At 42.0% G+C, this 72,089-nt stretch overlaps 1 long non-coding RNA gene across 1 annotated transcript; it reads right to left on the reverse strand.

Moving 5' to 3' along the window:
• Positions 1 to 11,400: 11,400 nt before the first annotated feature.
• Positions 11,401 to 35,931, reverse strand: LOC122464632. The gene is made up of 3 exons (XR_006288832.1): positions 35,629 to 35,931; positions 16,647 to 16,808; positions 11,401 to 11,849 (listed from the first exon to the last, which is right to left on the reverse strand). It is a non-coding gene; the product is annotated as an uncharacterized LOC122464632 (long non-coding RNA).
• Positions 35,932 to 72,089: the final 36,158 nt, after the last annotated feature.

Raw genomic sequence — 72,089 nt, forward strand, 5'->3', positions numbered from 1 at the left:
TAAGTTACTGCTTAAAGAACTATAACTGTGAATTCACATGAACAGATTCAATGCTCTGCTCAACACATTTAAATATTGCAGAACTGGTTGAAACTGGTGCACAACTGGTTGGGGGGGGGGCGGAATTTACAAAGAGTTGTTATCAGTGGTTCACTGTCACACTGGGAGATCGTATCTAGTGGAGTCCCACAAGGGTCTGTCCTGGATCTGGTACTATTCAATGTTTTCATTAATGATTTAGATAACAGAGTGAAAAGTACGTTTATAAAGTTTGTGGATGATACCAAACTGGGAGGAGTTGCAAGTATGTTGGAGGACAGGATTAGAATTCAAAACAATCTTGATAAATTGGAGATTTAGTAGGAAATCAACTAGATGAATTCAATCAAGACAAGTGCAAAGTATTACCCTTAGGAAGGAAAAAAAACTCAGTGAACAAATACAAAGTGTGGAATAACTAGCTAGGCAGCAATACCATAGAAAAGGATCTGGAGGTTATAACGGAGCACACATTCAATATGAGCCAACAGTGTGATGCAGTTCCTAAAAAAGGCTAACATTATTCCGGGGTTATTAACCGGAGTGCTGGAAGGAAGACAGGGGAGGTAATTTCCTGCTCTATTCGGTACTGGTGAGGCCACAGCTGGAGTACTGTCTAGTTTTGGGTATCACACTTAAAGAAAGATGTGAACAATTTTCAGAGAGTCCAGGGGAGACCAACAAATAAGATAAAGATTTGGAAAATCTGCCCCATGAAGAAAGGTTGAAAGAATTGGGCTGGTTTCTTCTTGAGAAATAAAGGATGACTGAGGGGGAAAACCTGATAACATTCTTCAAATATGTTAAGAGCTATAGTGATCATTTGTTTTCCATGGTTACTGAAGGTAGGAAAATAAGTTATGACTTCATCCGCAGCAACGGAAATTTAGGTTAGATATTAGGAAAAGCTTTCTAACTATAAAAATAGGTAACCAAGGGAGGATGTGGAATCCCTGTCAGGTGTTTAGGACCAGGTTAGACAAACATCTGTCAGGGAAGGTCTAGGTATATTTGGTCCTGCCTCAGCTCAGGAGACTGGACTAGAGGATGTCTTGAGATCCCTTCCCGCTCTACATTTCTATGATTGTTAAAATGGAAGGAAGAACTCTACTACAGTGATGAGCACCATAAAAACACTTTTAAATGAACAGAAAATAAATCACTCACTGATACAGAAGCAACTATAGGAGACAAAGTGAAACAACTCAGTTCTATTAGCTGGCCACTAATGATCCTCCTTTTTAAACTTAAACCACAGAGCACATTGGCACTGACAGCTACAGCCATAACAAAAGCCCTGAGATTTTTAGATGTCATCATGAGAGCCTAATGAAGCAATGGGCATGAATTAGAGTGTGTACAGAGTGATTTTGTACACTCAGGCCACAGTACAACAAACAGGTGAAGGTTTGTCATCATCTTTTTGGTGCACATTATAGGACTGTTTCCGTCACTGGTTGCATATTTTTGCAAGATCTTTTTTGCAATAAGCATCTGGCACTATATGTTGGACATTTGCCTTTTACTTGATTTCTCCCACTGTACATGTATTGCTTGCCTTTTTGCTCTGTTTTTGTTCTACCCTGCATTTGCCTTTATTTTGCACACGTTGTACATCCTCCGCAGATTCCAACACCTTTGATTTTTGTAGTGGTTTCTTTGCTTATTCACTGATGCAGCATATATCAAACATATACTTATGTTCCAACTCTGAGTCTTGCTCTGGCTTCATCTTTAGTACCTAAAACTGTACTCTAATAAGTTCATCTCTTAATAAGCCAAATATGCATGATGAGGCTAAGTGGCACTAACTGGCTGCTTATTGGTCTAGTTTCATTTTCAAGTGTATTGAAAATACTCCTCTTGTATATTTCATTTCCTTGAAACACTAACCATTTGTCTAAAGCATCTGAGACATTAGTTACATCTATTCTTTGTAAATGACTGCTACCTAATTAATCAGCACTTCTTACCTATTGCTGTATTTAGTACAACCATTCTGATTGTCATGCTTCTTCGTCCAGTTTTGCAGCTACTTCATAGCTTGTGCAAGAGGCCTTGAAGAAGCACCAGTGTTCACAGATATCCCTTTTGGGATACCATTAGAAGCAATTAAATAGAAAGGCCCTAAAATTGAGATATCCCTCAAAATGCAATACAGGAAAATTACCAATGAAGGTTTTTTTGGTAATGATTCACCAACAAAACTGGACTTTGAATGAAAAAGGCCTTTGAAAACCCATGTTTAGAGATTATGAGAAATGTTGACATTAAAGAATCATCGTGTTTTCCATAAGTTCCCCCCAAATAATAGATTAAGGGGGTATGATGATATACACATACTTAATAGGATACTGAAATATGAAAATGAAGAACTGTTAATTATAAGGGCAAAAGCTTGGATAGCTACAGTTTAATAATTTGTAATTATGGATAGTGAACTAGTTTAGATGAGGTAACACATAGGCCAAGGATTTGGTGACACAAGTGTAGTTTTGCTAATTCTTCTTTTCCATAGAATTGTTGATCTGCTTAAATGATGTTATTGCTGACAAAACAAATGTAACATTGTGCTGGAAGTTTTGAGGTGAACACAAACAAACCTGTAAAAACAAGAAGCCTTTTTCTGGGGAGACCCAGGAACAGGGTGACACATGACATGAAATGTGCATAAAGAGCAGACACAAAAACGCAGAAGTTGGGTTGAAGGGTTCATGTTTAGTTATTCTACCTGGAAACAGTCAGAGCACACTCTGGCTGTTTTGTAGAGGCAATGCACACATGGCTTCTATCCAAGGACAAGAACTAGATATGAACCATGAAAAGTTGATTATAAGACGGTGATCGTGGGAAGCTTTCTTAGCCTGGGCTCAAGGTCTGAGAACCAGGATTGTAATAGATAAAAGTTAGTAAGTAAGAATATTAATCAACGTTATGCATTCCTTTGTTGTATCTTTTTGCAGTAGAAGTAAGCAATGCATAAGGGGGAGGAATATAATAAAAGGAGAAGGTTGAAAGCTGGGGGGGCTACAGCAGCCCATTTCAGCTGACCAGCCTGCTTGCTTGGAAAAAGCTGTGTTCTGTCTCATCATTAAACCGCCACATTGGGTAAGAGCAATGGGGCTGGATTCAAGAGGCCTGGCTGCTATTCCTGGCTCTGTCACTGACCTGCTTTATGACTATAGGCAAGTCACTTCACACCTCTGAGCTTCAGTTTCTCCATCTGTAAAATGGTTATAATGACCCTGACCTCCTTTGTAAAGCGCGTACAGATCTATGGATGAAAAGCGCTATAGAAAAGCTAGGTGGTATTATTATTCTGACAGCATATTAACAGCTACATGTCAAGAACTGCGTAGAGGAAGCCATTTGCAATGCATAACTTTTACTGATCTTTCTAAACCCAGGAGCTACACTAAATATTCTTGAGCACTATCTTTTGGCATTTTATCTATTAACTATCTACTTATGTACAAGAGATCTCTTGTACAGAGCACTTCTGAAACCAATAGTACTGCTCTCTGAGCCACTGAGGTTCTTCCCTAGAGCCGGGGTGGGCAAACTTTTTGGCCCGAGGGCCACATCAGGATTGCGAAACTGCATGGAGGGCTGGGTAGGGAAGGCTGTGCCTCCCCAAACAGCCTGGCCCCTGCCCCTATCTGCCCCCTCCCACTTCCCTCCCCCTGATTGCCTCCCTCAGAACCCCCCAACCCATCCAACCGCCCCTGCTCCTTGTTCCCTGACCACCCCCTCCCGGGACCCCCCCACCCTAACCGCCCCCCCAGGACTCCACCGCCCATCCAACCCCCACTGCTCCCTGTCCCCTATCCATACCCCTAACCCCTGACAGGCCCCCTGGGACTCCCAGGCCTATCCAACCACCCCCTCCTCCCTGTCCCCTGACTGCCCCCGTCCAGAACCTCCACTCCATCCAACTGCCCCCTGCTCCCGGTACCCTGACTGTCCCCCGGAACCTCCTGCCCCTTATCTAACCTCCCCCCCGCACTCCCTGCCCCCTTACCATGCCGCTCAGAGCAGCAGGACTGGCTTATTGGAAAGCCTGGGAGGTGGGTGGGCACAAACCATGCTGCCCATGCAGCAACATACCTACGAGGGAAGGGAGACAGCACGGGAGGGCCCAGGGGCTAGCCTCCCCGCCCGAGAGCTCACGGGCCAGGCAAGACGGTCCCGCGGGCTGGATATGGCCTGCAGGCCATAGTTTGCCCACCTCTGTGCTACAGCATACTAGAATAAGGTAGCTCATAGCCTCCAACTAACCACACATCTTGCTGCCATTCCTGCCTTATACATCTACTATCCCCGTTTCTAATCCCTAACATCACTTATGCTGCATATTCACTCTACGGACTCACATATTAGAAGAAACCTCTCCCAATTCAACAGAAGAACACTCTGTGTACACCATTCACTCCCCTCCCCTCCCCACAAGTCCTAACTCTTTGAGAGCTGCTTCCCTGCTTGTTTTGTCTTCGGGCTAGGTTTGATAAATTTAACACACATTTTAGGTGGCAGCTCTCTCAGTCAGTGCTACGTAATTTATAATGTCATGAATCTCATTTTTATTCTTCTACAGGTTTTACTATTTGGTGCAGAAATAAAATTAGATGTGACAGCATAAAAACTTACCCTTGGTGAATTTCCAGCTGCTTGCCGAGATTTCATCTTCAATGCAAATTAAGATGTCAAACACTTTCTCCGCTGAGAGACAGAACTATGTAATCCTGTCTCACAGGCAGTCATTGACTGTTTGTTTTTTTGTGCAAAGCTATGGCATACAAAGCAACTTCCTCCCACTCCACATTATTTGTGTATCCCATTTTACATATTCCTGCTGCGTAATAGGTCAAAGATTTGCCCCCCACCCCCACCCCAGCCCCACCATCTTCTTTTAATCCCATATTTGTGATCCCAGACTGTTGATGAAAGGGAAGCTGGATCTTGGTAATGACTTGGGCCTGATCCAATTTCCACTCAAGTCAATAGAAAAGTCTCTTTTGACTTCAAGGGATTTGATGCAGGCCCTTAGGATGGAAGCCACGGTTTAACCCTGAGGGCCCAGACAGTTTCCACTGAAGTCAATGAGACTTCCTTGAGGTCAGTGGGAATCAGATTTGGCCTCTAATTCAGAAAAGTCAGAAGAATGAACTGAATGAGTCACAACTTCTATCCACTGCAAAGAATTTGAAAGAGTTGCATGGTTAAGGGATTCCACGGAAGTATATTTTCAATGCTATCACTTCATTTCAGGTGTAGAGCCAACAATGCATATTTGTGCTCCATATAGGCAGTTAAGATAGACTGTCTGCTTCTCATCCACACCCAGGCTTGATGGTTCTCTGAAGCAGTGGTGCAGTCCTAAATTTGAAGGCACCAGAATGCCACTGAAATATTGATTTTTGTAAACAAGAGTTATTATATGGAGAGGGAGGGCCCTGGGGTTGCTCCCTGCATGCCATGGTCTGTGGGTCTCCCTGCCCAGGGCTGCAGGCCTGCACCTCAAGCCTTGCTCATGCTGCTGGAAACTCTGGGCTCTGATATGGCCACATGCCCAGGGGTGACCCTGGGCGGCGAGCATGATTCTGGCCCAGCCAGGGGCTACTGACTTCTGGGAGAGTGTGTGTCCCTGACTAGAGGAGCCCCAGGGTGAAGGCATGGGAATCCCCAGCACCACAGCCAGTGCAGCTCAGTGGAGTCCATTCAGGACCGGGTGCTTCACCACTGCCTTTAGCAAGAGGGATCTCGAGATGTCCCAGGCATGCCAGCGCCTCTGCAGCAGGGGTAGCTTGGCAGGGTATGGTTATAGCCTGCAGGGGAATGTATCAGCTCCAACTTCAGTCGGAGTGCTCTCCTTGCTGACTAGATATGGGGCTGAACAGGATACCAGCTGCAGAGCAATGCCAGCGGAGACTGGCTTCCTTCGGAGCCCACAGGGCTGTCCCAGGCTGAGAGCACCTTTCTGGTTGGGGACACCTAGAGTCAAGGACTCGGGCCAGGAGGGCTTCCTCTGGACATGGCCACACCAGGCAGTCCCAGCAGCAGGTCAGAGCCAGAGGCTAGGCATGGTACCTGATTCAAAGGGCATTCTGCCAATTTAATCTTATAAATTAGTCGTTGTAGAAACTCAGGTGCAACAGATACCACACTGTTGCTTAACAGTACCAGAATAGCATTCTGTATGTTCCAGCTCGATTACACCTTTGCTGTGAAGCATTCTAACACCAGAACTAGAAACTAATCCTAACACCAGAACTAGAAACTCCATTTTATAATTTCTCAAAATAAATAAATAAATCATGCACACAAATACTGAATACTCCCGGGGCATGAGATGTGTGTCTCAGAGCTTGAAGAATTGCCTGAACTCCTTTAAAGCTTTAATTGCTTTGTCTAGGTCTTTTAAATGCAGCAACCTTTCCAAAGTTGAGGCAGTAAATAGTTCAAAAAATCAGATTACAGAGACTTTGTTCTGATTAGGTGAGGGCATAATAAGTGATTTGCATGAAGACCTGATTTTCACAGTGTGGAATGCTTAAGTATTCCTGTCCTGGCTACTGTATCTTCCAGGGGAGAGTACAAGATGCCAACCAGTTATAAAACCACGGTTTACACTTCCTATATTGATCTGCTAAGTACATGATTCTGTAGATGATGAACTAATAAGGATCCCACTGAATCAAGGCAGTTTACAGTACTTTTGTTGCTGGAGATGTCCTTAGTTATGTTCACAGCCTACACAGGGAGTCAGAAACACCACAAATACTCATGCTGGATGTCTGCAATGTATTACTGCTATATTACTAAGAATACAGAGCTCTAACACACAATAACCAATTACAGAGAGAGAGAATAATAGCAGACTCCTACCTAAAGCAGAAAGGCACAACTCACAATCCCATGCTTTCCTACAGAGCCACTTACCCTGGAAACAGGACCAGGTAACCCCTTAAAACCTAAAGCTGTGGTTTGTCATTTTAATACAATTTTAAGTATACTACATATTTAAAGTTTCCTGTAGCCCACTGGACAGAAAAAGTTGTCTGCATGAAGGATCACAGTCTATACAATTATTAAAACAGATTCCAAATTGCTATGTAAAAGATCTGTTGCTGGTGATCTGGGTGAAGGTTAAAGTAGCCAGAAGAAATAGCATTTGATGTCGGCAGGAATGATGAAATGTGAGAAAATGCAATATGTATTAAACATTTTTAGCAGGGGATGGGTGGGGCCATTGTTGTCCTTTCAAAGTTTGGTGGGGCACTGCTTGAATTTTCTTTCACAGGTTTCGCTCTTTGTCAAACTTTGGACAGCACAATCTGTTTTATGTAGGACAGTCTAAAAGTGTGACATCTGACTGACTCATAGAAGTCAGAATTAGGGTGAGTCCACGTCCAGTCTCCACTTTGGTATGAATAAATCACATTCTATTTCATTTTATGGACCTTAAATGGTTTCTGCCATTTTTGCCATCCTGCCCCCTGTTTAGGCAGATCATCATCAGTTCAGCTGGAACCGTAGCAGGTGCAGGAGTCCTAAGGCCACCAAGGAAGGGGAGAAAGGAGCATCTCAGGGTTCAAGACCATGCTCAGTAAATGGCCCATGAACTTTCCACTGAGGGGTGGGGATGGTGTTGTTACAAGAGCCCCTTCCCAAACTCCTCTTCCCAGAGATGTTCCTTCCATTGGGATATATTTCTCCTCCGATCCACCCCCAACTTGACTACACCAGTTTCCTGGGAAGGAGGAAAGGTTGTTTGGCATGGGTGTTCCTGCTGAAACCCTTCACACTATCATTGATCTTTGGGAGCTGGTGTGGGATGTTCTTCCCATGAACTGCAACAGATTTTTTTCCCCTGAGAGGAAGGGAGGAGAAAAGATAGCTATTCGTTTTATTCTCCCACCTGCCCCCCGCTGGTTTTAAGGTTGCCTCTTCAGGCATCTACTGCTATCCCATCCGGTCCCCTGGAATGGAATAGACCCCCCTAGAGCAGGGGGCAGTGTTTCAGGGTAGGTGATTGGGGAGGGAAAGGTTGAACAAGCTAAATTAGCAAAAATAAAAAAAAACACATTGTTAAAGACAAAGATTTGATTGTAAACTGTTTGGGGCAGAGCATGTGTCTGACTTGTTTGTGAAGTGAGGGGCACAGTCTAGCCCTAAAGAGTCTAGCCAGAGGATGCAGCCTAGATCTGCACCTTTCCTCAAAGAGGATTTAAAATTTGTGCTATGCCATTTTGTTTACATTATATTTGTGAGATCCTTATATTTTCATCCACACAGAATTATTAACTGTCAGCTTGTTCAGACAAGCCAGATTTGATTGCTTATGCTCCCTTTAAGCACGGAGGAAGAAAACAGCACATTGTTGTGATTTGCCAAGCTCACTGCTACATTGAGACTGACTTTCTATTTCTGTGTGATTTGCGACTAAGTTTATGACTTTTGGATGACTTCTCCATTGTAATTTATTTAGCCAGAATGTCCAACTGGAACACAAAATCCGGTTTATGGAAATTTGAGTTAACCATTTTTTTTAGTTTAATCCAACTGGATCCATTTGTAAAGATTTATGAAGATTTGTATTAAATGAGAGTTTGACAGTACAGAAAATAAGCTTTATTTTACTCTTGTGATTTATATCTGTTGCTCTTTTATTTGCCTTTGTTTATGTGCCAACTAGTGATGGTTCAGGTCACTGTCTATCTTATACGAAATGTTTACATAGAGGTTAGAGTTGGAAATTTGAGCCTGTTTTTCCACACTCCCTGCCAAAATATTTACTTTATTTTTTTAAGCATACACCCCCCACCCCCCCAACCCTCTATTCCTTACAAATGTATAGCAAAAAATCTGCACCTACATACCTTTCGGTGCTGTTTTGACTTATCAAGCAATCTATAACATGCTTCTTAAATTTTATTTTCTAACCATTAAAAAGCCACCATCCAACTATCAACCACACATCCGATGCTCACAAAAATTGTCTGAAACCAAAACTCCACATCCAAACAACTGAACTTTAGAAGCACTCAGATCCAGCCATATCCGACCTATCCCCTTCCTACAAAGAGAAGGATTATTTTTGTTGTTCTCTCTCTTTTGTCTGTTTTTTTGTTTGTGGCTGGGAAAATTGATTTCACAAACCAACCAGCCAGTATGTAAACTTGAAGTTTTGTTTAATATTTTCCATCATATAAGAAAGGTGTTAAAATGTTTTAATAACTTGTAGTTTTCCCTACATGATTAACATAAGTAGATTTTTTTTTAATTCAAAAAAATTCTAAATTTAGTTTTCACAGAAATTTTACTCTGATTGTCTTAGACTATAGAGCAGGTTGAAATTTGTTGAAAGTTAAAAAAAAAATGAGGAAAAATATCACAAGTGTTTTCCCTGTTTCAGTCATCAGATCTGAAGTGTGAGCTCATAAAAAGATAAAGCTTAACATCATGTGCGACCTTGAGACCATGTGAAAGCACCTGAAGTTTCAACACCATTCATAGGACATGCTTGAAAAGACCTGCCTAGCCCCTAGTCCAGCATTCATGTTTGTCAGGTATTTCTTTTCAATGTCTTTTTGATATTTTTAAATATAATGGTGTTTTACATTTTGTAAAAACCCTGCTGAATGGAACAAAATATAAATATAAAAAATTAATTCAGAACTGTGCATTAATGATAACTATCCTCCATGCCACATAGGTGATGTAATCAACAATTTTAAAGACCATTTGATTTCTTTAGTTGCATCTGATTTAAAAGAGTAGATTTATTGAAAGGTAGACAGAATAAGCATAGGCTGCACAAACTAGATGAAAGTAAACATAACTGAAAGATAAGTTCTATCACCCACTATTCTAGTCATCATTTATACAATATAGAAACATTTTGTAATTGTACTTTCTTCTCTATTTGTATTCTAAAGATGAGTGTTAGGGGCAGAAAACCAAATTACTTCTGGAGGCTCTGATCTATTTTTAATGATAGTTTAATTGAAGTTAAAATAATTTCAAACATATCATATTTAATTAATTCTAGAATGACTTGAAGCAGAACAGCACCACCATTCAGAACGAACCTTTACTACTACTGATTTGTTGGAAGTACTGCCTGTGATAACTTCTCTGCTTCTATACTAGGAAAGAAATCACGTGTGACATCAGGGTGAAATCCTATTAAGTCAATGGCAAGACTTCCACTGGGGTCTAGATTTTACCTCAGATATCAAACTCAACCCCTTCTCAACTTTAGCTGAACTACGGCTGATATAGACAGAGCCAAACCTTATTCAATCTTTGCTGTGCAGAAAGCATGCACGAAAGGCCTGACCTGAGTCCTGTTGAGGACAATGGGAGTTTTGCCATTACTTCAATCGGTTTTGGATCAAGCCTTTGACCAAAATGTATTTCAGCACAACTCTGTCCACATAGGTCACTTAGTCTGTAACATGCACATGAATAATGTTATTTATGGAAGCAGCCCCATGGAAATAACAAGAGGATAAGGTTCTTTTAAATATAGTTGAACTGCAGGAAACACACATAATACAAACTTGTAATTAAAATTATTTACATCAAAACGTGCAGGTTCAGGCTGCATCCACTCTGATACAAACAATGCAAAGAAACATTTACTCCTAGACTGTGAGCCTTAACTTTAAGTATGACTAGTCAGACTGAATACCAAATGGGCTAGGATTTAAGTCAGTGGGGTCAGATTTCACCCAATAGTACTGAACATGTGCTTAAAATTAAGCATGTGCTTAAATCTTTGCCAGAAAAGGGACCAAAATCCTTAGTGCCTGGATTTTGTGTCCTGTACAGCGCTCAGCATCATACCAGCATTTATTAAAATAATAAATATGAATAATGTGACCACAGATCTTTTAGAACAGGAATTCTGTAATCAATCCTGGTGGTGACTAAACTAAGGCTAAGTAGATATACTCACCATAGCGCTCATTGAACTTGCCAAGTGGCAGGAACAGCGGCATGGGCTAGCTGCCCAGAGTACATGAGTATGTGGTCCAGGTGGGCTTTTACTTGGGGACAGCTAGCCTGTGTCACTCCTGCCAGCACTACCGTGGTTACACTACTATTTTAAGTGTATCTACATGAATGTATCTACATGAGCAAGGAACCATACTCCCCGCTCCAAGTGCAGATGTAGCCTATATTCCAAACTCCTTCTGTATGAAGTCAAATGAAATTTCCCCAGTCGCTACTGAATAAAAGCTTCAAATAACCCGCACACATTATAGAATAGTTGTGTTACTCAATGTCACCTTAAGACAAACAGTGAAGTTTTGAAAATGCAATAGAAAATGGTAATCAAACTGCAATGAACGGTTAGGAATAAAAGATTTAAAGTATATTCTGGCTCCAGTGTGAAGATAATTTATAATTCCCGAATATATAAGGCTACAGAATGAGGAATATACACAATATCAGAGCAAAAAAACAACATTCAAACATCTTCACCACACAGCCCACAACCATATTGGATTCTTTAGGGAGGCAGAGTGGGGGAGTAGACTTGCAGCCTGGCCAAATCAAGTTTGTAAATTCTCCTGACTTAATGAAGACATCTTTATTCAAGGACTGTTTCTCTTTTGCTAGGGATAATTGATCCACATGGCCAAGCCACTTTCTTTGCTAACCTAGGTCTTCAGGCTTCAGTCAATTAAACAAGTGCTTAACTTTCAACATGTATGTCATCTCACTGACTCCAAGGAGACTACTGTCTCACATAGGTCTTGGCCTGAAGAAATTATGGAGAAAATTCCTTTTCACTGCCACTATAAAGAAGAAATCACTGAGTTAATACATTGCCTACTTTGTATTAAACCAAATTTAAGTGTGGAATTTAAATAGGGAAACTATCTTTTTAGAATGCAGAATGTTGGGGGTCGAAAGTAGAATGCATCCCCACTAAAGATAAAATGTCAAAATGATGCAGACAATAAACCCCATACATATGATTTCCCCATTGTGTTTAAAGCATTCTGACCAAAGAGAGAGAGATTCCTGCTGTTGATGCATCCACATCACAAAATCCACTACCCTAACTCATTGGCAGTCTCTTAAGGGAATTAGGAAGCCATCTGCCACTGAAAGTCAATAGAAAATATATGCACTCCCTTAGGTACTTTTGAAAAAATCTCACCATAAATGGATATGGGGAATGAGCTACATTTACACAGATCAAGGGGAGTCTCCTCTGATCTGAATTGAGTCATGTTGGTAGGGAAGCTTGTACTGTTGCAGCTTGTGCTGTACGTAATCTGTGGTAAATCGAGGACTTAATTTTCTATGTATATCAATCTAGCACTGTTAACAAACACTAAGTTGGAGTGTCTTTCCTCTCTATCTCTTATAATCAAATTACATGTTCACACACAAAAAATGTTAAAAACATAAAGGCTGCGAAGTCAAGTTCTCAAGTTAGGAAATGCCTGATTTAGAGGTTGCCTGTGCAACCTTAATTCACCACCCCCCTTGTGCATATATATTATGACACTGTCTTTAATTACCTGTTCATACACCACCACCACCCTGCCATAGGATCCCTGTCTCATTTAGTTCACAGGAGGGACCTGTTCTGGGGATGAATCAGGGTTGTGCAGTGAAGAAGACCTCTCTGGTTGCAGAAGTTGGAAGGTGGGTGGTGAATGAGAAAGGGGACTGGATGAAAAGAAAGTATGGTCTCATGATTTAGGGGCAGTTGAATGCCACAATGGAGAAATTGACTCTATTCATGCCACTGCCACAGAGTTCCTATAGAGCTGAAAATGGCTGAACTGGTTTTGTGGAAATGTTCCCCAAAAAAAATGATTCTGAGGCAGACCCGTCATTGAAAAATTCAGCTGAAACAGTAAAAGTTTGGCAAAGTTATACGCAACTGCAAATAGGGTCTTAAAAGGGAAGTTTGGGGCAACCTTAACTTTAAGTATGGTTACCTGTACTACCTATAATATATTTTCAGAGGACAGTGAATTTTTTAACCTGTAGTTTGTTTGCCATGTAGGTAGCTACAATTTGGGAGAATCATGGGTTCAAAATCTGTTCTGAGTCATTGTGTTTCTCCTTTCAATTCTTACATGTCCGTTGTGAATTCCTAGGGTCAAATTCTGACCTCATTTACAGCAGTAAAGTTGACTGGATTCCAATGAAGTGAAGTTACTCTAGATTCACCATCACAGAATCCAGATCACAATCTGGATTTGAAAAAAACTACTGGCTAGGTGTTACAGAACTCCAGTTTAAGCTGATATTTATTTCACCTTTGGAAGTAAAGAAATCCCTAAACAAAGTGGGTGCAGTTAAAGAGATTTGATATCTTTTGGCTTATAGGTAAGGTGTTACTGCTTTGAGCATTATCCCAAGCTTAATGGTAAATGAGAATACCACTAGCATTGGTAGTTTGTACTATCTTACCCCTACTAAAAAGGTAACAAAACTGACCAAACTCCCTCTTATTTATGTTTTGCAGGCAGTGTAATATTAGTTAGCTTGAACTACTTTGACCTCCTTTTTGGGTCTAGGCTTTCTGCAGCATTTCATAGTTCTTCTGAAGAGTATATCAAATTTTAAAACAGATGTGTATGAAGTCAACACCTACAGAGCCAAACGCATGGGGGACATATAGGATGGGTGAGAGAAAATGCATATGGTTTCCATCAAGGTCAGTAGATGGTTTTATGCACTCTTGTAACAAGCACACTTCCTTATGAGATTGGTGCAGTATATGGCTACTTTACTTGGGATGGCCTAAACTCTCCAGACCAGATTCTTACTTACAGCTTTCCTGCAGTGGGTGGAAACAGCATGTGGGGAGCAAAGGTAGCTTCAAGTCCGTCAGTGCAGCCACAGGCCTGATCTAAATTGCATCAGCTTGCAATGGCCTTCAGAGCCATTAGGGTTGCCAACTTTCTATTTGCAGAAAACTGAATACCCTTGCCCCACCCCATGCTCCGCCCCTTCTCCGAGGCCATGCATCTGCTCACTCCATCCCCCCTCCCTCCGTCGCTCGCTCTCCCCCACCCTGGCTCACTTGCTCATTTTCACGGGCTGCAGCAGGGGGTTGGAGTGAGAGAGGGGGTGAGGGCTTTGGCTGCAAGCTCTGGGGTGGGGCCAGAGATGAGGGGTTTGGGGTTCAGGAGGGGCTGAGGGCTCTGTCTGGGGATGCAGCTCTGGGGTGGGGCCAGGGATGAGGAGTTTGGTGTGTGAGAGGGGGATGAGGGCTCCAGCTGGGAGTGCGGGCTCAGGGGTAGGGCCATAGATGAGGGGTTTGGGTGCAGGAGCGGGCTCCAGACTGGGGCATGGCATTGGGGTGTGGGAGGGGGTACGGGCTCTGGGCTGGGGGTGCTGGCTCAGGGATGGGGCCAGAAATGAGGGTTTCAGGGTGCAGGGGGGGATCCAGGCTGAGACAGGGGGCTGGGGTGCAGTGAAGGGGTGAGGGCTCCAGCTGGGAATGCGGGCTCTGTGGTTGGGCCGGCGATGAGGAGTTTGGGGTGAAGGAGAGGGCTCTGGGCTGGGGTATCAGTGTGGGAGGGGTTGAGGGTTCTGGCTGGGGGTGCAGCTGTGGGGTGGGTCCAGGGATAAGTGGTTTGGGATGCAGGAAGGGACTCCAGGCTGAGCTAGGGGCACGGGAAGGGTTCTGGGCAGCACTTACCTCAGGTGGCTTCCAGGAAGCAGTGACATCTCCCTCTCGCTCCTGGGTAGAGGCGTGACCACGGGACTCTGCCCGCTGTCCACACCTGCACGTGCTGCCCCCTCAGTTCCCATTGGCAGTGGTTCCTGGCCAATGGGAGCTGCTGAGCTGGCGCTGGGTACGGGAGCAGTGCACAGAACCCCCATGGCCATCACTCTGCCTTGGACCCAGAGGGAGATGCTGCAGCTTCCTGGGAGTCACACAGAGCTGGGTAGGGAGCCTGCCTGTGCTGCCAACTGGACTTTTAATGGCTTGGTCAGCAGTACTGACAGGAGCCGCCAGGATCCCTTTTCAACCGGGTCTTCTGGTCAAAAACTGGACACCTGCCAACCCTAAGAGCCATGCTCTCTCCTGCCCCTTCCTTGCCCCCTAGGGCCTAGGTCAGGGCAGGGAGATAGAGCCAGCATAACAGCTGTACTCTGGCTATCTGAGAGGAGAACCGTCCACAAGCAGGATAATCAAAGGGTATGGTCTAACCATCAGTGCTGAATGGTGTCAAGGGGCTAGAATGTGACACAGAATTAGGGCCTGTGGCTACAATTTTCAAAAGCACCCAAGTGACGTAAGAACTGAAATTCCAGTGACTTTCAAGTCACTTTTAAGAACAGGAGTTTGGCTCTTACATCACTTAGCTGCTTTTGAAAGTCTGAGTACTGAAAGCATGGATTAAATTAGGCATTTCTGAAAATTTTACACTGTGACCCCTTAATGTGTATAAGATGTTTAAGTCCTCATGAGGAAATAGTCTAGATTTAATCCTTCAAGCATGCCAAAATAACTGCAGCCGGTTTTCAGTAACACTCATAACGCTGAATTGCTTTGGAGTCCTCAGCAGATAAGTGGGCTTTAAAAACAAAACAGATTACTGGAAAAACATGCTTTTGTTTCTGCCATTTGTGTCTGCTCATGTTTTCCAAGGTGCATTACAAGCCGAGACTAAAAGTATAACCAGACTCTTTTGCAACTCATCAGATCTGGAAATATGATCAACCCAGTCTCCCTGTTGCGATAAAATTATGCGATTTCTAAAGATAATAACCATGTTTTATGATCTTATCACATCTTCCATGTGATTCACAGTATTGTTTCCAGTTAATCAATATCCTTTTTCTCCAAGCATTTCAGGCCCTTTTTCATTTATTCACCTATGTGGCCGACTGGGATTAAATTAGCTGGAGGAGAAAGGAGGCGGCTTGCATTTACATTTAAACACACTTGTAGCACATGTGAGATTTAAAAATGTGGGTCAAAGTAGGGCTGTGTGTTACAGTAGCTTTAAAAAGAGCAGATGGAGAAAGTGAATGGCTGAGCTTGAATCTAAGCCTATGGGAAGTCACTAGAAGAAAGATCTCTTCCACCAACACATCAGTCCAGGGGGACTCAATCCAGTGAGGAATCTGGGAGAAGCAAAAGACTTCATATTTCAAGTTTCCTCTCCTTCTCCCTGAGTTTTAAGGCTCTGAAAATAACGACCATTCTAAAGTGCTTTAAGAACATCCGATAAGATGGTGCTATACAATTTAAGAGTATTATTATATTATTTATTATTTTAGCATGTTGCCATTAACACCTAGAATATACAAAAGAACACATCCCAGTGGAGCTCAAAATTATACCAGGATTCATTCAGTGCCTAGTCAAGACAACGAGGGGAGCAGAAAGGTGGTTTAGAGCCATCTTTCCCCCATCCAGATCCAGGTCCCACCGTGAACAAAGCTCAACTGGGCCCAAGAATCTGGCCCAAATTGCTACCTTAATTATTAATCTGGAAATCTTGGGATTTAGTGTAATTTGTGAACTGGGAACACATTCAATACTGACCACCATGTTCACAGTCCCTGACAGCCAGCCCAGGTCCTCTGCAGCATTCCAAGCTACTTACAAACCATACTTGAAGCTTTGCTGTGTCTGCCAGCTTACGCTCCTTCACTCCTCGAGCCATTCATCTAGCCCTTTCCTTTGCTGTCTCTCCAGCCAAATCACAGGTCTTTCCATGTTCCTTTTCTCAGCTTCCTTCTCTGAAGGCAGAGACCTTCGACTCGGGCTGTTCAAAAAGTATTAAAAATACAAGAGAGCTTGAATATTTGTTGAGGTTTGTTTTTATGACTAAAAGATGCAGCAGAGCCATGTCCGTTTGAAAGGCTTCCCACACAAAACTGAGCAGCAGCCACAAAAGCCTTTTGAAAGAGAAATTGACACAAGTGGGACAGAAATCTTGTAAACAGTCTCAGGTGCAGATGGTTCCTAAAGTACTACGGCATGCTGAAAACTGACTCTGTAAAAACAGCACCTTTCTCCACTCAGATCTGCTGCTTATGTATATTCAGTCAGATCTTCTGACTTCAGCGACAGAGATACATTTTAACAGATTTTTTTTTTCCTTTTTAGTCCCAGGAGCCGTGCAGAGCCAACAGAGTAGGCTGGATTCTGTTCTTTCTTGGTCTTCATCATAGTTCCAATCAGTTACACTTGTGCAATTGAAGGCAATGGGTTTGCACAGATGGCACTGTGGGCATAATTTGAAGAGAATAGGGTTGTATGGGCCTCGATGGAGATCTAATTTGGTCTGCAGATCTTTATCCCAAATGATTCATGAGAATGCAACAACTCTGCCTCTTTGACCTCAGGCTGAGTTTGTAGGTTTGTCAGTTAGAAAAGCTGGAACACTGAGCAAGCGACATGGAAGAACCAGGGCCAGATTAACCTTTTATAGGCCTAGCACCAAACATATTTGTGGGCCCCCATAGAGGCAATGGAAGATGGCCCGGGGAGGTCAGTCTCCAGAGCGAGGGGCCAGCCAATGGGGCATGGCATGGCAGGGGCGGCCCCGCTCCGCCCAGCCCAGTGCAAAGGCACTACTTACAAACCGGCAGTTGCCAGACACACAGTGGCCCGCCCGGCCCTGTGCTGCCAGCGTGTCCCTTCCCCTTGGGGGTGGGCCAGAGGCGCCGACTTCTGCTCCCGCCGGTGGGTGCTCGACCGGGCACAAGTGCTGGGAGGAGCAGGAACGCGGCATGCTCAAGGGAGGAGGTGGGGGGAGTTTGGCTGCCGGTGGGTGCGGAGCACCCACACAGCCAGCGCCTGTGTGGTGGGCCCATGCCATGCCACCCAACCCCCCTACCCAACCCCTTATGGCCAGAGCCCCTCTGGATTTATTATGCCCAGTGCCCCCTGACCTCCCCCACAAATGCATAGCGCCCTGCGCAACACCACCCCTGCCCAGCACCCCCTGCCCACAGTCCCACCACAACTGCCCAGCACCCCCCACTCCCTAGTGCCCAACATGAACAGATCTTCCCCACCCCCTCACAGCCCAGCACCCCCACCCAGACCCCTCAAAGTCCCACTTCCCCATGCTTTGCCTCCCGGCCGCATTCACCAGCCCTGCTGGGAGACGACTGTGTCTGCCGGGCTGAGCCAGCAGCACAGCCAGGGCTGGTATGGGGAGTGGAATAGCTCCAGCCCCTCAGGAGCGACACAATCAGCCAGGCCAGGGCCTGCCCTGGCCAGGCTTCCTCAAGACGTACTTGCCTAGAGAGGCCCAGTCAAGCCCCCCACACTACCCCCCCAGCTGGCCGAGACTGGCCAGGCTTCTGCACCAGTCCCAGGCGCTCAGCTCCAGGGAGACAGGCGGGGCCCCATACGGGGTGGGAAGCAGAGACTGCCCTGAACCAGAGGTGTACTGGTGTCCGGCCGGGGGCAGAGAAGAGCAGGGGAGTGGGGCCAGGGGGCGGAGAGGAGCCCTCAGCCAGCTGGCAGGCAGGCTGAGAGAAGCAAGTGGTGGGCTGGGGGCACAGTGCAAGGGAAGCAGCCTGGGGCCCCTTCTGAGCATGGGCCTGGCTCCATCGAGCCATTGGCGCCATTGTAAACCCAGCACTGGGAAGAACTGATAAAGTATGGTACTCTACTTTTACATTTTTATAGAATCTCTTATCTGACTTGAACTGCACTTTCGGAAGCTGCAAACAGCAGAGGAATATTGGGAGCAGCCTAAACAATCACAGGTAATTGGCTCTGTTACTGGTGAGAGCCTGCCTTTAGGACAGGGCTGAGCGAATCACCAGTTTGGGGGAGCGAGGCAGAACGATATAGAAATATTAGGTCATCCACCTCCCTGCACGGAGCCAATTGAACAGGCCCTATACAATGGTAACCCTTAAATCTTCCAGATGTTGCTATTTCCATCAAATATCATTACTGTCGTGGTATAGTTTTACCTAAACCTTCCTAAACTAATAAGGAGCACCTAAAGAATTCTGAGTTAGAGTCATTTAGTTACCTGGAACAATTAAAAACTCTTCCAGGGTCATCACTATTTGGAGTTAATGAATGGCTACATCATTGAATGAATAAATCACATCAGTCAGCAAATCTGTCATTGCCCATTTCATTATGACATTGTACTGCTCGTCCTTTTCTCCTCAGACGCTAGATGGAGTGGAACAGACCATCCTGAAGCACATGCTGTTGAATTCCTGACACAGACCACATGTATCACAGCACCCTCCTCCCCGCTTTTAAAATCGCCGTGCTTGCATTTTACAGCAGTCAGACACTTTCCTTCTGGTCTTTCAGACGGTACCAGCTCGTACTGTTTTTCTGTGTACTTTCCCTCATTTGAATGATCAATATTTATGATTAATAAACCAGACTGCATTAATCTTTCATGCAGTTTCTAAATGAAAAATGTATATGGAAGGCGGAGTGGTTTTATTATATTTCAGATACTATAATTTTCCTAATGTGTTTTCCCATTTTCCCAATTTTGAGAATGAAGGATAAAAAAAATGATTAGATTTACCTAGAGAAAGGCTAAAGTGGTGATGGATGGGAATCACGTCATTGAAAGCTCAGAACATAGCAAAAGCCATGGGCCTCATTCTCCTCTAACTAGTGCTGACTGGTGTAACTCCACTGACATTCAGGCTACATCTACACTACGGAGCTTATGCCGGCATAACCCCCTAGTATAGATGTAGCCTATGCTCAGGGCTTGTCTACACTTAAAACGCTGCATCGGCATGGCTGTAGCACTTCAGTGAAGACACCTGTGGAAGGGCTTCTCCTGTCAGCATAGGTAATCCACATCCCTGAGAGGTGAGGTCGATTGGAGCATTCTCCCATCAACCTAGCGATGTCTACACTGCGGGGTTAGGTCAGTTTAACTGTACCATTTAGGGATGTGGATTTCTCATACCCCTGAGTGACATAGTTATGCCAGTATAAATTTTAAGGAGAGACCAAACCTCGAAGGAATTACTCCCAGTTCACACTGGTGTAACAGAGAATGGGCTCGTTGAGTGAAATTCGGGCCTTGCTGACTTCATTGACAAAACTCCCACTGCTTTCACTAGGGTCAGGATTTCACGCATTATCTTTAAACAGGCTGGGGAGAAGAGCTAGAAGGAGGGAATAAAATCTGAAGAAATGTATGAAAATGGCATAAAAGTAAGTGATCTTTCATGATGTTAACATGTATCATTTGACCCCTGTACAGCCTGTAGAGTCGTGATGACTAGTACAAACTAAAACACTTATAATGCAATGTCAACACTTAGAAATGATGACTTGTTAATTAGTTGATCCTTAGTGAGTAATTTTTCAAATCCAGAAAAATGCAAAGGAAAATATCAGACAAAAGACCAGTTATTCAACCCTCATCTCTAGCTATTAAAATCATATCTGTACTCAGATAAGCCTTTTCAGGATTGGGGCTATGCCTATGCTTAACTGCACCACTTTACAGCAGTGGGACTCCTCCGATAGTCCATTTCTGATGTCAGAAATTAAAGGTAATATTACAAGGTTACAGGTATACAGTGCAGAGTGTGAAATAGGAGAGCTCTGCAAGGAAGTGAACCACAAAAGGAATATGCAGTCAGGATTTTTTTACATGTTTATGAATCAGAAGGAAAGGATCCTGGTAAGAGGATCACAGGAGTGTGGACTGGAGACTCTTCTGCATATGCTCTCATTTCTCAGTGGATGCCCCTTCATGGATTATTGGGCTCTGATAAGAGGGGCAATGCTGCAGAGAGCACCTGTGGGGCATCCCAAATCAAGGCCTCAGTCCTGCAAATGCTTGTACACACGCTTAACTTTACTTCTGTGAGCAATCCTATTGAAATGAATGGAAAGACTAACCATTGTACAATGTATGCTTAACTTTACTAGTGTTTGCAGGACTGGACCTAAATTAATGCTTGATTGGCTCTTACATACCTTTTAAAGTATTACTGAATGCTGTTGAAGTAAATGAGAGGAAGCTGGATGACATGCTCAATATACAAGAGTTGAGAATCTAGTGATATTTTTTCACAATAAATTACAGTTAGTGCAGACTTAAGTGCCTAACACTAGGTATTAGTTCATCCACATTTTTGAAATTTTCAAAGTTTTGGGGGGAAAAATTCAGTGCAGACTTTTGTACTTTTCAGTCAGTTCTACTAGTTCAATAGGTAGGCACTAGCTGCTCCTTTTGCCTTCAAAGGAACCGAAATCAGTTATTCAATCATAGTTGTTATTCAGAAAAGAATACTTCCAGGCATTCATTAGCTTATGTCAAAATTAAGAGAAATAAAGATAAAATTAAACCAATTCAGCCAGGAGAGAGAAACTCATGAGCATTAGAGATATTTACAGAGAATGTAAAACGCAACACTTGTCGAGTTTCAAAACTTTTCTAGACTTTACCTAACATGACAAGATATTCTGAGAAGACCTGATGTTTAGTTCTTCCTACAATATAGCCTCTAAAGCTATTTCAGTCAGTATTAAATTCTTATAGCAAACAAAAAGGTTCTAAATTCTGATGGCTTTCAGCCAGGTTTTACATGATTTATAATGAAATTTTCTCCTCTAAATTTTTGGGATTACATGACAAATTCTTAATAAAAAATGTCTTTCCGGATTATTCACTGCCTGGGTACTTACACTTAGACAACATGAATCTGCAGCTACTCTAGGCGTAGAACTCCCATTTACTTCCGTGGAAAGACAGGACCAGAGTTCCTACTGAATACAAAAATGCCGGATACAAATTTTTAATCAAACTATTAAAAAGTTATGTTGCTGCTGTTGGGATGTGTACTTCAAGAACTCACTCAGCTTGACCATGTTTGGTTTTTAAACATACTGCAGAAATGTCATGAACACAGTGACGCAAGGGTTTATTGTGATTAAATTCACCAAGAAAATGAAAATAAAATGGAAATAAAATGGAAAATACCATTACTGCTGCTCTCTCCATTGATGCCAAAAAGGATTTTTTTCATTTTATGTTTTTAATTCAATTTATTATGTTTTGATTTCATAGCAGAGAGTTTAACACACACACACACACACACACACACACCCACAAATCCTCATGAGAACATAAGACAGCATGAGTTCAGTAGAAACAAACAGCAGCCTAGGATAGAACTGGAGTGGAAGGAGCACTGTATCAGCCTGAGCCAGCACTGCTGACTCAAGTAGAGGTAACCTCAGTGAATCTACACCCCCTCCTGAGTGGCACCAAATGCAGCTCAACATCTGGACCCAGACACTTCGTACACTCTCGCAATCCCGAAAGTGTCTCTGGAATCCACTTTTGCAGTTAATCACTGATTAGAACTCAAACTTGGGTTCCAATAGAATACTCTGACCAATAATGACAGGTTTCAGAGTAACAGCCGTGTTAGTCTGTATTCACAAAAAGAAAAGGAGTACTTGTGGCACCTTAGAGACTAACCAATTTATTTGAGCATAAGCTTTCGTGAGCTACAGCTCACTTCATCGGATGCATACTGTGGAAAATACCAGCAGGAGAGTGGGGTGTGGGGAGAGAAAGCCTTTTGTAGTGGTAAATACCCATTTTTTCATGGTTTGTATGTATAAGAACATCTTCTGTATTTTCCACAGTATGCATCCAAGGAAGTGAGCTGTAGCTCATGAAAGCTTATGCTCAAATAAATTGGTTAGTCTCTAAGGTGCCACAAGTACTCCTTTTCTTCTAATCAATAAGATTTCTCAATTAGAGGATAAGACAGATATAGTAGAAAATAAATTGGATGAGAAACAGAGACAAATAGCTGATTTGGAAATATAGAAAGACAAAGTCCTTCTAAAAGATAACTGTTTTACACAGAAGGGCAGAGAACCTAAAAAAAAAAAAGGCAAATTATATTCACATTTCTTTGAAGCATGAGAGCTAGCGTATTTTGGAATCAGTTTTCTTGTTCTTGAACTTTCTCAATTACAACGTTCCCCTGGAGGGAATAGTAACAAAGAAACTGAGTCTGTGTCTTTAAATGGATCCACTTCACTATTTTCTACAGTTATTTCTTTTGAAAAAGCTATTTGATTGAAGAGAAAAATGATGTAGTACGGGCAAAAGAGAAAATATTCTCTATAAGGAGCAAAAGGTGCATATTTTTCTTGATGTGGCCAATAGAAAAAATTACTCACTCTCTCTCTCTGTGGTGATTGTGTGTCTGGGTCTAGGAGTGTTTTTTTTTCCAGCAAAATTGCAATTTGATATAGATAAAATAATTCAGAATTTTATGAGGAGGATGTGTGGGTCTTTTGGACCTTACACATTCATGCAACAGACTCAGAAAATGGGGCTACTATTTTGGATCTAGACTTTTTTTAAGCTATAGCTATTTTTATTTCTGCATGGAGTAAAATAATTCAATTATCGCTTTGTGCTTTTTTGGAAGATTTCATAGTGCTTGGGTTTACTAAGAAAGAAGACAAAGAAGTTGTTTGACTATTTATTTTGAGAAACTGGTATATTTAAAAGTTTTCCTGTACTGGTAGAGGGCTTTTCAAATTTTGATATGATCACTCAGGGAAGAGATTTATTTTTAAAATACGAATGCTATTTTTTGTCATTGTTCTGATTAATTAGTTGTGAAATTCAAACATGTCAATACAAATATTGATAACTGTTTCCCCCTTTGATGTGGGAGAGGGACACCAAAATACTTAAGGTCAGCACCTTACATAGTGATATTGGACCAATGAAAGTATGCAGAATGTAGTGAATTACCAGAGAGGCCAATTGCATCGCAACATGTGAAAGTCTGAAGTCATAAATGGCCTTACTTAAAGCTCATTACAGTACTAGAAATATTACAGCCACTTCAATAGCTAGGGCCAACAACGGAGTAAAGTATTTATTTATTTGCCACCAAAGTCCAGAGACTGATGTTCATAAAAATGAACACACAACTTTGTGTGATACTTTCTTCCGGTAAGAGAACAGAAAGCTTTATTAGCTAAGTGAGTAAAAAATGAGTACAACTGTGCAAATAAATTTATTTTTCAGTTCACTGGCAGTTCTGAAAATTTCATTTCAGTTTGATCCGAATTTTTGTTTTTCAAAATTCAGCGAATTGGAAAGTTTAAAAAAAATGGGTCAAATGAAAAGTTTCATTCGACCCCAAAAATGAGACATTTAGGTTAAATTTTGAGGATTTAAAGGTTTAATGTCTAAACATAAAATTGAAGGAATTGCTAAACAGTCATTTTGAACCCCTGCCCCCTCCAAAAATGTGTTTCATTCAAAGATATCAGAATGAAATATTTTGATTCTTCAGAATCCCCCCCCCCCCCCCCACACACACACACACTTTGGTGGAACTGACAGATTTGGAAAACATTTTTGGTGTTGCCAAATCTGCACTGTTCACCAAAAAATATTCTGAATGAAAAATGTTGCCTAGCTCTATTAATGAGATAATAGAGATGACTAATCTTGTTACTAACAATTAGAAACACTAGATGGGGATGGAGGCCAAAATATAAAACAATTAAAAAAAAAGAAGTTTTATGGTCAAGAATCTAGGGATGTGTGAGAAATGAACATTAAGGAAGTGCAGGCTCCCCCATGATTCCATCCTAGCTAATGCTCATGCCATGCTCTGCATGGGGTCAAGGATATCACTAAGTACGGTTCATCCCTCTGATGGGTACATTAGAGACTGGTGCTGCTCCAAATATTTTGATATAAATTAAGCATCCAAAATGATTCCAGATGCATGTCCCAAACTGATTCTGTGAAACTGGGCCCAAAATCTTGTAAGTACCAGTTCTTTTTGCTGGTGATATTTCTGACACTTCTGCTTCTAGATCCAACCAGTAATACAACCAGAAAAGGCTTTTCTTGTAGTGTTTCAGTGCTTCCTGTTTTGATCAGAACCATGCAAAAAAGTAAAGAGAGTTTGGTAATTTTGGGGCTAAAAATGTGTGAAAGTCACAGAGATTATATTTTCTGTTTTGTATTTCCCCATGGAGAGAGGAAGGAATCCAACTTTCTTATTATGACTTTATGTCCTAATGTACAGCTTTGTTTTTGTTTTGCTGCTGGCACTGGCTGGTGAAGCAGTGGTCAGCTCTGCTAGAAGGCTGAATATGTTTTTAATGCATTTCTATTAGTTGTTTGTTTCTCCTTCCAATCTACAAGGTGGTATTTCTTGCCCTGGCTCTATTTCTTTAAGCAGGCAAGTTGCCACTGCTTCAGTCCCAACTCGTAAGTGTCTTCTTTCAACTCAATTGCTCTGTCTCTTACCTCTCATCTACAAATGAGACGAGAGAAGAATGACTTGGTGGCTCACTCCTGCATTTTATTTATTTTATTTTTTGTGCTGTGTGACACCAAATTTCTATGCTCTGTGCTTAGTCTTTCCCTCCTAAGCGTATTTGTAATGTTTATGTGATGTTCCCCTCTTGATGTTCACATAAGTGATCAGGTTACTGGAGAAAAGAGCTGTATCTTGGCCTCAATATTCATATCCAGGTCTTTTAAACTTACTCCATGTCAAAGCTCAGATACAAATATTTGGTTCAGCCTATGTTAAAGGTAGGAACCAGTTATGAAATTTGTATCCTTCTTCCAGAGTCCCCCAATATTTGGAAACTGTTGGACAATGAGCATCCAGATTCCCATTTTTCCACGGATGTAGATCTCTGTCTTAGCTACTCTCTCTCTCTCTCTCACACACACACACACAGACAGTTCTTACAGACTTTGTCCCTTTTATGTCATTGGTTCAAATCGTGCAGTCTTTAGTCCAAGCTGCACATTCAAATTCAAACTTAGATCTGGAGTTTGGATGCGGGGTTCAGATCAGGCCCATCTCTACTTTTAACAGCTAAGCAAGCACCAAAGGAGAGAATTTAGCTCGATTTAAATTTTAGGTGCCACTGCTACCCTTTCCTCCACATATTTAAATTCTCTACTTATTTTCACTATGTGGTGAATAATGAGACACAGCTCTCTAAAATTTACATACATGCTGAATATTAGAAGTCCGTCCAATTTTAAGGACTTACATTTTAAAAAAGTCCAGTTAACAAAAGAAACCCTATACAAAATCTTTCAACTGTAAGACTTGTATAGTGACAATTACATGTACAACAATTGGGCTTTTGCAACAGTCACTGCCCTAGTTAAGGTCACAGTACCAGTGCCAAAAAGCCAAGAACAGTTCTTTAAAATAAGACTAGAACTATGGGCTTGTTTCTCCTCACATTAATACCAGAGTAAGTTAGGAACAGAGCTAGGCTCACTGGTAGTTCTTAAAAATTTAAAAAAAAAAAAGAAATCCATTCAGGTAGAACTGAAACCAAAATATGCTGAAATTTCAGCAATCACGTCTGCTTCTGGTTGAACAAAAACATTCTTTCTGGGCATTTTTACAGGGCTAGATTCACAAAACAGGGAAGATGGAAGCACATGGGAACAATGTCCCTCTTATAATTTTTAGCCCAGTCATTAGGGCACCCAACTGGTGGTGGGAAACCCAGGTTCAACTTCCCTTTTCTGCCTGATGTGGAGCAGGAATTTCAACAGGGGTCTCCCACCTCCTAAACCAATGGGCTGTTCTGGGGTGAGTCTAACAGTCTCTCTGGTGAAACTATTCCAATTTGCAGGAAATACTTGAATATTTTTGTGCAAGACAGACAATATGAATCTGTAGCCTGACAATTAGGATATTCACCTGGGAGGTGGGAGATTGGTTCATGGTTCTGCTCCACTGAATATTTCTTAAGGGCTAGATCCTCAGGTGCAGGGAGTCACAGGAGTGTCACAGAAATCACTGGATTTATGCCAGTTTACACCATTTCATGATCTGGTCCAAATCAATTCCTGTGTTAACATATTGTTAAATCATTTTTGCAGCTGTGCAGATATAGAAAAAAGAGACATCAGCTGCTTTACAACAGTTTTGGCTGCTGCTCTCCACCATTTCCTGTGCCACTGAAGGCTAACTGCTCTCAGTTAAAGGGCGCGGGGAGGAGGGGAAGACAGCTGCAACCTTTGAAATAATTTTTCCATTAAAAAGATGTGATGCAAAACTTTGCCATATTTAATTCATTTTCGGTGTTCAGACTATTTCATTCATTGTTTATTGCAGACATTTGTAGGGCACCCAGCATCAAGGTATCTGACATATTTCTTGTCCACACTACCATATTTAACAGGGCCCATAAATACGTGGGTTGAAGTCCTGGTCAATGGGAAAGATTCTCAGACTCCAGTGGGGGTCCAAGATTTCATCCTTGTGTAAACTGATTTAAATGGAGCTACATGGATTTAGACCAGCTGCGAATCTAATCCAATGTGTGTTTTTGACAGATGTTAGCTTTAAGATCACATGAACAGTCTATCTCAAGAGCACCTGTTTCTTGAATCTACAGCAGGACATTTTAAAAAATTATGTTAACGCACATGAAATTACACAGGTTTGCAGTATATTCCAAAGCTCTTACACCTTTTGACATAAAGCAGGTTTTTCCAACATCTGCAGAACCATGATACACAAATAAGAAACAACTTAACCTATGAATCAAGGCAGCTTCCTCAACACAGCAAAATGTTTCCCTTCTTTACAAAGAAGAAACACCACCCAAACCAAAAGGGGTTGCATAAGAGTAACTAAAAGCAAAATATGATGATGATTAAACTTTTATGTGGTGGTGTCATTTTAGTGACTTGTTCCACTTTTGAATATTCTGTTGCTTTTTTTATACTAGTCTTGCATCATTACTTTAAAAAAACACTTATGCTGAATTTTAGAAATGAAGGAACTTCTCAGACTCTGCACCGCATGTGAATTAGAAAACCTTCTATTTATTAGAGGACCCAAATTCAGGATTCTGAACTCCTGAAAGAGTTACCACTAGTCCTTTCCATCTAAAACTTCTTCAAAACTTCAAATTAATAAGCCCTACTCCCTGGTAGGTAGGAAAGTATTATTCCTACTTTACTATTAAGTAAACTGAGGCACATAGAAGTTAAGGACAGAGGGGGAAGATATTCCAAGGCACAAATTACAGTTATGCACCTAATGCCTACTGACTTTCAAAGGGGGATTGGTGCCTAACTGCCTTTGAAAAACTCCCCCCAGATATAGGAATAAGGCAGTATACAATTAAATATTTGATGATCCTTCTTGTGGTGCTCACCATTTTCTACATTTTTGAACCATAAGAAATCAGTCAGAGCAGCAGTATATAAAGAGATAGGCCTTGCATGTTTGTATAAAATTTAGTAGACACATATTTGGAGCCTGTGTGGTTTCCACATTTGTTTATTGTGTAAAAGAGAAAGACACATCAGTGCCAAAGCCCCTTGAAGCCAATAAAAAGATCCCCACTGACTTCAATGGGCTTTGGAGCCAGCCCCTAAAGATTTGCCAGAATACAAACGTTTTTGCATTATTCACCCAGCTTAATAGCGCCAAAGTAGCTATTATCTGATGATTGTTCTGTGTCCTGTATGAAAGGAGCTTGTTTCTGCTCAATTCTCTGCAGACAAGTATCTCCCAGGCCACTAGACGCCACCACCACAGTTACCGCTAGTTGTCGGTCTCAGCAGTGAGGGCAAGAATTGAATGGGCGCAGAGACTAAGCTACTTTTCATGCTCAGAGGTGAGCTCTGCATATCAGTGTTAAGGCACGTTGGTGAAATATTGGGGGAATGCTTGCCCTTACGTTGATTATGCAGCTCTTGGCCTGTGGCTATGTCATTAATTGAAAGAAGCCAATGTCCTTTCACTGAATTCATATGCAATATTGAAAAATAAAAAATACAGGAGCAAGGCTCCACTAGAGAACACAAGGGCTGGCAGAGGGAATGGGCATGAGGCCCACCTTTGGAAGTCAAGAACTTTTTAGAACAGTCATACTTGGCTTGTGTTTAGCTTTGACACAAATTTGAGGCATTATAGGAAATCAGACAGGTATTCTAATGATCTGGATGATAGAATGGATTGCACCCTCAGTGAGTTCGCGGATGACACTAAGCTGGGGGGAGAGGTAGATATGCTGGAGGGTAGGGATAGGGTCCAGAGTGATCTAGACAAATTGGAGGATTGGGTCAAAATAAATCTGATGAGGTTCAGCAAGGACAAGTGCAGAGTCCTGCACTTAGGACGGAAGAATCCCATGCACTGCTGCAGGCTGGGGACCAACTGGCTAAGTGGAAGTTCTGCAGAAAAGGACCTGGGGATTACAGTGCATGAGAAGCTGAATCTGAGTCGTTTCAGAGTAACAGCCGTGTTAGTCTGTATTCGCAAAAAGAAAAGGAGTACTTGTGGCACCTTAGAGACTAACCAATTTATTTGAGCATAAGCTTTCGTGAGCTACAGCTCACTTCATCCAATGTATGAAGTATGTATGATGTATCCGATGAAGTGAACTGTAGCTCACGAAAGCTTATGCTCAAATAAATTGGTTAGTCTCTAAGCTGCCACAAGTACTCCTTTTCTTTTTGTGGATATGAGTCAGCAGTGTGCCCTTGTTGCCAAGAAGGCTAATGGCATATTGGGCTGCATTAGTAGGAACACTGCCAGCAGATCGAGGGAAGAGATTATTCCCCTATATTTGGCACTGGTGAGGCCACATCTGGAGAACTGCGTCCAGTTTTGGGCCTACAGAAAGGATGTGACAAATTGGAGAGAGTCCAGCGGAGGGTAATGAAAATTATTAGGGGGGTTGGGGCATATGAGTTGTGAGGAGAGGCTGAGGGAACTGGGCTTATTTTGTTTGCCGAAGAAAAAAGAGTGAGGGGGGATTTGATTGCAGCCTTCAACTACCTGAAGAGGGGTTCCAAAGAGGATGGAGCTACGCTGTTCTCAGTGGTGGCAGATGACAGAACAAGGCACAGTAGTCTCAAGTTGCAGTGGGGGAGGTCTAGGTTGGATATTAGGAAAAACTATTTCACTATGAGAGTGGTGAAGCACTGGAATGGGTTACCTAGGGAAGTGGTGGAATCTCCATCCATAGAGGTTTTTAAGGCCCAGCTTGACAAAGCCCTGGCTGGGATGATTTAGTTGGGGCTGGTCCTTCTTTGAGCCAGGGGTTGGACTAGATGACTTCCTGAGGTCCCTTCCAACCCTGAGATTCTATGATTCTGTGATTCTCCTTAGCTCAAATTCAATCCATTCATTCCTAAAGCCTTAACATATGTGAGTATAAATCCATAAATGATTGGGATACCATTCTGTAAGTACAAGGTAAGGGATTGTTTTTGTATGAGTTTTGGAGAAGCATGAATCATCTTTCTTGGGTAGCTTCCCAAATACTTCATGTGAAGTCCTAAGCATCTCCAGTGATTGCAAAGCAAATTGTACAGTTGATGAATACCATATGCATTTTTTTCAGAAAGGGAAAGTCTATTTGTAGGAGATCCTGACTGAGTTGCTGCGTATTCTTTTGCTCAAATTAAATGTTGTACAGTTTTCCAATGAGTTGATGAGATACTGCAAGACTATCTTAAGTTTCTTTTGTCACCTTTCTTTTGTAGATAACAACAACAGTGTTAATCCAGTCAGTTTTCTACCATAGGCACACAATGAACAGCAAATCATGCTGGGCTCTCTTAGTCTTTCATGTAGTTAATCACAGTCTGGTCTACTATAGCCAGCCTGTTACAGACAGAAGTCAACTTAACAATTACTCTTGGGGAAATTCTACACTGCTGCGCAAGTGCAGAATTAATGTCCCCCACAGATTTTTTTTAACCCTCAAAATAATTGATTCTAACAGGGAGGCGAAGGGAAGCCATGAGAGGGGTCATGCTGCAATTACACCTTTTTCTCACCAGGGCTGATGTAATGCCAGAAGAGAGGATATCTGGCTCACATGCCAGAGCAGCCAGCAGTGGAGAGAAAGGAGGCAGACGCTGCCTTCCTCACAGCACTGTGCCTAAGGGGCCAGGTAAGGAGGCACAGAGTATGGGAGGGATAGAGATTGGGGCACATGGGGGGTCACACAGACTGGTGTTCAGAGGGGCTGGTAAGGAGAGAGATTGGGGTGGGAGCATTGGAGCTTGTGGGGTGACAACATTGAGTTGCGGCTGAATGGGAGTGTGGGTGCAGGGCCACATGAGGGACAGGAAGTGGAGGGGTGCAGGGAGACATGAGGACAGAGGCAGATATGCCTGATGGAAGGAGAGGCTAGGGGGTCAGCCAGAGTCTGCATGGGGGAGGCTCTCCAACTCCCTAACAATCCTTCCCCCGCCTTGCTTACAAAAATCAGACATGAAAATACAAAAAAGTGTCACAGCACACTATTACTGAAAATGTGCTTACTTTCTCATATAATTATAAAATAAATGTATTGGAATATAAATATTGTACTTACATTCAGAATTTCTGAAGTCTGAGCCCTGCCACCTGCGGCTGAAGCATGTAACTTAGCTTTGTGGGGCTCCCTGTGTCATGGAGCCCCGGGCAATTGTCCTGCTTGCCGCCCCCTACACACCAGTGCTGGACTTGGGACTCCCCTAAACCCATCCTGCAAAGCCCCTGGGGGTCATGACCCCCAGGTTAAGAAACACTGAATTAAGCAAATATCTATATGAGTTGATGTACTGCCTGGAAGACCTCTATGTACCCCCAGGGGTACATGTACCCTTGGTCAAGAACCACTGCCCTATGCAAATGCATTAACTTCAGTGAGGTTAGACAGGTCATCAAACAGTGTGAAATTTGGTCCTGAGAGTATAGTGACTATCTGATCCAACATACCATAACAGCTCACATACATCAGTGAATAGTGGACCTGATCTCCATCTCACAGGTATTAGAAGTGAAGTCCCTCTTGCTCAGTGGGAATTTCAATCTAATGTCTCAGCTGAATGGAGGCATCTCTAATGGTGCAAAATTCATCCTCACAATCCTGTCTGGGGTACAAACAAAATCCTGTTTCTCCTTGAAAGCTGTGGAATTTGAGATTTGATATGAAATTGATCCCTTAAAGAAAAAAAGTACAAATATTTTTTCAGATGCTTCTGTTGACTTAACCAGGGATATTTATGAGGCCTGGTAGAAAATTCGGTCAAAACTGCTTTGACAGAAAATTGGATTTTGTCATTTTTTTTAGTCTGCTTTCCATGGAAAATTTTGGCTTCTCATAAAAAATTCCTAAAACCCAAAGAGTTTCCATTCAGAAATGCCACCACAGTGTCTTGTAGGATTTGTAGCTTGGATGCCTCATGTCCCCAGGCAAGATGTCATCTCCATCATGGCCTCAATCCATGTTGCACCATAGTAGTTCTGCAAGAGGGAAAACTGTAGTGCACCCTGGGAGATGTAGTCCAGCCAGGGAGCCCAGCCCTATAGAAAAAAACTAAAGGCACGAGGCACCACAACAGCATTTCTAAAGTCAACATTTTCAGTTTTCAGCTGGAAGTTTGATAGTTTTGATTTTTTTGCTAAAAAGTCTCAATTTTCCACATAAAAACAAATGAAAACAACATATTTTTCAAACCAGCTCTAATACATACATTAAAAGACACCGCCACCGCATAAGCCCATAATGATATGTTTCTTTTTAAGCAGTTAAGAAGTCAACTGCTGCTCACATACACAAATGCAAAAGGGGAAAAGCAGTGAATAGATCAGGAAACATTAGAAACTGAACTACTGACATTGATGAATTTGGTGAGGGGCATATTGTTCACAGTTGTTAATTCTCTAGGTTTTTTCATGGCTGAAAAATGTGTTCTTTCAGGAGGTGTTTCATTAAACAGTTGAGACAGTTGCATTTCTAGTGACATTATGAAGGCTACTAACAAAATACATTTTTATGGTTTAAATTTAGGGAGAGGGGAGAAATCAGTGAGTTAAGAGTTCTGTCCTTGAATACGGTACTAAATGCAGGACAAATATTTTAAAAGTGGATCCATAAGAAACAGTAAACATATGAAGGTCTCCATTACGGTACCCAAGCCAGAGAGTGTGTTTGTACATTACCACGATGCCAGCCCTGAGTATTCTGCAGTAATACTGAAATTGCTGAATTGCACATAGTTTATCACTAGAAATGTAGGAAAATTAGGAATATATGAAAACGCACGGAACATATTTTAATAAGAACTATACATCATCACGCTCGATAACCTTAGTGAAAAAACACTCTGCAGAGTGTAGAATGAATGCACAGCACATGATGTGGAATCAAATTGGTCAAATCAAAATCAAACTATGGTATTTACAGTGTTGCCAACTCTCATGATTATTTCACGTCTCACAATGTTTATTATTTTTCTTAAAGCCCCAGTTACTGGAGGAAAGAATCTTAGCTTTCATATTAGAAGTTTTTATCTCTTAGTGTTGTGGGGGAAAAGTCACCATGAAAATTTAAACTGAATGAAATGTAAAGTCTCAGAAAGCAGAAGGCTTATAAAGAACCCAAGGTTATTTCTGTAAATCTGAGGCCAATCTCATGATTTTGGAGGTCTCACTCATGATTTTTGAATATATGGGGTTGACAATACTGTGATATCACTAAAAGGCACTTTTAATCAATGAGGACTATTCTCATACTGATGTTCAACTTTCTACCTCCCTCCCCCAGCCATTTCCATTTGACAGGTGTTCATGAGGTAATATTGTTTTTTGTAAAGGGAGAAGTTCTCTTTTTTTTTAATTCTACCTTTAGTTAGAAATAGCTGCATTTGTTTTACTTAACCTTTGGGTGGAGACCAGATCAATACAAATTCAGTCTGAAATGTCAGAGATGAGTGACTGAAAATAGGGGTTTAGAATGGAAAGTTTTACAGTCTGAACTATAGCAATCATGGTTGTTCCCACTATAATTATACCCATAATACATCTGAAACAAAATAAAGATACAATGTTAGGGAATTAACTCAAAGATCCCTATCTGAATATTTCAGAAAACAGAATGATTAACTGAAAAACTAGTTCTATAATGTATTTCTATGGGTTTTCAATCAGTAGTAATTAGGAAATTTGAGGCTTATCGACAGGTGGAATGCATGATTAATTTCAAATTAGTCACAGAAAGATTGGAGTTGGGTAGATGAGCAAGTTGAATTTGTATCAGTAAATACTAAACCTAGGTTGACGTTTAAATTTTCAGCACGTTACATATAGCTTCAAGACAAAAGAATGTGATGTATAATTCCATGTCAGAGTTATGTACTAAATGTAAAACAGATGCAGGATTTTCACATATGTTTAGAAAATGTAGATGAATTGCAAAGTTCTGGTTGAATGTCATTTAGATTCTGTAAGACTTGCTCGATGTTTTTGATTTATGTAATCCAGATGTTCACATTTTAAGTAATACTAACCAGGCAAAGCAAAAGTGTGAGAGTGGTAGTGTCAATAGCAAGAGACGGAGACATATGAGTCTCTAATGTTAATATCAGATTGGACAAGGACAGAACATAGCAGCAAAGAAGCATGAAGGACAACATGAAGGAAAACCTCAGCCTGGTCCAGTCCACACAAGAGATCCACTTCCTGGACACTATGGTGCTAATAAGCGATGGTCACATAAACACCACCCTATACCGGAAATCTTCTGACCGCTATTCCTACCTACATGCCTCCAGCTTTCATCCAGACCACACCACAGGATCCATTGTCTACAGCCAAGCTCTACGATACAACCACATTTGCTCCAACCCCTCAGACAGACAAACACCTACAAGATCTCTATCAAGCATTCTTACAACTACAATACCCACCTGCTGAAGTGAAGAAACAGATTGACAGAGCCAGAAGAGTACCCAGAAGTTACCTACTACAGGACAGGCCCAACAAAAGAAAATAAGAGAATGCCACTAGCCATCACCTTCAGACCCCAACTAAAACCTCTCCAACTCATCATCAAGGATCTACAAACTATCCTGAAGGATGACTCAGATCTTGGGAGACAGGCCAGTCCTTGCTTATCGACAGCCCCGTAACCTGAAGCAAATACTCACCAGCAACTACACACCACACAACAAAACCACTAACCCAGCAACCTATCCTTGCAACAAAGCCTGTTTCCAACTGTGTCCACATATCTATTCAGGGGACACCATCATAGGGCCTAATCACATCAGCCACACTATCAGAGGCTCATTCACCTGCACATCTACCAATGTGATATATGCCATCATGTTCCAGCAATGCCCCTCTGCCACGTACATTGGTCAAACTGGACAGTCTCTACATAAAAGAATAAATGGACACAAATCAGACATCAAGAATTATAACATTCAAAAACCAGTCAGAGAACACATCAATCTCTTTGGTCACTCGATTACAGACCTAAAAGTGGCAATTCTTCAACAAAAAAACTTCAAAAACAGACTCCAACGAGAGACTGCTGAATTGGAATTAATTTGCAAACTGGATACAATTAACTTAGGCTTCAATAAAGACTGGACGTGGATGTGTCATTACACAAAGTCAAACTATTTCCCCATGTTTATTCCGCCCCCCCCGCTGCTGTTCCTCACACGTTCTTGTCAACTGCTGGAAATGGCCCACCTTGATTATCACTACAAAAGGTTTCCACCTCCCCCACCCCCCCACCCCAGCTCTTCTGCTGGTAATAGCTCACCTTACCTGATCACTCTTGTTACAGTGTGTATGGTAACACTCATTGTTTCATGTTCTCTGTGTATATAAATCTCCCCACTGTATTTTCCACAGCATGCATCCGATAAAGTGAGTTGTAGCTCACGAAAGCTTATGCTCAAATAAATTTGTTAGTCTCTAAGGTGCCACAAGTCCTCCTTTTCTTTTAACATGTTTCTTGTTAACTGATAGGCTAAGAACAGGGAAACAGATCATCATTACTGCCATTAGAATAAAGTTGTGAAAGGCTGCAGCAACTTTGAGGCATACTCAGGTTCCACAAGAGCCATGCTCATAGGAAAGGAGAAATGAGATTCAGATGTTTTCCAGTCCTAAATAAACCTCTAGCTACAATGAGACCTACCCTGCTGTTTTATTCCTCCACCATCCCCAGATTTGTTCTATCCAATGATTCTGGAGAGGAGATATTAGGTCCCCCCAACGCACAACACACACACCCCTCCTACAGCAATATTCACAAATGAGATACAGCTCTACACTTGTGTATTGCTATAGAATGGTAACAGAACATAATTATACTTTAAATATCCATAGCACCTTTCATTTAAATCTCTCTCAAAGTATTTTGCAAACAATTAATTATGCTTCACAACCCCTCAATGAGGTAAGTATTAATGTAACCATTTTACAGGTTTAAGCCCATGGAAGTTAAGTGGATTTTTCCATGAGCACCGAGTGAGTGGCAGCAATAGTAACAGAAGCCAGGAGTCGCCAGTCTCCTGCTCGGATTCTCCCTCACAATTCTCCATTATAATTCTAATGAACCTAGTTACTTATTTTAATACAGCTTCTCCCATCTAACATCTTTACCATGTTGTGTCTTGCTGATTACTCAGCATGAAGGAAAAGGCCCAGGTAGGGACCATCCAATTGTGGAGGTAAATACGTGGTTACGCAGGTGGTGTCTGAGGGAGGGCTTTGGATTCTTCTACCATGGGCTGTTCCAGGAAGAAGGATTGCTAGGAAGAGATGGGATCCATCTAAAGGAGTGGGGAAGACCATCTTTGCAGGCAGGCTCCCTAACCTAGTGAGGAGGGCTTTAAACTAGGTTCGCCGGGGGATGGTAACCTAAACCCGGAGGTAAGTGGGAAAGTGAGATTCCAGGAGGAAACACAAGGAGGAAGGTGCAACAGGGGAAGCCTCCTGATTCATACTGAGAAAGTAGGGCAATCGGCTAGTTATCTTAGGTGCCTGTACATGAACGCAAGAAGCCTGGGAAACAAGCAGGAAGAATTGGAAGTCCTGGTAGTCAAAGAACTATGATGTGATTGGAATAACAGAGACTTGGTGGGGTAACTCTCATGACTGGAGAACTGTCATGGATGGGTATAAAGTGTTCAGGAAGAACAGGCTGGGGAGAAAAGGTGGAGGAGTTGCACTGTATGTAAGGGTGCAGTATGATTGCTTAATGCTCCAATATGAAAACTATAGAAAAGCCTGTTGAGAGTCTTTGGGTTAAGTTTAGAGGTGAGAGCAACAAGGGTGATGTCGTGGTGGACATCTGCTATAGACCACCAGACCAGGAGGATGAGGTAGACGAGGCTTTCTTCAGACAACTAACAGAAGTTTCCAGATTGCAAGCCCTGGTTCTCATGAGGGACTTCAATCATCCTGACATCTGCTGGGAGAGCAATACAGCAGTGCACAGACAATCCAGGAAGTTTTTGGAGAGGGTTGGGGACAAATTCCTGATGCAAGTGCTGGAGGAACCAACTAGGGGCTGTGCTCCTCTTGACCTGCTGCTCACAAAAAGGGAAGAAATGGTAGGGGAAGTAGAAGTGGGTGGCAACCTGGGCAGCAGTGACCATGAGATGATCCAGTTCAGGATCCTGACAAAAGGAAGAAAGGAGAGAAGCAAAATACGGACCCTGGACTTCAGAAAATCAGACTTTGACTCCCTCAGGGAACTCATGGGCAGGACCCCCTAGGAGGCTAATATGAGGGGGAAAGGAGTCCAGGAGAGCTGGCTCTATTTTAAAGAAGCCTTAGTGAGGGTTCAGGAACAAATCATCTCGATGTGCAGAAAGAATAGCAAATAAGGCCAATGACCAGCTTGGCTTAACAGAGAAATCTTTGGTGAGCTTAAACATAAAAAGGAAGCTCACAAGAAGTGGAAACTTGGACAGATGACTAAGGAGTATAAAAATATTGCTCGAGCATGTAGGAGCGTAATCAGGAAGGCCAAAGCACAATTGGAGTTGCAGCTAGCCAGGGATGTGAAGGGTAACAAGAAGGGTTTCTACAGGTATGTTAGCAAGAAGGTAGTCAGGGAAAGTGTGCGACCCTTACTAGGTTGCCTCCCCCATTCAGTGACAGATGGATATGGAAAAAGCTGAAGTACTCAATAGCCTTTTTTGCCTCGGTCTTCACAGACAAGGTCAGCTCCCAGACTGCTGCACTGGGAAGCACAGTAGGAAGAGGAGGAGGAGGAGAAGGAGGAGATGAGCAGCCCACAGTGGTGAAAACAGGTTAGGATTATTTAGAAAAGCTGGACATGCACAAGTGCATGGGTCTGGATCTAATGCATCCAAGATGATGTGATTGCAGAGGCATTGGCCATTATCTCTGAAAATGCATGGTGATCGGGAGAGGTCCCAGACGACTGGAAAAAGGAGAATCTTGGGAACTACAGACAGGTCAGCTTTACCTCAATCCCTGGAAAAATCATGGAGCAGGTCTTCAAGGAATCCATTTTGAAACACTTGGAGGAGAGGAAGGTGATCAGGAACAGTCAAAATGGATTTACCAAGAGCAAGTCATGACTGACCAACCTGATTGCCTTCTATGATGAGAAAACTGGCTCTGTGGATATGGGGAAAGCGGTGGACATGATATATCTCGACTTTAGCAAAGTTTTGCTACAGTCTCTTGATACAGCAAGTTTAAAAAAGTATGGATTGGATGAATGAACTATAAGGTGGATAGAAAGGTGCCTAGATCGTCGGTCTCAACGGGTAGTGATCAATGGCTCGATGTCTAGTTGGCAGACGATATCAAGTGGGTCTGTCCTGGCTCTGGTTTTGTTCAACATCTTCATTAATGATCTGGATGATGGGATGGATTGCACCCTCAGCAAGTTTGTGGATGACACTAAGCTGCAGGGAAAGGTAGCTATGCTGGAGGGTAGGGATAGGGTCCAGAGTGATCTAGACAAATTGGAGGATTGGGCCAAAATAAATCTGATGAGGTTCAACTAGGACAAGTGTACAGAATAATCCCATTCATTGCTACAGGCTGGGGATCTACTGCTAAGTGGCAGTTCTGCAGAAAAGGACCTCGGGATTACAGTGCATGAGAAGCTGGATATGAGTCAGCAGTGTGCTCTTGTTGCCAAGAAGGCTAATGGCATATTGGGCTGCATTAGTAGGAGCATTGCCAGCAGATCAAGGGAAGTGATTATTCCCCTATATTCGGCACTGGTGAGGCTACATCTGGGGTAGTGTGTCCAGTTTTGGTCCCCTCACTATAAAAAGAATGTGGACAAATTGGAGAAAGTGGGACAGAGGGCAACGAAAATGATTAGGCGACTGGGGCACATGACTTATGAGGAGAGGCTGAGGGAACTTGGCCTATTTAGTCTGCAGAAGAGAAGAGTGAGGAGGGATTTGATAGCAGCCGTCAACTACCTGAAGGGGGGTTCCAAAGAGGATGGTGCTAGGCTGTTCAAAGTGGTGGCAGATGACAGAACAAGGAGCAATGATTTCAAGTTGCAGTGGGGGAGGTCTAGGTTGGCTATTAGGAAAACTATTTCACTATGAGGGTGGTGAAGCACTGGAATGGGTTACCTAGGAAGGTGGTGGAATCTCCTTCCTTAGAAGTTTTTAAGACCTGGCTTGACAAAGCCCTGGCTAGGATGATTGAGTTGGGGTTGGTCCTGCCTTGAGCAGGGGGTTGGACTAGATGACCTCCTGAGGTCTCTTCCATCCCTAATCTTCTATGATTCTACTAAATTTCAGATCAGTGACCCTATTTTATGATGTTACATGAATAATTTCTGGTGTTGCACATTTGTAAACATTAGCTGCCGCGATGAAAGAGAAATGATCAGCCCACAAAAGCGGAAATATAGTCACAGCTAACATGTATTCTATTTCCTATATATAGCAACAGCAAAATATATGGGTAATCTGCACTGCCCTCACTCACAGCTATCACAATTCACTATAAAGGACTCGACCCTGTCCTTTGATACATGACATACATCACTTATAGGCTTCTGAGTATAAGCGTGCAAGGCATCTTCTTTTTCTTTCATCCTCCTTTTCCTGGTAAGGGTCATGGGGGCAGCATGGAGATTAGGGAGGATCAGACTTCCCTTTCCTCCACAATAGGTTCCAGATCTTTCTGAGGGATTCCACAATGTTCCCAGGCCAGCTGGAAGGTATAATCCCTCCAGCGTGTCCTGGGTCATGACCTCAGGGCTGTGTGCAAGCCAAGTAGGTGAATTTCCAAGTTAGTGATGCTATACTGTGTTTCTGTGCAACAGGCCAGCATCAGCTTCAAAGTCTGCGTGAAAGAGAAGGGGAGGATTGTGTTGTGAGGGCAAGTGAGGCTAGAGATAATCCCTAACACCAGTTATAAAACTTGTTGTAATGCAATATCCCCGTTCAACAAATAAAACACTGAATTGATTTTCAACATTTAATTATGATGGGAAATGAGATACTGGTTGAACTTTTTTGTAGTCATTTTTGCATGGTTGTGACCATTCATGGGATTCTTCAGTACATCTTTTCTGGCGTTGGGGAAATATTTATGGACAGTTTGAGTTACTAAAAGCCAAATCTTTGTATTCACTGCACTCCCACCAGAATACTGCAATCCATTCTTTTCCCAGACTCCTTAATCACAGTGTAGTATAGTTAGTATTCATCGTCAATCTCTGCCATTTTTTCCATATTGCATGATTTACAAATTCAAAAAGTTCCATTTTACAGCATTTAGAAAATTATCTAATTAAACATAAATTGATAGATTAGTTTTCAAGATTCACTGATCACTCAGATTTTATGTCTATGAAATTCCATGGAAAGAGTCCTGTGGGATCCATCTTGGGCAGCTTTAGTAAGAAGGGATCTACTGGAATAGTGTGTCCAGTTCTAGTGGATTTAGTTCCAAAATTCAAGAAGGATGTTGATTAGTTGGAGAGGACTCAAAAGAGCCACAAGAAAGATTAAAGGATTGGAAAAGCATGCATTAAAGCGATAGACTCAAGGAGCTCAATTTGTTTAGCTTAACAAAGAGAAGATTAAGGGTGAATTGATCATAGTGTATAAATACCTACCTGGGGAACAAACATTTTATAATATAGGGTTCTTCAATGTAGCAGAAAAAGGTATAACATGATCCAATGGCTGGAAATTGAAGCTAGACAAATTCAGACTAGAAATAGGGTGCAAATTTGAAAGTGAGGGTAATTGACCATTAGAAATGGTTTATCAAGGGTCACGGTAGATTCTCTTCACTGGTAATTTGTAAATAAAGACTTTTTTTTCTAAAAGATAACCTCTAGATATTGTGATGGGGCAAGGCCAGATGGCTACAGTAAAATAGTAGGAGACAGACATTAGCCACAGGCTAAACAAATCCCTGTTACCAAGATAAGCAAGTAGCAGCTGCTCCAGGTCAATTAAGACACCTGGGGACAATTAAGATCTTTCCAGAAGGCAGGTAAGACAGCTAGGTTGATTGGGACACCTGAAGCCAATCAGGGGCTGGCTGAAACTAATTAAAAGGCTCCCAGTTAGTCAGGTGGGGACACATGTCAGGAGCTGTAGGAGGAAGGTGTGCTGTTGGATAAACTGATCTGTACAAACCAAAACAGGCAGATGGAAGGAGGCCCTGAGGTAAGGGTGAAGGAGATATTGATGAAGTGGGGGCTGCTGTGGGGAAGTGGCCCAGGGAATTGTACGTGTCCTGGTTCCAAAAGGTCAGCTACCATAGCTGATACTATTAGGGTCCCTAGGCTGGAACCTGGAGTAGAGGGCAGGCCTGGGCTCCCCGCTTCCCCCCCTGAATTAATCAGTAAGACTGGGACAACAGAGACTGTACAAGGGAGAGTAGCCTCTCCTCACCTCCCTTGCTAGCTTATGATGAAAATGGCTCTGTAGGCTGTGACTCTTGCCTCTAGAGAGAGAAGGGCTATGTGGAGGGTTCACAGTGAGCCTCTGAGGCTATAGAAATCCACCAGGAAGCAAGGGACCCATGGAGACAAGGACAGAGCTTTGTCACAATATGTTCTAGTTTGTTACCTATCAACTCTATTCTTGGGGAACCAGGGCAGAGTACCCAGCCTGTCTGACTGATGAAAGACCTTCCCACCCACCTTCCCTGCCCCTCAGCCTCTGCTTGAACCAAAGCCGATCAGAAGAAAGACTTATAAAAAGCAATGAAAAGGCAGTGGGAGACACACCTAAGCCCCTCTGGACAAGGGTGAAAGGATTAGGGAAACTCCCCTAGCCTCATTTGCAAGGAAGATGGGACAGGGAGGCATCCCCCATTAGCATACAGAATGGAGAACAGAGATTCCAAGGCAAGAACTGCATGGAACTCTGGGACCATTAAAGCAGGGAAGCACGGCATGATAGGGGATCTCTGCTCCAGATGTTAATGAACCCATGCCTGCACACACCCAGCTCAGTAGTTATCAAACCAATTCTAGTAATAAATTCTTTATTGGTATCCAAAATACTAAAGCTGACTAATTGCATTGTGAGCTCCCTCGAAGGAACACCGCCCATAGTCAGGAATGAGCAGTTCCTATTGTCTAGCATGAACAAAACAAACAACTTTGGTATACTCCTTTGAGCCATCAGTTTACCCATAAACAAATCTAGTGTTCTCCCTTGAACCATTGTTCTTTCCCTACAAAAACCCCTACCCTTGCTCAAGTGCGTGCTCTGATACTTGGATCCAACATCTGTATCAGTTCCATTGGGACTTCATCTTCTCCTGACTGATCATGCTGGGGGCTCTGCCTGTCTCCAACACTCTGGACCCTCAGCTACCACCCCCACCTGGGAATCCTGATCAATTCAAGCTTCACAGAGTTGTGAGAACCCAGCTGTCTCTCTAGGTATAGCCTTCTGACTTGTGTGATCAGTTATAGTTTTCTAAACCTGACTTTTATAATCAAATTTAAGTTAGATTTAATATTGTAACTGTTTTCTTTGTTTGGCTCCCCCTGTATGGTTATTACCTGGCAATAAATAATGTTCATGGTTAAGCTGGTTGCTTCTCTCTCTCTGTCTCTCCCTCCCCATCCCCCCCGTGGGTGTTTTTGGCTTCCCCATTCGCTCTGCGGCAACGCTCCTTGTACCTAAGCTAAAGATCCCTGCAGCACCCAAAAATCTTGTGGGGTTTGCTCATCAAGTGGGTGACTACCAGTGCAATTGTAACGTGAAAGTGGGGACAGGGACATGCTGAACCTGGAGCATATGAGGATGGCAGCTTGAAAGTGCTGCTCAACCCAGCTTGCTCAGGTGTGCTCTATTCTGGTGCAGTGTCCATGGCATATGAGGGTGACAGCTTGGAAGTGCTGCTTGACTCAGCCTATTGAGTCAAGTGACATAAGGGGACAGCTTGGGAGTGCTGATTAACCTGGTCCTCTCAGACATGCTGTGTGTGTACACACATCTGATTCTGGGGCTGGAAGAACCCAGCCCCAGGGAACCTAGGTCCTGCAGGATAGTTCCATTGGAAAAAGTAGAGTTCTGTATGAGAACACAAGTGACAAGCAGTACATGGATAGAATTACAGAACCCCCACCCCTGCAGAAGAGTAACCCTAATAAATGAGCATACCCCAAAGTAACGGGCAAATCTGGTAACAAGTTCGGTGGCCCTCAACCTTTCCAGACTACTATACTCCTTTCAGGAGTCTGATTTGTCTTGTGTAACCCCCCCACACACACACATACACACACACAAGGTACACCTCACTTAAAAACTACTTGCTTACTAAATCGGACAAAAATACAAAAGAGTGTCAGCACGCTACTAATGAAAATAATGCTTACTTCTCATTTATAGCATACAATGATAAAATAAATCAATTGGAATATAAATATTGTACTTGCATATCAGCGTATAATATAAATATAAAGAACAGTATAAACAAGTCATTGTACGAAATGTTAGTTTGTACTGACTTCTCTAGTGCTTTTTTTGCAGGCTGTTGTAAAAGTAGGCAAATATCTAGATGAGCTGAGGTACTCCCTGGAAGACTTCTGTGTACCCTGGTTGAGAACCACTGTTCTAGTTCATGCAGGAATTAATTCGGGGAAGTCCTATGGCCTGTGCAGGAGATCAAACTACAAAGATTATAAGGCCAGAAGGGACCATTGTGACTATGAACCCATCACTTGTGTGTCCCTCCTCTGGCTCCTCCTGTTCTATTACACCAAACACAAACTACTACTAAGGCCTTTGCAGCCTTTTGCCCCTTCTTTAGGCAAGAATGTGGAAAGTCAAAGTGAGAGAAGCAAGTTTGAGATGGGGGGCTTTGGTTTTAGCAGTTGATGAATGGTAGGGCAGCAACTAAACCATTCCATTTCCCATCAGGAACCCAACTGTGTACCTACAGTTACTGATTCTTGTAACCTGGACACTATGACAATAGAAATACATTCTATGCAAATGCCAGCATAAGCTTATGTGAAATTACCCAAACCTATGCAAGCCCCCACCAAGCAGTCTGGCCCTCTATCCCCTGTAATGCTACCTGATTTTGACTTTCTGAAGGAAAGAACCAGTGACCTGGCATCTTTTTTCCAGCATCTTAGATGGATAGAGTTCTCCCATTTTGTGACTTCAGGGGCAAGAACTCTGCCACTACTAGAGATATGGATAGTCTACAAGGGGGGGATTAAGCAGCCTTCCTTGCACATTTCCTGCAGATGTTCCCTACAGCCAATACCTCTGAGAAAACAAGTCCCATTAATTCTCTGGGTTACATATTGAGTAATGAGCCAATCAGGGAACCAGCATCCAATTCAGCTCAAAGTGTGAAAAAAATCCACCAAAAAAAGCATTTCAGTTCTTCTAGTGGAAAACATTTTTCTGTGTGTTTTATATTGAGAAAACTTAAAGATCAGCTTTCATTTTGCAATCTTGATAGCAAGTTTTTTTGTAGCAAAAAATCTGTTATAAAATATTGATTTACCGATAACAGAAGTCATACATAATTTCTTACCGAGCAATTGCTCAGACTTTCAGTCTAAACTCTTGACGACAGAATTAGGGTAACAGGTCAGCTTTTCCTTCCTGCTCTTTAAACAGCCATCTTTCGTTCTAATACACGTTCAGGCCATATTTTTTTCCCAGTAGCATCTAGAGATTTAAGGGTGGGCTCCATTTTTGGGTGCCCAACTTGAGATACCTAAAATAAGCTGATTTTCAGGAGGGTGGATAGTCAGCACTTTCTGAAAAATCAGGCCTCTAAGATGTCTCAGGTCAGGTACCCTAAATCTGAGACACCTAACATTAGTCGTTTATATTGAAACCCTTGCCCACAAAACTTTTTCCATGGGAAAAAAACCATTGAGCACAGTGCCTATGGCAGTATGTATGCAAATAATAGGCCTTCATTTCAAGATTAGATAAACAATATCAAAAGTTGCCTGTAGGGGAAAAAGGAGTATTTCAGTGGCACATCACATTTGCAAGACAATAACCATAGACAGGTTTTGCTTCATTTGTGGCCAAATATGAACAAAGTATGAAAGAGTATTTTTGAACTTTACTCAGAGCTACAGTCTCACCTGCTTCCAGTGAAGCTGTTCCAGTTGTATTCAGGGGTGGAAACAAGTGGTGTTGACCAAAACACTTTATCCACACAGACAACAAATAGCGGGCTGAAAGTCACATGTGCTGTGGGATAGTTAATTTTGATTATAGGAGTAATATATTACACAATTAAGTAAAAAAGTGTTCAGCAGATCAATGAAACCTATTCGTTATCTTGGTCCACTGTGAGACTTATAAAAATGAATGTCTTTTTACCAAGCTTTTTACATGGTACCTATCACCAGGCTATCTGGGAGCCTCCCAAAATTATGAAATATACACATACTATAATTATTTATTACAGTAGCAGGGCCCCCTTACGCTAGGCACGGTAAAAACAAAGACAGTCCCTGCCTAAATGAGCTTTCATTCTAAATAAAATATTTCCTCTCTCTTCCTTCAGGTTAGCTGAAACTGGCTTATAGTTATTTTATAAAGCTAGTATTATAAAGGGAAGGCTAGTTCAAAGAAGCAGGCTTTGCATCATGCACTGAAGATGAAGAAGCTTCTGTCCATCTTGAGCTCTTTTGGAAGTAACATTCCAGATTTGAGAGGCAATCACTTGGACACCTTTGTCTTCTGAAAACAAATTTCTCTCTGGAGGTCAACAGTTTCATTGTCCCTGTTATGGGAGGTCATAGTCAAGTATTCAATTTGAAAACAGTGAAAAGACAAATGTGTCACAGCTGTATTTATTCACACATTAACCATTTCCTTCTTTTACTTTCTGGTAAGCTATACCCCTCTGTGCCTCTCCCTTAATGAAGATCAATGGTCTTTCTTTTAAAAAAATAAAAATAAAATTTATAACTCATTTCCAAATTATATGGTAAGCAACATCAGCTCCTTCCTGATCACCCTAGGCCAAATAATAGTCGTTCCATCTTTATGGATAAGATTTTGTAACACCAAGAACAGACAGACAATTAAAAACAGACTTTGGCCTGGTCTAGATAAATAGTGTAAAAAAAATTCTTAAACTCATGCTGCTTTATATGAACATATTACAGATGTTAGATCTCTGATTGAGAGGCATACTGAAGAGTACTGTTGGCCTTTGGAAAAATTACTGGTCTTTCAATCGATGTGGAAACTAATGAGAATATTCCACAAATTAAAATGAGACTTGGTTACACTTCCGTTGAGCAAAAGACCCCACATTGACTGTTCTGAAGATACTATAGTCCACAACAAAAGAGACCAGAACAATGAGTCATAATTGGCTAAAATCTCAGCTACTTGTTCTTTGTTTAGGAAATAAATTCCTATAGTGCTGTGCGACCGACCACAAACCATTTACTCCATAATTCCTGTAAAAGTTCCTCTTTCACTTGACCTCAAATACTGAGAAAAACAGCTGCTTGTATTAGGAGTTTCCTGTTTCTTAACCTGTGGTTCCCCAGCTAAGATCTTGCTGCTGCTGCTGCTGCTCCATTTAATTGAATCAAAGTTTTGCTATTTTCCTGCAGTGGGAGCAGGATCCAGCTACAATTGCATGAGAACGAACTTTGGTTTGGGGCAGTGGGGAGAGGTTGCTGCTGCTGACAATGCACTACTTACACTAGAGCCCTTCTTGTGAACTGTGATCTCGCTGAAGCGAGAGGAGTAAAGCTTTTAGGTATGAGTGACCCTGAAGTGGATTCACACTGATGGCCATTTGCCTTGGCTGCTGACTGTGCTGGCAGCACATTCCCAAATGAAGGGCGGGGGGGGGGGGGAGGGGAGGAGAGGGGAGAGGAGAAGAGGGGCGATATTTATTTCAGATCATTTTCTTTTTAAAAGCAGACGTTTGCATTTGGAAATCCCCACTTTAAACACATGCCAAGTGCAAAGGGTCATATTATCTGAAACGAGAATAAATATTTCCCCAAAGCCAGGCTTTGCAGGTTTACAGCTTGTAAATGTACATGCATCTTCCAGCTGGAGACCTTGCATGCATGCTCAATCAATCAAAGATGAAGGAGGCAAAAACACATTTTAATTTCACACTATCCATTCTAGAAAACTGGTCCTAATCCCTAACCTTCACTGCAGCAATGGGACCGCTGAAAATCAAGGGCCTGATATTGCTTCAAAGCGGTCAGTGACAAAGCTCCTAAGTCTTTAATGGGAGCAAGATGAGACCCAAATGAGAAGGCCCAAACCAGTCCCATGCAGGCATCAAAGTTTAACTCCCTGGTTGTTTTTATATATTATATATAAAAAATTAAACATAAGGAGAAATTTTCTTGTAATAAAGGAGATTGCTACAATTGCTATTCAAATTCATATTGGCCTGCAAGATGAGTCAGAAATTGATTCTGATGAGTGATACTGAAATGGCTGCTGTGGTTGTCTGAAGGAATTTCTCTGTAGTCAGCTTGTTCTCTTTTGGACTAATTGTTTTTCAGAGGGTCGGTCACCTGATTGGCCTTACGTTAAAGCAAAGAAATTATATATGTTAAAATATCAAGGCCTTGGCCATTCTAAAATTGGCTGAGAACATGCAAAATAGCAGCATGGGAAATGTCTTCTCTAAGCTTGGCCTGCCTGATAATGAACTGCCAATAATCACTGCTGCTCCACCCACATTCAGGCCTACCAGATCTGATTTCAGTGCTTCTGCCTTGATCCCACAACTCTTACTGTTAGGGAATTAAAGCAACTGTAGCTACTGTCCCAGACTACCAGTAACCACAAAGAGAAGAGGGCAGAACCTGCACAAAACAGATGTACAGTCTTACTCAGCTACAGACTTGTCTTTGAATCCATCAGCCAACATAGTAATAAACCTAACTTTTTTGTACATGTTTCTGAGACTCTTCCCATAGAGACTTTACAATTACCTCTCTAATTCACTCTGTGGGTGTTAATCCAACATTAAGGCCATTTTTGGCCTGCAAGTGCTCAAAATCTCTCAGACTCAAGTTCTCTTTAGTCACGTGGTGTGCAGTGTTAAACAAGGAGCAAGTTTTTGCCTCTCTATGATGAATTTCACAAATCAATTTAATAGGAGAGTGTGTACATAGTAAAGCATTTTCTGCATTCATAAATGTGAACTGTAGAGCAGTCACTGGAGCTTTTCAAAAGGAGGCTGGATAACCATCTGTTTTGGATGGTTTAGACACAAGAAATCCTGCATCTTGGTAGGGGGTTAGACTAGATGACCCTGGAGATCCCTTCTAACCCTGTGGTTCTATAATTCTGTAATATGCAGGGTATCAATTCTAGAGGTCTTATACCTATTTAAGAGAGCTACCTGCATCAGAAGCTTAACTTGCAGAAAGCATGAGAAGCAAAACTATCCTTCTTACAATAAATCCATGGCTGTAGGAGTTACCATGAATTCTGGAAAGTTCCATTACATATAACACATTTCTCAAATTTCTTATATTATTCATATGCTTTATATGCACTTGACCCAGGGCCTTTCACATTACCATCTGCTGGTTATTTTTACCAACCTCCCCCCCACATCAGCCCGCTCCCACTCCTCCACACTCGTAAAACACACACAAGATGGTGTTCTGCACCCCAGACATTTTTCAATCTTGTAAGCCTACCAACTGTGCGTGTACATAGGTTTTTATGCAAATGTGTTTAAAATAACTAGTATGGGGTTCATTTACAAATTAAACTGGCTCTTACAGTAGCTAAGTGTGCCATTGCTAGGCTCGTACAATATGATAGCAAGAAATCATCTCCCTCCTCAATTCAGATTGTCTTTTGCAACACCAGTGAAGGTAATAAATTGCAGTTTGTTTCACTGCAAAACTTACTGTGCCTGGATTATCAAATACACTATTGCTTGTCTTTCCAACAAAGGAATTACCTTTGAACTCTGGGCCTAAATCTTGCAAGCCATTGCTTGCTGCAGTCATTGCAAAGTTTGCATGGCTCTAGGAGTTGTTACATAGCCTACTCTGGCTTAGCTGGAAAACTAAACTGTTGCTCGCTTTTCTTACAAAACTGCCTTTGAAATACCCACACATAGCTGAAAAGCTCAGATCCAAACTCTCCTATCTACTGGGTATATCTACACTGGAGGTAGAAGGTGTAATTTCCAACTTGAGCAGAGATACCCATGTTTGTTCTGATTGAACTAGCATGCTAAAAATAGAAGTGTAGCCACAGTGGTGTGAGCAGCAAAAAAGGCTAGCCATCCTGAGTACAAACCCATCTGACACCCTAGGTACATATTCAGGGCAGCTAGCCTCTTCCACCACTCACACTACTACTATTACTACTACACTGCTATTTTTAGCACACTAGCTGTGAACGAGCTAGCAGGAGGTGGTCTACATGAGCTGGAAATTACACCTTCCACCTCCAGTGAGACATATCTTCAGTCACCACTGACCTTTGCTCAAGGATGTAAACAGGCAACGCACACAGATGTTTAGCCGATGGCATACTCAGAGCACTTCGTTCTGGACACTTCATCACTGCCTTAAACTCTCTGGCAGCTCAGTTCTATTACACAACTTTCTATCTTCCACTTCCTTTCTGATTATCAGCTCAGTTCTGTTGCTTTGTTCAGTCACTTTTCTTCCCATGTTCCTAAGGCAGCTCAGTTCTCTCTGCTCCACTCCCACTCAATTTTTCTAGTAAACTTAGAATCATAGAATATCAGGGTCGGAAGGGACCTCAGGAGGTCATCTAGTCCAACCCCCTGCTCAAAGCAGGACCAATCCCCAACTAAATCATCCCAGCCAGGGCTTTGTCAAGCCTGACCTTAAAAACTTCTAAAGGAAGGAGATTCCACCACCTCCCTAGGTAATGCATTCCAGTGTTTCACCACCCTCCTAGTGAAAAAGTTTTTCCTAATATCCAACCTAAACCTCCCCCACTGCAACTTGAGACCATTACTCCTTGTTCTGTCATCTGCTACCACTGAGAACAGTCTAGATCCATCCTCTTTAGAACCCCCTTTCAGGTTGTTGAAAGCAGCTATCAAATCCCCCCTCATTCTTCTCTTCTGCAGACTAAACAATCCCAGTTCCCTCAGCCTCTCCTCATAAGTCATGTGTCCCAGTCCCCTAATCGTTTTTGTTGCCCTCCGCTGGACTCTTTCCAATTTTTCCACATCCTTCTTGTAGTGTGGGGCCCAAAACTGGACACAGTACTCCAGATGAGGCCTCACCAATGTCGAATAGAGGGGAACGATCACGTCCCTCGATCTGCTGGCAATGCCCCTACTTATACATCCCAAAATGCCATTGGCCTTCTTGGCAAGAAGGGCACACTGTTGACTCATATCCAGCTTCTCGTCCACTGTAACCCCTAGGTCCTTTTCTGCAGACCTGCTGCCTAGCCATTCGGTCCCTAGCCTGTAGATCGCTAATCTGCATGGGATTCTTCCATCCTCAGTGCAGGACTCTGCACTTGTCCTTGTTGAACCTCATCAGATTTCTTTTGGCCCAATCCTCCAATTTGTCTAGGTCCCTCTGTATCCTATCCCTACCCTGCAGCATATCTACCTCTCCTCCCAGTTTAGTGTCATCTGCAAACTTGCTGAGGGTGCAATCCACACCATCCTCCAGATCATTAATGAAGATATTGAACAAAACCGGCCCGAGGACCGACCCTTGGGGCACTCCACTTGATACCGGCTGCCAACTAGACATGGAGCCATTGATAAATACCTGTTGAGCTAGACAATCTAGCCAGCTTTCTATCCACCTTATAGTCCATTCATCCAGCCCATACTTCTTTAACTTGCTGGCAAGAATACTGTGGGAGACAGTGTCAAAAGCTTTGCTAAAGTCAGGGAACAACATGTACACTGCTTTCCCCTCATCCACAGAGCCAGTTATCTCGTCATAGAAGGCAATTAGATAAGTCAGGCATGACTTGCCCTTGGTGAATCCATGCTGACTGTTCCTGATCACTCTCCTCTAAGTGCTTCAGAATTGATTCCTTGAGGACCTGCTCCATGATTTTTCCAGGGACTGAGGTGAGGCTGACTGGCCTGTAGCTCCCTGGATCCTCCTTCTTCCTTTTTTTAAAGATGGGCACTACATTAGCCTTTTTCCAGTTGTCCAGGACTTCCCCCAATCGCCATGAGTTTTCAAAGACAATGGCCAATGGCTCTGCAATCACATCTGCCAACTCCTTTAGCATTCTTGGATGCAGCGCGTCCGGCCCCATGGACTTGTGCTCGTCCAGCTTTTCTAAATAGTCCCGAACCACTTCTTTCTCCACAGAGGGCTGGTCACCTCCTCCCCATGCTGTGCTGCCCAGGGCAGTAGTCTGGGAGCTGACCTTGTTCGTGAAGACAGAGGCAAAAAAAGTATTGAGTACATTAGCTTTTTCCACATCCTCTGTCACTAGATTGCCTCCCTCATTCAGTAAGGGGCCCACACTTTCCTTGACTTTCTTCTTGTTGCTAACATACCTGAAGAAACCCTTCTTGTTACTCTTAACATCTCTTGCTAGCTGCAACTCCAGGTGTGATTTGGCCTTCCTGATTTCACTCCTGCATGCCTGAGCAATATTTTTATACTCTTCCCTGGTCATATGTCCAATCTTCCACTTCTTGTAAGCTTCTTTTTTGTGTTTAAGATCAGCAAGGATTCCACTGTTATGCCAAGCTGGTCACCTGCCATATTTACTATTCTTTCTACACATCGGGATGGTTTGTCCCTGTAACTTCAATAGGGATTCTTTAAAATACAGCTAGCTCTCCTGGATTCCTTTCCCCCTCATGTTATTCTCCCAGGGGATCCTGCCCATCAGTTCCCTGAGGTTGTCAAAGTCTGCTTTTTTGAAGTCCAGGGTCTGTATTCTGCTGGTCTCCTTTCTTCCCTGTGTCAGGATCCTGAACTCGACCATCTCATGGTCACTGCCTCCCAGGTTCCCATCCACTTTAGCTTCCCCTACTAATTCTTCCCGGTTTGTGAGCAGCAGGTCAAGAAGAGCTCTGCCCCTCGTTGGTTCCTCCAGCACTTGCATCAGGAAATTGTCCCCTATACTTTCCAAAAACTTCCTGGATTGTCTGTGCACCGCTGTATTGCTCTCCCAGCAGATATCAGGGTGATTGAAGTCTCCCATGAGAACCAAGGCCTGCGATCTAGTAACTTCCGTGAGTTGCCGGAAGAAAGCCTCCTCCACTTCATCCCCCTGGTCCGGTGGTCTATCGCAGACTCTCACCACGACATCACCCTTGTTGCTCACACTTCTAAACTTAATCCAGAGACTCTCAGGTTTTTCTGCAGTTTCATACTTGAGCTCTGAGCAGTCATACTGCTCTCTCACATATAGTGCAATTCCCCCACCTTTTCTGCCCTGCCTGTCCTTCCTGAACAGCTTATATCCATCCATGACAGTACTCCAGTCATGTGAGTTATCCCACCAGGTCTCTGTTATTCCAATCACATCATAATTCCTTGACTTTGCCAGGACTTCCAGTTCTCCCTGCTTGTTTCCCAGGCTTCTTGCATTTGCGTATAGGCACTTGAGATAACTCGCTGATCGTCCCTCTTTCTCGGTATGAGGCAGGAGCCCTCCCCTTTCGCGCGCTCCTGCTCGTGCTTCCTCCCGGTATCCCACTTCCCCACTTACCTCAGAGCTTTGGTCTACTTCCCCCGGTAAACCTAGTTTAAAGCCCTCCTCACTTATATTGCAGGGCCTACCAAGAAGGTCTGTGAACTCTAGTTATAATGAAGTCCTCCACTTGAATTTATTGAAATCATCTGCTGCTCCCTTTGTGATCTTACTGCATGTGTGTCAAAATGCTGAGGATACTGCTGGCTGAAGTCAAGCCACTGCTGAGAGAGCTGAACTCTGAACAGTTAATTACAAGAAAGACTGTTTTGTAAACCTCCGTGCTTCTGCAAAAACTGACCGTGCTCATTTTCAGCTGTTTGGCACCAGGTCTGAACACCTCTGAACAGCTGTCAAACTGATCAGGACACCAACCTTTAGAAATAGATGAGCCCCAATGAGGCAGTAAAGAATGCCTTTAAAAACAGGCAGCATTCTGTCAAAAATAACTGGAGTAGTTTTATCTAACTTTGTTTTGGAATTCTCTTAACATGAATCAAGCTTCATGTGCACTGTCAAAAATACCATCTGTATTTTTGCGCTACTATCTGAGCAAAGACATTTTTGAAAGATCATGTTTGCGACAAGCCATTCCCAAACAACAGTTAAAAAACAGAGTTTAAAAAGTCTCCATCCTATTAAGTATTTAGATCAGAATCAAGACTGAAGCTGTATCCCTAACCCATACAGTTATACCTAGCCAAAACATAGCGACATTTGTGGAATGTGAGATTACATATAAGCGCAGACCCCATAAAGGGAAAGTTACATTTGAACACTGAAAATGAAATCAATCAATTGGAAGGGGGTGGAGGGTTAGTCCTCATTTTTCTAGGTATGCATTTTTCTAGTTCTAGGCTTGATTACTGAGGATTCAATCCTGAGGCTCATGAAAAGTTCTGTATTGCAACGTGGCCCATGTCTGTGGACTGCATAAAGTAGATTGTGGTCAGACTACAGGAATGACAGCAGCAAGGCTGTTGCATCTGCAGTGGGTGTGTAATGTGGTGTTCTGAGATCACTTTAGTGCTTAAAAGTTCTTGCAAGAGGCTCTGTGTGAATCTGTCCCCAATGCCAGTTGGCAGTTGTCTGTGCATAACAAGAGCTTCACAGAACTTCACCCAGACTCCCTGTCTGGGATGCTCAGCTCTGAAAGGCTCAGTCCCCAACATCACATGGAGGTCCACTAGCCATAATCCCTGCAGACTGGGAGTCCAACTATAATCAGTGGACGTGGACCACCGGCTCAGTTGTCTTAGACCTGCTTTTATAAGAAGGAATTCTGTCCCTCAGCTCCACCACTGAAACTCCATTGACTTACACTGCGGTGGAGAGAGGGAGAATCAGTTTTCACTTTGTTTTCTTGATTGATAGAAAACCCACCCTTCATAAGTAGTGAACTGCACAATTTAAACCTACCACAGGGCATATTTTCATTTAGAAACCACAGCTTCTCTTAGAATTAATTTCCTCACTGGTTTCAAACTACGGGTGGGTATTTAATTACTTGCATGTGGATTGCATGAGAGAGTTGTGAGCGACTGCTGAATGAGGGCCGCTGTGTTGTTAACTAGTAAAAGAGGAAGATGAGTCAGGACTCCTGGGCTCGACTCCTGGCTCCGGAATTGACTTATTGTGTGATCTTGTACAAGGCATTTAGGCCAAAATATTGAAACTTGGGAGCCTTGAGCTAGGCACCCAAAGAAGTGGCCAATAACTCAGATTACTTATTTAGCGGCCTACATTGGCATGGACACACTTAAGTGAGAACATTTTGGCATTTATTTCTTGGTACCTCAGTTTGCCAATCTGTAAACTGCAGATAAGAACGCTTCCTCACCCCGAAGCATAGGTGCTGGAACTAGTGATGCTGCTGCACCCCCTGGCTTGAAGTGGTTTTTACATTATATACACAGTGGTCACAGTTTGGTTCAATGGCTCTGTCAAGGTTCCTCCCCCACTCTGAACGCTAGGGTGCAGATGTGGGGACCTGCATGAAAACCTCCTAAGCTTATCTTTACCAGCTTAGGTCAAAAAGTTCCCCAAGGTACAAAATATTCCACCCTTTGTCCTTGGATTGGCCGCTACCACCACCAAACAACTACTGATTACTGGGGAAGAGCTGTTTGGACACGTCTTTCCCCCCAAATACTTCCCAAAACCTTGCACCCCACTTCCTAGACAAGGTTTGGTAAAAAGCCTCACCAATTTGCCTCACCAATTCAACCCTTGGATCTGAGAACAATGAAAAAGCATTCAGTTTTCTTACAAGAAGACTTTTAATAGACATAGGAGTAAATAAAAGTAAAGAAATCCCCTCTGTAAAATCAGGATAGTAGATACCTTACAGGGTAATTAGATTCAAAACATAGAGAATCCCTCTAGGCAAAAACTTAAGTTACAAAAAAGATACACAGACAGAAATAGTTACTCTATTCAGCACAATTCTTTTCTCAGCCATTTAAAGAAATCATAATCTAACGCATACCTTGCTAGATTACTTACTAAAAGTTCTAAGACTCCATTCCTGGTCTATCCGCGGCAAAGGCAGCATAAAGACAGACATACAGACCCTTTGTTTCTCTCCCTCCTCCCAGCTTTTGAAAGTATCTTGTCTCCTCATTGGTCATTTTGGTCAGGTGCCAGCGAGGTTACCTTTAGCTTCTTAACCCTTTACAGGTGAAAGGAGTTTTCCTCTGGCCAGGAGGGATTTTAAAGGGGTTTACCCTTCCCTTTATATTTATGACAGGCTCTCAGCAACCCCACTATACAAATTGTTCCATCACCCCTGCACACAAGGGACTGGGGAGGCTCTATAATCACTGAGCTGAAAGCCGTCTGAGATCCTCAGGTAGAAATCATTATGGAAGCACAAAGTATTATTAAAAATAAAATTCTCTTAGGGTTTTTTACTGCTCTCCATCACCATAGCATCTGAGCACCTTCCATGTTAATAAAATAATAATAATAATTCCCTTGTGAACTTCAGGAATCTCTGGCACTGCTCCCTTTTGGGGATTAAAAAAAAATCCAACACCTCTGCTTGGGGTGTTTTTTGTCTGGGTTTGCATGGCAAAGTTATTGCTACTAAAACAGGGTGATGATTAAACACAGACAACGTTTCAGCAAAGCTATACAGTGTGCCAGTTTCCTACATCTCCGACAATGACATGAACAGGGACTTTTTTGAGCTTTTCAGTTTATTTAGCTAAGGTTTGGCTTTTCTAGATCAATATATAATTATAGACTTAAAAAATAAGATTTGGTTCACCCTTTGGTATTCAGAATCATTCGGAATAGGCAGTTGCCAGATACCTGTAGCATAAATTGCTGTTTGCGGGGCACTGGGACTGATTCTGTAGAAGTGCTGGTAGAAGGATTAATTATGAACAAAGTTTCCCTGTGCTGGATTTTTTTTTTTAACAATGCACTAGAGCTTCTAAGCACTAACTACAGTCATTGAGTTGGGAGTGGAAGGTGGATGTGGTTCTCTCCACAATATTAGAGTGTGTAATACATTGAAGTATGATGCAGGGAATGGGTTTATTTATTGCCAGTATTTATGCCCCATTTGGAATAAAGTGAGGGATTTTTGTGTGTATTCAGTAGCAGACATGTTATAATGAATTAGAATGAGTAATCATTCTAGCAGACCCCATGGATCCTTGTAACGTGGGGCAGGAGCTGTGTGTTTGGTGGATCAAATGAGAGCAAATGCAAAACTAGATTGGTGAGAAATTAGAGGTTCATACATCGGCATTTAGGTTTTAGTAATGTTGTAAGTGTGTATTAATGGGTTCTATACTGATGTACTAGAAGTATTTTCCTGCTATTAGTCACTTACAGTAGTATTTCTAAACACAGATCTTTGAGCTTACAGGATGTTAATGTAATTTCATTTACCAGATAAGTTCTAATGAATAACTGTTACGTAGTTGCCATATACAATAATGCACCTCACAAATTGTTCAATACTATACAAGAAGAAATTGCTTCTTGACCCTGGTAAAAAATCCTAACCAGGATATCTAATTGCCCGTATTGTATTAACCTACAAAGCCAAAAACCCTACTAATATAATACAATCAGACAATGTGTGGGATGACACCATCTCACCTGCATTCCCTGACATTTTGCAATTGCTAGAAGGGCATTTGAGAATTCTTTACCTTGGTTGAGTAATATGTCTGATCATTCGATAGGTTTAATTTCATGGATGATTGTGCAGTCTGTTATATCTGAGTAATCTATTTTTTATTCTACTGTTGATTTTGGTATTCCAGAGCATGGTGCATTTCTGGACCTCACATCTACCTGCCTTTGGCTTTCACAGTTAGCCAAATATGCTTTCCACTACTGGTCATCTTCTCTTCAGATTACTTTGCAGACTTTCACTAATGCAAAAATTCTATGATGTAGGCAGGTGCCATCTCTATTTTACTGAAGAGGAAACTGATGCAAAGTGACAGAGAGCCCTGAAGGGTATTTAAGGGCTTTACTTCCAGTAGTGTTGAGTACTGTAGACTAGTGGAAATCAAGTCAGTGGAAAAAATATCTGGCCCTGAGTCATAGGAAAAGGTAGGATGGCAAATCCCACCTCCTTGTTTAACGCTCAGGTCACTAGACCACATTTGCCTTTACTAGAGCCTGCTCTTGTGAGAGTCACAGCCCAGTTTTACTGATCAACCAGATGTCAACTTCTGGGTGCTTTGGGACCTGATCCTGCAATGAGTTCCACCCATGCAGAGCTTGTTCCTTGATAGGTATCAGCCCTACAAGATCCCTATCACCTAGAGAACACTAGTTGGGTAGAGTTTTAGAATACCAGTTCTCTTGCTCTGCTGACAAATTTCAGCATAAAAATTATCCCTCTGAACATGGTTAGCTGGAAAACACAAAGACATAGGAGGCCTTTTAAAAAGAGTAGACCACACTGAAGGAAAGAAATGGGATACTGTCTTAATCAAGTGAGAGCAACTGAAGAGAATGAAAAAGTATGACCACCATATGACAACTGGCACATGAACGGTAAGTGGTTGAGAGACTGCATACTTTTTCCAGAAATAAATCCAAAAGATTAAACTTAGACCCTAGAATCAAGTATTATTGCATAATAGTCTAGAGTTGGATCGTAAATGCTGAGTAAATAAAGAAATTGAGATTTCTCAAATAGCAGAAGAGTGTCAAAATTAGTCTAATTTAATTCCAAAAGCATTGAATAAATAAGTTTGGTCTTGTTTTCCTACATTATATACTCTAAATTACTGAGGCGCTGTGCATGACTACGACTGTGTGAAATAAATTACGAAACAATAATAGGGAAGTCTGAAACCATCACCACTTTCAATTGTTTCACAATGCTCTGAATCAGTAAGAAGCACCTACTTCTATCGGGCATTATTTGCCCATCTATTATCAATTGTGCAGTAGTAAATTACTTTTAAAAACATGAAGAATATGAATAGCCAGGGAATGGATTATACACAGAGGAACAAAGATGAGGCAGAGGTACTATTACAGTATTTCAGTTTTGAATAGATCATTTAAAAACCTGACTGTTCTACTGATAATTGGGGGTACACAATTCTGTCTCATTCTCTTTTAACTTATAGATTTTAGAGTATTTCCTATAGCATTTTGTTCAATTTCTATAGAACCCCTCTTGGGTATCATTCCTATTAAATTCTCTAGGGCTTTTCCATCCAAGTCTGCTTTTGAAAGGCTTCTAATTACAGAATGCTGCTGCTAGAACCGATACTGTGAGAGAGAGAAGAGGAAGTTGTTAGGAAGTGATAATGTCAGCGTCGTATGATGTTCATTTGCACCTGGGCTACAAGCTGAGACATCATCACTAACCCCAATCTCTCTCCCCCTTTTTAAAAAAGAAAAATGTTGAGAGAATTCTCATGGAAAGTCCCTGATTAATAGCCTTTGAGATTGAACTCTTCCCTCTGTTGGAGGGAGACAGCCCGGGCAGTTTCCCATATCGAAATGGCAAGAATACAGCTGGTTAGAAACCAGAATTTTTGTCCCAGGGGAAAAGTCTGACATGATGAAATTTTTTGTTCCAAAACAAAGTTTTAAAGTTTCCCCAAGTTCTGAAATGAAGTTCGGGGCCGGGGGGGGGGGGATGTTTCCAGGCAATTAAAACATTGTTTCAATGTCGAGTTTAATTATAAAAAATTCTAAACAAAGTGCTGTTTGAAACAAAAAAAACAAAACAAACATTCTGATAAGGTTGAAATGCTTTGTTTTGTTTTTTCATTGACATCAACATGGTCCCACACAATGTTTCAGTTTTGACAGATCAGTATTTTCCAATAGCAAAACATTCTGTCAACTCTAGGCAAGAGATAGTTCTGTCTCCACGTCCACTCAGTGTTCAGCTTCCTAGCTGAGACTGCCAACAGATACCAACATTTGGTAGAGGTTTTTCAATCTGGAATGAAGGCCAAAAAACCAAAACAAAAAACCTAATTTTCCCAAACAGCTATCAGCTCTGGTAACAACTTACAGTTGCTGCCTCCTGGAGCTGGTTCAAACTGATAATTTCAGGCAGAGAGTCACTCTGAGCCATGCAGTTCCCCTCACTAGCCCAAATTCCAAGGCATGAGGAACTTTGCAGGGGACAGCAGCAAGGAGAATCAGAGCCCTTCTGTTCAGGGGAGAAACAAGCTTTGAAGCTTACACAGAGCTCTTCTTCAGCTTGTCTCTCACCAACAGAAGTTGGTCCAATCAAATATATTACCTCACGCACCTTGTCTCCCTAATATCCTGGGACTGCCATGGCTACAACAGAAGCACTGCCTACAACAATTGGAGGCCTTGCAGTTTAAGTCCTTTTTATTATGTTTCAGCCAACTGCTAAGCCTGTGCAATAGGGGGAGAAGAGACTCAAAATCCAGACTGCCATACATGTTATTTATTTTTATCTCCGCTCCTTTCCTCCTCCCTACCGCAGTATCTTAAATAGAATGTGAGCCTCAATACTGGAGTTGAAGAGGAATCTAAGCCCGCAGTGTTTGAATGGATTTGAAGAAGTTATTTAATCATGATCACCACACAACCACCACACTGAATGCATTCTCTGTTATGTGCAGCCAAACTTGAACTGTCTCTGCTCAACAGCACCTTCCATAATAAGTGTCAGTAGCTCTTTTTGTTGTGGTGGTTCTAGCATTAAATACAGTGTTAGAGTGACCAAAAAAATAAAGAGCAAGTGGTAGGAGGCTGCAGAAAGTAGGGAAAGGCTCTGAATCTAATATGTAATTTGTTGCTCCAGACGTTGCCCTACATGTCTTTGAAGCACTGTCCACAAATAGAGCAACAGAGAAAAACTCACTATGAGGGCAATACAGGATATTATTTGTTTATGCACTGAATGCCTTTGGGAGGAAGGAGGGGTTGTCAACTAAGGAGGTCCTGCCATGACAACTTTGGCATTTCTTATCCAAGTCTCATTTCCAGCATTTAGAACAACAGAGCAGGCCTGCGTGAGGGGAAGCGTTTAGCAGCAGTGCAAACTAAGGGCATGATCCAAGGCCCACTGAAGTCATCGTCAGGCTCTAAGACTCCAACTGCTAGATTTTCAGTGCAAATGTCATGGCAGGATCAGGGAGTCAACAGCAGGAAGCTATTTAAAAGGCTAGAAACAGAGGATTGCTGATCACAATGGGGAGTTTCTGATGGAAAGATACTGGGACAAGAATTTCATCAAATGTCACTGACCCTAAGTAGATGGGTGACAAGCGTGGATACCATTAAGGGTTATTAGCTGACAATATTACTTCAAAAATTAGTCTGTTGACAGTACATTGATTCCAGAATTGTTTTAGTCCTGTTAACAGTACGTGGGCAGAGGATCTGGTGAAGTTACTTTTAATAGCTATATTTAATATTCAGCAGACTTTTCCAACAGGAAAAAGTAGTAAGATCAATGCGACATGTAGAAATCTTAGATTTCAGAGATTTTAAGGCCACAAGACCTTTGGATCATCTATTTGACCTCCTAAGTAACACAGGGCACAGCATTTTACCCCTGCATTCAGCCCAGTAACTTGTGTTTATCTAAAGCATATCTTCCAGAAAGGCATCCAGTCTTGATTTGATGACATCAGGTGATGGAAACCCATAAAATAAAAAAATGACTGGTTAAAAAGAGATTTAGACTAGATACCAGTCAATAAAAATTCAGATTTTGAAAAATCTGAATATCTTTATGTTCTGAGGTACTTACACATTACATTATACAGCATATTTAATGGTCTTGTGTAATCCTAGATAATAGAATTATAATTTGGGTTTTTGCCAACATTGAATTTGTCAGAAATTAATACATGACAAAATTACATAGTACAAGCCCAGTATTAAACTAAATGTACGACACACAAAATACTAGTATAAATACAGCCCAGTTTTATGCAGATGCTCAGCTTTACATGTCGTCCCACTGAAGTAGAAGACAGACTCTCATGCCCATCCGGAGCCCCACTGAAGTCAATGGTGCATTGTGCTAGTACAGGAGTCTGGCTGTATGCAGTCAGGCGAAGGTTTCTAACCATCAGAGGAGTGAAGTTCTGGAACAGCCTTCCAAGGGGAGCAGTGGGGGAAAAAGACATATCTGGCTTCAAGACTAAGCTTGAAAAGTTTATGGAAGGGATGGTATGATGGGATAGCCTAATTCTGGCAATTAATTGATCTTTGACTATTAGCAGTAGATGCCCAGTGGCCTGTGATGGGATGTTAGATGGGGTGGGATCTGAGTTATCACAGAGAATTCTTTCCTGGGTGTCTGGCTGGTGAGTCTTGCCCACATGCTCAGGGTTTAGCTGATCGTCATATTTGGGGTCGGGAAGGAATTTTCCTCCAGGGCAGATTGGCAGAGGTCCTGGGGTTTTTTTGCCTTCCTCTGCAGCGTGGGACACGGGTCACTTGCTGGAGGATTCTTTGCACCTTGAAGGCTTTAAACCATGATTTGAGGACTTCAATAGCTCAGACATAGGTGAGAGGTTTATCGCAGGAGTGGGTGGGTGGGTGAGATTCTGTGGCCTGCATTGTGCAGGTGGTCAGACAAAACGATCATAATGGTTCCTTCTGACCTTAAAGTCTATGATCTGCAGGATCAGACCCTAAAATAGTCAGTGTATCACCTGTGGAGAAGTTGTTACTGCATAGTTTGGATCTGGGGCTCATTGTTTGACTTCTGTTTTTTCCTTCTACCAGAAGGGAGCAGCTTTAAATCCTTCCCTTTGTTCTACAGGAGATCCATGTATAAACCATGCACTTAGCCACTGTTGCCCACATTTCAAGTTCCCTGATGACAGAGAGGGAAATGTGAAGTTGCAGTCACCTTGCACCACCACAAACTGATTCTGCTGTTGACTCTCCTCCACCAGGTATGCTAGTTGAATCACTGATAGCATCTCGCCCAATATTCATGGTTGCAATAGGCACGCAAATGAGTTGCTACATAATACAAATCTAACCTTTAACTTCAGAACACTTTCACAGTTATTTTCACTTTTATGGCTGAACTTAGCCCTGTTATTCTATTAATCATTCATCTGATTTTAAGATGCTGGGTTTTTCTTGCATTAACATTTCCCTTTTGCAGCTGGAGTCATAAAAGATGACACATTAGCCGAAGCATATTCTGCTAGCTTTGACTTGTTACAAAAGGGGTGGCTAGTGTATTACTGCAATCAATGTTCAAAATAGAATTATTCTCCATTTACTGCAAATACTTTTATTTTCCTACCCTAATTTTATAGGGAAAATACCCTAATTTTCCCCCAAATACCTTGGCAATAATTTTTAATGTTAATGGTGTTGGGAGGTTTTAAAATGTTTGTATGATCATTAAGGCTCCAATCCTGCAAGCTATCCAGAAGGGCAGATACTTATGCCCAAGCTGAGCCTCCAATAGCCTTTTACTGGTGTACATCAAATGTTGTCTTTTTACCCTTCCATCTGTTCCCATTTGCTTACACAAATATTTTTGGTGTGTATTTGTGGTTCCATAGTTCTGTGTGTGTGCATGCATCTCTATGAACATATTTGGTAATTTCTAGCAGAATAATGGGTGGTTAGTCACTTTAGGTGGGGGCATTATGGCAGAAATAACATTTCCAGCTACGCTTTGAAAAGTATAAATCCAGGGCCACAGATTTAAAGAGAAGATATTAATGAGGCAGAGCTGGGATAATTCCTACAGGTTTTGTCCTAAAAACAGGCAACTGAATTTATATAAGTGTTGTGGAGAATTAGTGTTAATATTAGATCTGTTTACTAATGAAACTAAAATCTGTTATTAATTTGCAACCAACACAAGTTTATAAACAGTTCTATTGTCAAACACAAAATAATGAGTTCAGGAAATTTGCTAAGTGCTATCAACATTGACTAAGAGTATGCCAATGGAATATTAAGAAGACGTACTGAATATATTAAGTAACAAACAAGTCAATAGTTCAGTCAGGAGTAATAACATCTTGGCCTCAATTTAGAGGACGTTCTATCACACTCAGATTAAATTTTACATGCAGGTAAAATTCACCAGCATCCAGAAGTGCAGACAAAAAGCAGTAATTCAGTATTCAATCAATCAATAATGGTGCTAATAAACTTGAGCATCAGACATTATTCCTTATTGTTATTGCTGTGCAAGTGGAAGCACCTACCTGTAAGTGTAAAGTGTATTAATGATTTCACTAGCCTGTCTGGTACTGACTGGATGTGTCACCCTTCCTCATCCCTATATGCAGCAGAAGTGGCAAAACTTAACATCTACACAAGTCTGTCCAGCCCCCTTACGTTGCTCCAGGGCTCAATTTCCTGCCTGTTTGATCAACATATCCGAGCCTCTGTTAGCCACTTGTTGCTAGGGTGGAAGTGATTGCAAAATATTCCATTGTCCAGAAGTGACCATACTTGGATATGGCCAATTTTGAGCAGAGATTCAAACATTAATATGACTACATATATCTGGGCAATGTATCCCACTAATTTTTGTGTGGCCTCTGTATACTCAAGCAGTAGCGATAGAACTGATCAGTGAAACAAAGCCCTATTTGCTCACAGGCGACATCTGAGCAGATTTTTAAATGGAGACAAAAAAAAATAGGAGTTTATTTGCTCTCTCTCCTTTTTGCTCCTGTCACCATGGTGAATCTCAGACATCCACTCAGGCCCTCTTTCTGCACCAGTTGAAATGGCAGTCCTCGCCTTTCCAATGGTTCCATGATAATTAAGCATGGTTCTCAGGATTTTCATCCTAAACAGCAATACCAGGCAGGAAGGTCTTAATTACCCAGGCTTTTGGTGCTCCAAAATCCATTTACAGCAACAGGAGTCTTTCACTGGTTTCAACAGGTTTTGGATCAGGGCCTACGGAGGGACGTGTCTAGAATCAAACTGGGAGGCACTCATTGCAATATAGCACTTGGTGTAGGACATTCATACTTGCAATCTGTTACCTAGTGTCTCTATGGAATGCTAATTTTTGGTAGCTTCTCTGGATTCAAAAATAATTTGAAGTAAAAACAGAATTCTTACCTATTGGTTTTTCCTTAAAGACATGTTGGATATATTTGAGAATTCTCCATTATTTGGACACCAAAAGTAATTAAATACATACATAACCAAACTCCTGATCTTTAAAAGTTACATTATCCTCCCTTTCTGAATACAACTAACTCTGTTTATCCTGGGTTTTCCCTAAGGAAATACTGAACCGTTAAGTCTGGTTATTTCAGTGCGACTATCCATCTACTTAACTTTAAGAACACGCCTAAGGCTAGAAGGCTCAGCACCTTGCAGGCTTGAATCTATGTTGAATACAAATGATGGTGGGATGCAAGTTATGAGTGTCTTCCACTAAACCTTCAACAGCTGAGTTTGTTTTCAGACCTGGCAGGAGTCACTTGTGTTCTCCAGCACAACTAAAAAATGCTTTGTTCTCTCCCACCCTCAGCATGTTTTCCCTAATATTTTCCATAACGTTGTCAGCTAGGCCTCAGCCTTGTGGGAAACAGAAGCAAGCCCTCTCCTCTGAACTCAGACCACACAGGCAGAAGGCTAAACATCAGAGCAAAATGCATCTTTGGGCAAAGGCCATTGAATCTAAGCATTTTGTCTTTCAATTCAGACTACAAAGAACATCCTAGTCCCCTCCAACTTCTTTCCCTCCTATTCTCCCACCGCCCCCAAAAAAGCACTGTAAATCTATAAATCTTTCCCAGAAATTAAGTCCAAGATGTAAGAATGGGCTGTGATCCAAAGTCAATCTACCCTTGTGGGAATTAAACATTACCGTATTCTACATGATGCAAGCTCACACTGTAAATACTACTACTTGGAAAGAGAAGAACTGAATCTTTGGGGCAGATCCTGAGTTGGTGTTGATCAGTGCAGCTCCACTGATTTCAGTGGTGCTACACCCGTTTACAGTGGCTGACAAGCTGGCCTTTTGTCATTGGTGGGTTTTCCCTCCTTGATGTTACCCAGACTTTGTTAATTATATTCACGGATGTGGGTACTAACATATCATAGGTAAGGGTTTTAAAGTGAGATGTTTGCAGGCCAATGGCAGCTTAAAGTACAAGCGCATTCTTGCAAAATAGAGCTAAATATTAGGGATGTGAGTCATTACATACGAAAAGATAGATCTTATTTCTCTTTAGATGACTACTGACGTGGGAGCCATTACCAAATGTGATTTCCCATCCCATGGTATTTACCTTGACAGCACTATTTGCTGTCTTCCTGACACAACAATTCAAAGGAGAGAAACAGCTCTACATTTAACTGTGGCAAGTATTCAAGTGTTAGTTGCACCACTGCAATCATTTTTTCCACCATACTTTGTCCTGGAGTTTTTTTTTTTAGTTATGCAGGATTTCCCACAGTCACCACAGTTATATGTTAAAAATACGAGAGAGAGCCTACTGTTCTCAAGCCAGGATAGGAACATCTGAATTCAGTCACTGATCGACTTTGGGGAAGTCATCACTCAGCTTCAGTTACTCTACACTTAAAGCAGTTATTTAGGCAACATTTTTAAAGCACTATATCGTTATAGCATTAGCGAGAGCGAAAGGAGCCACAGATACAGAAGGCTAGACTCAGGTTCACTGACTTTCATGGTAGTCGCTGGTAGCCACTTCTCAGTGAGCGAGTCATGAGAGACATGATGCAATTGTTACCAGTATAGCAAGTCAGAACTCCTAGCTCCCGCCCATACAGGCCTGTATTCTGAGCCTGTGCACACTCTTCCTCCAATTTGACCAGTCAACTTCTGGGCCAACATTCATGGCTCTTTCTAGGATTAGTGAAGAAAAACAAGCCAACACCACTCACCTTAGATCAGAGAGAGGGGGAAATCCTTTCAAATCAAACTGTGTGCTCTCCAATGGGGGGAATATATTGCCGTAAAGTTTCTCCTAACAATGCAATCCCCAAAACTAAATTTCTCCTGACATTTTGGAAAATTTACAGTTAAAAAAAAAAAGACAAAAATCTTGAAAAGCCACTTCCCACACACACATACTACTTCACACCTACCTAACTGTAGCTGTAAACATCTTGGCTCTAGCATATTTTTCAGTTTAGTCTATAGTAAATATTGGAGTTGGGTGAACACAGCAGTCACCCAAGACTCCTGGCTTCCATTTGAATTTGTACTGTAACTACTATGGTAAGTGATCTTCATTCTTTAAGAAAATGTAAAATGTCTAAGGAAGGAAAGAGCTATCTTCTCTCAAGGAACTTTCTGAGATTACATTTGTCCTGATCTACTCAGCTGGACTGCTGTGTCCGGTTCTGGGCACCAAACTTTAAAAAAGGTGGAAATAAATTGGAGAGAATCCAGAGGAAAGCAACAAAAATTATAAAACGTTTAGAAAACCTTTGAGGAAAAGTTAAAGAAACTGGGCATGTTTAGTCTTGAGAAAGAAGTCGGGTGGGGGTGTGTGGAGTGTGGAACACCTGATAACAGTCTTCAAATATGTTAAGGGCTGTTATAAAGAGGCTGGTGATCAATTCTTCTCCATGTCCACTAGAGGCAGGACAGGAAGTAATGGGCTTAACCTGCAGCAAGAGAAATGTAGGTTAAATATTAGGAAAAACCCAACTAAGAAGGTTTCAGAGTGGCAGTTAAGTTCTGAAATAGAATTCCAAGGAAATTTGTGGGACACTCATCATAGGAGGTTTCTAAGAACAGGTTGGACAAAAACACTTACTAGGGATGGTCTAGGTTTACCTGGTCCTACTTAGAGCAGGTCGCTGACTTATTGACCTCTTGAAGTACCTTCCAGCCCTACATTTCTATGGTTCTGTGTTCCCTTTATCATGAAATTAGTGACAGAATGAATCAGGCCTCATATCTGTGTTGCTTCAGTACATATTTTCTGAGTGTACTCAGTAGTAGTATTATGGACTTCTTTCCCTTTATAGCCACGAATGTGTGTTATGTCAGAATGGTTTAAACTCACATTCGAAATGGGAGATAAAGTGACAGTTCAACTCCGGAGAAACTACTATTTCTGATTGAGAAGCAGGAAAAGAGATTTGTTTCATTAATCTTATTGGCTACATGTGACTGTTCTCCATTCCTGACTCCAATACACCATTAGATCTGTTTAGAACAGTCTGATATCCCCAGAAATCCATTAGGGTTTTTGTGGGAGGACAGAAGGGAATTGCCAGTGGGAAGACTGGGGAGCAGTTACCTGGAGATTCAGATCATAAAGGGGCACTTCAGACAAAAGTGAGATGTTTTGGGATGGAAAGGGGTTTGGTCTCATGATGGAAGAGTTTGTGGTTCTCCCTCAAAAGCCACTGCCAGTCAGGCTCCTACTGAAACTAGGCCATAAGCTAAAGTTGCTCCCTCCCCTATAACAGAGATGCTAGGGGAGCACACGTACCCTCCTCTCTGTGTGAAATCCCGCATGACCCAAATGATCTTGGTTGCACAAGGCTCAATACATCTGGCCCAGTGTTTAAAATGCTATGAGATTCTCAGAGGGGGGAAAAGGTGAGTGTGTAAAGTGTTCTATCTGCTGCAAGCTCTCCCTGCAGGTGTTTGTGATTCCCATTCCTACCTGTCCTTTTTTCACTCATTGCCTGTATGAGAGTTACTAGCCCTTCTTCACCCTCAGAAAGGCTTTTTTAGACATTGGTATTAGAAAGTTTGGTAAATGAAGTTCTGCTCATCCAAGGGGGAAAAAACCTCAGTTAATTCTCATCAAAACAAGCAGTGAGGCAATAGAAAACATTCACACAGACAATTAACAGCCTGGGGAGGGAATGCATAATCTTTTGGAATTATCACAGGTCTTTTTTCCCCTCTCAGAGTGGCAATACCACCTCATATTGAAACAGTAGGTAATATATAACTCAGGATCCAGGTAATGGGTACATTATATACCAGTCACTTCATACAATTTTTGTGAATTAAATATGGATATAGAAGCCTAATTTAGGCACTCAACTTTAAGAATATGTGCCTTAATATTTATTTCATTTACAAAGAGGAACACACATTAGTGGTGCAAACAGGTTTCACATTCTTACCTAAAAATCCAATAAAAGGAGGGGTTCAAAATGTCTTATTTCTCTTCTGTTCTCCCCAGACAAAAGATTAAGGGCTGTTTAGTGATTTAAACCTTAAAATAACCAAGGAAATAAAATGGATGGGTGGATTTTGTTTGCTCTGAAAACAATCTCTTTTTCAAGAAACACATTCTGGAAGTAATTTACTAAAACAATGTAACCCTCTCATTTATTCCTTTTTAGAAATGGAATCAACTTTCAAATAGGAAAAATATGGTCCCCTCCACAGTAGGACCAAGCACAAGAATTAAATGAGTCATTCTCCACCTACCTCATAATGCCAAATATTTTTTCAAAAACTAAAACCAAAGCTAACCAGATCCAGTCCCCAGCTCTGTGCACCCACCTACTGTATAAGATAAGTAACTGGAAGACCAGATTTGAGGTGTTTGTTGTGCTGTGTCTCAATAAATTTTAAAAATCCACTATATTTTCATAGATTAAGGCAAGAAATTGCCTTAATGACCAGCTAGACGGAACTGCACAACATAGGCTGCAGAACCTCACTCAATAATTTGTATATCAAGCCCATAAATTCTATTTGAGCTACAGCATCTTTTAGAACAGAGGTTCCCAAACTGTGGTACACACCCCCCTCAAGGGGCATAACAAGGTTACTGCTGGGGGTGCGAGTTGGGTGTCCAAGCCAGGACAAGCTGGGGGTGGGGAAGGCAGAGGGAAATATGTATGGAGTCCCCTGTGATCAAGAAAAGATTAACCCAACTCCACCCCAATAGCAGCCTGCTGCTCTCTCCCTCTGTGACCCCCGGGGACTCCCTGTGTGCTGTCCCCTCTGCTGTCCCTGCCCAGGCTCAGACACCCAGTCAGCTGCAGCCCTGCATATTTTAAGCTCTGTGAAGCACTGTTCCCTCTAAGCTGTGTGCACGTACACAGATCCTAAACCCTGCACACACAGCAAAACACCATGTGCACAAAAATTTGCACAGAAGCACAGTTTGCACAGAAGAAATTTTTTGCTCACAGGGCCTGTCAAAAATTAGAGGGAACATTGCTCTGGAGCCTGCGAAAGAGGCAGGCTCTGGACAGGGGAAAGGAAGGCAAGGAGCCCTGGTCTGCTCCATACCACACTGTCATGGGCTCCTCTGGGAATGGAGCTCATTGCCCTAGGCATGAGCTGCCTAGTCCCCCTCGGTGAGTCACTCTTCCCCAGACTGACAGGAGTTGGGTCCTGCTATGAGACTCCCATAGAGAAGGGAGGCAGGGTGGGGGCATAGCTTCTGTTTTACAAAGATCCAGCCTTTATTTGAAGAATCCAAGTGATGAAGAATCCACTGTATCTGAGTGAGTTGTTCCAACAGTTCATTATACATATAAACAGTGAGGTTATATATAACATGCTTCATTTCTAGTCTGAATTTGGATACTTCAGCTTCCAGCCTGTGACTACAAAGATAGGATTTCCAGACCTTGAATTGTTCTTGTAGTTCTTTTCTGAACCCTTTCTAAATGTGTCAATGTCTTTTTTGAAACGCGGATACAATATTCTAGTATTTGTCTCAGATGCCATATACAGAGGTAATACCAAGCTATTCCTATTTGATATACTCAGTGTATGTTCATCCTCTTAGCTACAGCATTGCACTGGGAGCTCATGTTCGCTTGTTTTCAACCATTTTCCCCAATTCTTTTTCAGTCACTGAATTCCAGAATGCTGGCTCCATTTGTTCCTACATGGGTGACCTTGCATTTGGCTATATTAAAACGCATGCGGTTCAAATGAGCACACCTGACCAAGGGCTCCAGATGGATTTGTATAATTGATCTGTACCAATAATTGTTTACTACTCCACCAATTTAGTTGTCATTGGTATATTTTACCAGCAATGATTTTATATTTTCTTGCAGATCCTGGATGAAGATATTGACTGACATAAGGCTGAGATCAGATCTCTGCAGGACTCCTCCAGGAACACTATCACTGGATGATGATCTGCCCATTTTTAGTTCTTTGACATCAGTTAATCAGTTTTCAATCCATTTAATATAGGCTGCATTGATTTTGTATAGCACTAATTTTGTTTTTAATCAGAATATCTTACAGGACTAAGTCAGATGCCTTATAGAAGTCAAAGGTAATTGTAATCACATAATATATTTAATCCACCAAACTTGTGATCTCATCAAAACATGTCAAACTTCATAAGACCCATTTTCCATAAAACCACATTGGTGGCATTAATTATGTTACCATCTGTGATAAATAAGGGTGGGGGAGCCATAAATACCTCTTGGTAGTTGTTCTCTACTTGCTTTACCTGTAAAGGGTTAAAAAAGTCGCCCTGCACAGGGAGAAGGAAGGGAGTGGGCACCTGACCAAAAGGGCCAATGGGAAGGCTAGAACTTTTTAAAACGGGGGGAGGAGGGAGGCCTCCCCTTTTGTCTGTGTTGTTCTCCTGGAGAGCAGAGACAGGGCTGGAACTATGCTGTAAAAAGCTTTGGGCCAGGTTTGAAAAATCAGATCACACCTAGAAACTATTCATTTGAAACCCCATATATGTAAGTAGATCAGGAAATGTCTAGGAAGGCACGATTAGGTTTATCTCTTTATGGCTTGGGGACTCCTCTTTGCTAACCCCAAGTGCTTTTGTTTTGCTTGTAAACTTTAAGCTGGACCTCAAGAGAGCTCTCTCAATGCTTAATCCTTGTAATTGTTTTTTTTTAAATTAGTGAAAAGCCTAAAGTTCCAAATGTATTTTCTTTGTTTTTAATAAAATTTACCTTTTTTAAGAACAGGATTGGGTTTTGTGTCCCAAGAGGTTTGTGCACATGTTGTTTAATTAGCTGGTGGCAACAGCTAATTTCCTTTGTCTTCTTTCTCAGCTCTTCCCAGAGGCAGGGGATGAAAGGGCTTGAGGGTACCCCAAAGGAAGGAATTCCCAAGTGCACCTTCCTGGGTTCTCAAAAGAGTTTTTGCACTTGGGAGTTTAATTCAAGCCTGGAGTGGCCAGCATTAATTTTTAGATCCTTGCGGGCCCCCACCTTCTGCACTCGAAGTGCCAGAGTGGGGAAATCAGCCTTGATACCATCCTTTAAGTTTTCATTGATCATGTCCAAATTCAGCCTTCCTATATTTTTACCCAGGATCAAGATCAGGCTAACGAGCCCATAGTTTCCAAAATCATCCATTTGAAATTATTGGCACAATGTTAGCTTTTTTCAAAGTCTTTGAGACTTCGCCAGCAATCAAAAATTTGTTAAAAAATAATGTACTGAACTCTGCATTCTTATTCAGGCACATGCACATTTTGTATTTAGGGCTACTGGATTTGGCCCTATCAAAGTAAGAATTTTTTTTGTTGTTGATGCTTTGGAATAATGCTAGGTGCTTTGCTCTGGGGTTCTCATTGGTAGCAGAAGTGCAGGATTCTTATAAATGCCAACATTGGTGTTGTGGTTTGGTTTGACTTGTGGGTAGTTTCTTAACTAATTCTCCAGTCTCTATTGGATTTCTTTGGGCCAGGCTGAGATTTCCCAAAGAATAAGAGAATT

Source organism: Chelonia mydas, chromosome 2, assembly GCF_015237465.2.
Source record: "Chelonia mydas isolate rCheMyd1 chromosome 2, rCheMyd1.pri.v2, whole genome shotgun sequence".
Taxonomy (NCBI): Eukaryota; Metazoa; Chordata; order Testudines; family Cheloniidae; genus Chelonia; species Chelonia mydas.